Consider the following 66755-nt stretch of genomic DNA (forward strand, 5'->3'; position numbering starts at 1 on the left):
TTGAGTAGACTGCCTTTTTACCCTCTGTAAAGTCCTTTGAGGTGCAGACATGTTTAATTTTAAGGAGGTCTCATTTATCTATATTTTCTTTTGTTGCTTATGCTTTGGGTGTAAGGTTAAAGAGACCCTTGCCTATCACAAAGTACTGTAGATGTTTCCCTACATTATCTTCTAAGAGATTCATGGTCCTGGCTTTTATGTTTAGGTCTTTGATCCATTTTGAGTTGATTCTTGTGTAGGGAGTGAGATAGGGGTCCTCTTTCATTCTTTTGGTTATGGATTTCCAGTTCTTGAAGCACCATTTGTTGAAGAGACTGCTCTGTCCCAGAAAAGTGGACTTGGTGGGCTCATCAATTATCAGTTGACCATAGAGGAGAGGGTCTATTTCTGAACTCTCACTTCAATTCCATTGATTGATGTGTCTGTCTTTATGCCAATACCATGCTGTTTGTTTTTTTCCCCAAGATTTATTTTTATTTATCTCTCCCATTTCCCCGCCCCCACTGTCTGCTCTCTTGTGTCCATTCACTGTGTGTTCTTCTGCATCCGCTTGCATTCTCAGTGGCATGGGGAATCTGTGTCTCTTTTTGTTGCGTCATCTTGCTGCATCAGCTCTCCATGTGTGCGGTGCCGCTCCTCGGTGGACTGTGCTTTTTTTGCACAGGGGGGCTCTCCTTTGTGGGGTGCACTTCTTGTGTGGGGAGCACCCCTACACGCGGGGCACCCCTACGTGGCATGGCACTCCTTGTGTGCGGCAGCACTGCACGTGGGCCAGCTCACCACAGGGGCCAGAGGGCCTTGGGTTCGAACCCTGGACCTCCTATATAGTAGGTAGACACTCTACCAGTTGAGCCACATTCGCTTCCCTACCATACTATTTTGACCACTATAGCTTTATAATACACGTCAAGGTCAGGAAGCATGAGTCCCCCAACTTTGCTCTTCTTTTTTAGTATGTTTTTGACTATTCAGGACCCCTTTCCCTTCCAAATAAATTTGGTAATTCACTTTTCTATTTCTCTAAAGTAGACTGTTGGAATTTTGATTGGTATTGCATTGAACCTATAAATCAATTTGGGTAGAATTGTCATCTGCAAGATGTTTGGTTTTACTTTCTGTGAACACAGAATATACTTCCATTTGTTCAGGTATTCTTTGATTTCTCTTAACAGCATTTTGTAGTTTTTTGAATACAGATCCTTTACATTCCTGGTAAAATTAATTCCTAGGTATTTGACTCTTTTTGTTGCTATTGTAAATGGAATTTTTTTCTTGATTTCTTCCTCTGCTTTCTCATTACTAGTGAACAGAAATACTACTGATTTTTGCATGCTAGTCTTGTATCCTGACACTTTGCTGAACTCATTAGTTCAGGTAGCTTTGTTGTAGATGTCTTGGGATTTTCTAAATATAGGATCATGTCATCTGTGAATAGTGAGTTTTGCTTTCTCTTTTCCAATTTGGATGCTTTTTATTGTATTTTCTTGCTTACTTGCTCTAGCGACACAATGTTGAATAACAGTGATGACAGTGGGCATCCTTGTCTTGTTCCTGATCTTAGATAGAAAGCTTTCAACTTCTCCCCATTGTGGTACAATGTTGTCTGTGGGATTTTCATATATGCCCTTTATTATGTTGAGGAACTTTCCTTCTTTTTTTTTTTTAAGACTTATTTATTTATTTAATTCCCCCCCCTTCCCCGGTTGTCTGTTCTCTGTGTCTATTTGCTGTGTCTTGTCCGCTTCTGTTATCGTCAAGCGGCCCGGAAAGTATGGGCGGCGCCATTCCTGGGCAGGCTGCACTTTCTTTCGGGCTGGGCGGCTCTTCTTACGGGGTGCACTCCTTGCACGTGGGGCTCCCCTACACGGGGGACACCCCTGCATGGCAGGGCACTCCTTGCACGCATCAGCACTGCGCATGGGCCAGCTCCACATGGGTCAAGGAGGCCCGGGCTTTGAACCTTGGACCTCCCATGTGGTAGACGAACACCCTAACCACTGGGCCAAGTCCGTTTCCCAGAGGAACTTTCCTTCTATACCTATCTTTTGAAGTGTTTTTACCAAGAGAAGAGGCTGGATTTGGTCAAATGCCTTTTCTGCATTGATTGAGATGATCATGTGACTTTTTCCCTTCCAATTGTTAATGTGGTGTATTACATTAATTGATTTTCTAATGTTGAACCACGCTTGCATACCAGGAATAAAAGCCACTTGATCTAGGTGTATAAGTCTTTTAATAAGCTGTTGGATTTGATTTGCAAGTATTTTGTTGAGAATTTTTGCATCTATGTTCATTAGAGAGATTGGACTGTAATTATCTTTTTTGTTGTATTTTTATCTGGCTTTGGTATGAAGGTGATGATGTTGGCTTCATAAAATGTGTTGGATAATTTTCCCTCCTTTTCAATTTTTTGGAAGAGTTTAAACAGGATTGGTATTAGTTCTTCTTGAAAATTTGGTAGACATCACCTGTGAAGTCATCTGGTCTTGTACTTTTCTTTGTTGGGAGATTGTTAATGACTGGTTCAATCTCTTTACTTGGGATTAGTTTGTTAAGTTCCTGTATTTCTTGTAAAGTCAATGTAGGTTGTTTGTGATTTTCTAGGAATTTATCCATTTCATCTAAGTTATCTAATTTGTTGGCATACAGTTTCTTATAATATCCTCTTAAGATACCTTTTATATCACATTTATGATTGTTATTTCTTTTTGGTGAATTTCCCTTTTTTTAACATAAAATGTCTTTCCTTGTCTCTAAAAACAGTTTTGCTTTTAAAGTCTATTTCATCCAATATAAGTATAGCTACCCCTTCTCTCTTCAGGTTACTATTTGCATGAAATATCTTTTTCCACTCATTCCTTTTAGTCTATTTGCATCCTTGGGTCTAAGGTGAGTCTCTTGCAGACAGCATATGGCTGGCTCATGTTTTCTTATCCATTCTGTCAGCCTATGTCTTTTGTTTGAGAAATTTATTCCCGTAGCATTCAATATTACAATATTACTGTGAAGGCATTGCTTACTTCAACCATTTTATCCTTTGGCTTTCATATGTCATATTTTATTTTTGTCCATCTATTTACCGTTTTGGTTACCCTTTCTAGTTGTCTTCACTTCTACACTGTCCTTCAAACCTCTCTCTCTTCTCTTTTCTTTTCTGGGTGCAGAACTCCTGCAGAGCTGGATTCTTGTTCATAAACTCTCTCAATTTCCGTTTTTCTGTGACTATTTTAAACTCAGCATTATATTTGAAAGATAACTTTGCCAGATAAAGAATTCTTGGTTGGCAGTTTTTCTCTTTCAGTACCTTAATTATATCACAGTTTATAACACATCATAGCCTTCTCACCTCCATGGTTTCTGAAAAGAAATCTGCACTAAGTCTTATTGGACATTCCTTGTATGTGGTGTTTTGCTTCTTCCTTGCTGCTTTCTGAATTTTCCCTTTATCTTTGGCATTTGGCATTCTGAATATCATATATCTTGGGGACAGTCTATTTGGATTTATTCTAAGTGGAGTATTCTGTGCTTCCTGGATATGTATGTATTTCATGAGAGTTGGGAAATTTTCAGCCATAATTTCCTCAAATACTCTTTCTGCCTCTTTTCCCTTCTTTTCTCCTTCTGTAACTTCCATAACACGTGTGTGTATGATTCATGTTGTCATTCAACTCCCTGAGGCCCTGCTCAATTTTTCCTATTACTTTCTCTCTCTGAACTTCTCTCTTTTCAATTTTAGCTGATTTATCTTCTATGTCACCGATTCTTTCTTCTCTGATTTCAAATCTGCTGTTGTATGCCTCTTTGTATTTTTAATTTATTGTGTCTTTCATTCCCATAAGCTCTATTATTTTTCTATCTAAGATTTCCAAATTTTCTTTGTGCTCACCCAGTGTCTTCCAAATGTCTTTTGTTTTTTAGCCGTGTTGTCCTTCAACTCCATGATTTGATTTAGGAGATTTATATGAACCTAATTGATTAGCTGTTTCAAGTCCTGTGTGTCATTTGGAGCTTTGATTTATTCCTTTGCCTGAGTCATATCTTCCTTTTTCTTAGTATGGCTTGTAATTTCTTGCTGATGTCTAGGCATCTGATTCTGATGTTGCATTTACTCTGATATTCAGTTTCTCTATCTTGCCTGGGAATTTACTGTGAAATAACTGTGTGCTACCACTGTTGGTTGACTCTTGGTTCAACTTGTTCTAGATACTTAGGATTGCCCCTGCTTAACTGCTCAAACCATGGCTAAGACCCAGTAATGGGGTGCAAGGTCAGTTTCCAAGGACCTTGGGGGGAGAAGCACCAAAGGCACCTGATTGCCTCTTCTATTATTTTTCCCCTTTTCATGCACTTTTCTGGTTTACCAGATCTCTCTTTGGCAGACCTCTCAGCTCAGAACCCAGGTATTAGGGGGCATGCATTCAGTGTAACTCTGCAGTGGGTGGTGCAGAAGCAGTGTCCTCAGGGTTGGCCAAGCCTCACAAAGAAACTTTCTCAGAAGCAGTTCTCCTCCCTTAGCTGGCCACACCCTCCCACCCTCTGCCTCCTCAGCAACAAGTCCAGGGTAGTAGGGAGGATATTTCAGAAGGCAAATTATCTTTAGCTTCCAGCTGGCTCCCAATGCAAACAATGCCGTGGCCCCAACCAGCCTGGAAGTGTGCAACTCCTCCAATGCAGCAGACAAACTTTCCTGGCCAAAATCTGAATTGCTGTAGGCTCCCTCTCTCCTTTCTTAGGGAAAAGGACCCCTGCAACCCCCTCAATCCACAGCTACTGCACTCCTCAATTGCTGTAGTCCACAGACTGCTGTTTGCTCCAAGGGTCAGTTGCTGCTGCAGCAGCTTTAATTATGGGATTTTTCCAGCCAGATAAGACTCCTTTCTTCATTGCTCTCTCTTCTGGGTGGTGTCTTGCCTTTCCCTGGTGCCCTGAGCCTCTGAGCAGCCCTCCAGAGAGTCTCCTCCTGTCCTTTAGCTATTTTTTCTACCATGTAGTTTTAGTTCTGGTTCATTCTTTTAAAGATTTAATTTATTTATTTCACTCCCCTTCCCTACCTTCCCCCTGCTGTTGTCTGCTCTCTGTGTCCATTTGCTGTGTGTTCTTCTGTGTCCACTTGCATTCTTGTCTGTGTCTCTTTTTGTTGTGACATCTTGCTGCGTCAGCTCTCCATGGATGCAGCACCACTCCTCGGCAGGCTTCATTTTTTCACGTAGGACAGCTCTCCTTGCAAGGCGCATTCCTTGCACAGGGGGGCACCCCTATGCAGGGGGCACCCCTGTGTGGCACAGCACTCCTTGCATGTGGCAGCACTGTGCATGGGCCAGTTCACCACACAGGCCAGGAGGCCCTGGGGATTGAACCCTGGACCTCCCATATGGTAGGCAGATGCTCTATCAGTTGAGCCACATCTGCTTCCCATGGTTCATTCTTTTAAAATGTTGTATATAATAATGTCAACATATGAATATACCACATCTTAATTCATTTCCATATTTATAGCATTTGGAGTATTTCCAATTTTTTATATTGCAAACAGTGCTGTAATGAATAAGCATATATATTCTTAGTGAATCAAGGTAAGTGTTTTTTCTAGATGAAACACCTAGAAGTCGAATTGATAGGTCATAGATCACACGTATGTTCACTTTAAATGGTTCTGAAAAGTTTCTCTCCAAAAATGTACCAATTTACACTCCTACCCTCCAGAAGCATGTTTAAAGTACACTTTCTACCTGAAAATCCTGGTATTCTATTTGACACTTTCCTCTAAAAGTTAGTTAATTTATGATTTTAAACTTGGATTTATTTTTGTATGTGGTGCAAGGTAATTGTCCCATCTCCTCTCCTGAAAAGTCCATACTTGCACCACTGATTTAAAATGCCTCCTTTATTCTATGTCAGATTCTCCTAGCTGCATAGATTTGTTTTTGGACTCTCTTCTGTTCCTATGATTTATTTGTCCATTCCTGCCCCAATGTTATCTGTTTCAGATATTCAAGCTTTATAACATGTCTTTAGATATGATAGGAAAGTTCTTACCTCACCATTTGTTCTTTTTCAAGGTGCTCTTACTACATATACTATACAAAATCACCATGAGATATTATACTTCTATATGTCTATGTGTTATTTTCAGTTTCCTCCATTAGAATGCAAGCTTGAGGGCAGGAATTTTAGTTTGTTCACCACTGTACCCCAGTGCTCAACAGAGGGCCAGAAGTATAATAGGTTCTTCATAAGTTTTTGTTAAATGAATCAATGAATGAATATATGAATTTTACAAGCATCCTGTTTTATGAAGAGTACTTTTGGTATTTTGATTGGGATTGCATTGAAGTTTTAAATTAATTTGGACAATGACATTCTTGAAAGTTCCCATTCCTGAACATAACACATATCTCCACTTAGTTGGGTGTTTTTTATGTCCTTTAATACAATTTTATTGTGTTCTCCATGAAGTTTTTATATATTATTTCTAATTCATATATAACCAAATATGTCATAGTTTTTGTTTTTGGGGAATTTAAAATTTATCATTACATTTTCAAATTGTTATTGCTGTATACCAAAAAGTTACTGATTTATAAATAATGATCTTGTATCCTAGCCACTTTGCTGAACTCATCAATTGTTGCTTTTGGGTTTTCCCACATTGATAATCACATTCTTACAAATAATGGCAATTTGGCCTCTTCCTTTTCAATCTTTAAACCTTTTTTTTTTTTTTAAAGATTCTTATTACTTTAGTTATAACTTCCAGTGCAGTGTCAAAGCATCTTGGCATCTTGGTTTGCTTCTGACTATACTGGGTATATTGTTCAGGATTGGCCAAGGTATGCTGCAGTACTAAACAACCCCCAAATCTTGTGGCTTAGCACAACGAAAAATGTCTTTCTCACTCCTACCTCATGTCCAACACAAATCATCGGGGAAGAGGGTTTTCTTATTGTTGTAACTCAGAGACCCAGGCAGAGGGAGGCTCCATGATTTCAATGGTGGGAGGAAGGGCTGGGGTGAATTACATATGAGATTTTACAGCTTCCACTCTGAAGTGACACATGTTAAGTCCACTAACATTTCAAAGCGAGTCCCGCAGACAAGCTTAATTTAAGGGAGTAGAGAAGTGTAATCCTACTTTATGCCAGAAGGACAACTGGACTGTGGGAATACTCTTAACGATGTTGACTCTAAGTTTCTCGTAGATAACCATTTATCGAGTTCAAAAGAAAGTTCTTGAGTTTGTTTAGAAATTGTTACGCAAGTTAAGTGTGTGTTTCAAGTGTGTCTTTATCATGAGCAAGTGTTACATTTTATCATTCAACGTAAACGATTCTGTTGAGATGACCAAATGTTTTTTATCCCTGAATTTGTTAATGCAGCTATCCACGTCATTTTTCTACCCAGAACAGTCTCCTCCATTAACCATTACGACCACTTTACCTGGTTAATTTTCCTTCTCATTCTTTTGCGTTCATTTATTCATTCATTCATTCAGCAAATATATATGTGCCAGATGCTATTCTAGGCACTTGGGATATAGCAGTGAACAGAACAGACTAGGGTCCTTGATTGTATGCATCTTACACTGTGGGGAGAGTTGGAAATAAACATATAGAAATAAATAAGGAAATTATATCACACTAGAAGGTGTTAAGACTAATGGGAAAGAAGAAAAGCCAGGTAGGGAGAATGGAGATATTGTTGGAGAGAGGCAGTGAAAGTAGGTCTCACTAGAAAGTGACATCATTAAGGCAATGACTCAAAGCAGAGGCATGGGTTACGAGATGGATATCCAGAGGCAGACTATTTTGGGTACAAAGGCCCTGGAACGGGAGCTGCCTGGCATGTTCCAGGAGCAGCGAAGAAGAACTGGTGGCTCCAGTCAAGTGAGTGATATTGGTTGGAGAAGAGCCAGAGAAAGAATAGAGGGGGAGACCGTAAGGCTCTTGGAGGTCACAACAGCACTTTGACTTTTCCTTGGAGTGAGATGGGAGCTATTGCAGGGTTTTGAGCAGGGGACGCACAGCAGGATCTGACTTGATGCTTTAAAAATATCCCCCTGATGCAGTGTTGAGAATTTCGTTAGGGTGGCAAGGGTAGAAACAGGGAGACAGGAAGACTCTTCTGCAATAAAGCAGGCATGAGATGACGATGTCCCTACAAGAGTCGTAACCGTGGAGGTAATAGTAAATGCTGGATTATAGATATATTTTGAAGGAAAAAAACCATTAAGATATGCTAGTGGATTGGATGTGGGGTATAAGAAAATGAGAGGAGTCAAGGTTAACTCTAAAATTTCTGACCTGAGCTGGAAGGATGGAGTTGGGAGAAGATTCAAGTGCAGGTTTTGGAAGGATGACCAAGAGTTTAGTTTTTCTTTTCTTTCATTATGATAAAAATTTTTTGTTGAGATCTAATTCACATACCATAAAATTCATCTTTTAAAATGTGCAATCCAATAGTTCTTATTACATTTATAGGTTGCACAAGCATCACTACTATCTAATTTCAGAACATTTTCATCATGCCAAATAGAAGCTCCCAAACCATTAGTAGTCCCTCTCCAGTCCCCACTTTCCCCAGCCCCTGACATCTACTTTCAGTCTCTATAGATTCACCTATTCTATATGTTTCATAAAAATGGAATCATGCAGTATGTGACCTTTTGAGACTGGCTTCTTTCACTTAGCCTGATGTTTTCAAGATTCCTCCATTTTGTAGCTTGTATCAGCAGTTCATTCCTTTTAATGACAATAATATACCATTGAGTGGATATACCACAATGTGTTTATTTATCAGTTGATGAAAATTTGGGTTCTTTCCACCTTTTTGTTCTTGTGAAAGACGCTGCTGTGAATAAGTTTCATTTGAACATATGTGTTCAATTCTCTGGGATACATACTGAAGAAAGGAATCACTAGGTCATATGACAACTTCATGTTTAATTTTTTGAGGAGCTGTCTAAATATTTTCCAAAACAGTTGTACCATTTTAAAAATTCCCACCAGTAATGTACAAGGGTTCCAGTTTCTCCAGATCCTCACCATCCCATTTTGTTTTTTTTAAAAATTGACATCCCAGTAGGTATGAAATGATATCTCATTGTTTTTTAACTTGCATTTCCCTAATCGCTAATGATATTGAGCATCTTTTCATGTGCTTATTGGACATTACATATCTTCTTTTTTTCTGTATAATTTTTTTTCTTATTAGAGAAGTTGTACGTTTACAGAACAATCATGCATAAAATACAGGATTTCCATACACCATCCCACTTACAACAACCTGCATTAGTTTGGAACATTTGTTACAATTGAAGGTAACTTGTTTTTATAATTGTACTCTTAACTAAAGTCCATGCTTTAACTTAGGGTTCACTGTTTGTGTAATACAGTTCCATGGCTTTCTGTAAAATTTTTATTCTGTTACCATATATGCATTTTCCTTTTTAATCACATTCATATATATATTTCAGTACTGTTAATTGCATTCTCAATGTTGTACTACCATCACCACCACCCATTACCAAAAGATTTCCCTCATTCCAAATAAGAACCTTATACATCATAAACCTTAATTTCCCATTCCCTATCTTCACCTTGTCCCCTGGTAATATAAACAGTATTCTGGATTCTGATTCTATCCAGTTTGCTTCTTCTAATCATTTCAAATCAGTGAGATCATACAATATTTGTCCTTTGGTGTCTGGTTTATTTCACTCAACATGATACTTTCAATGCTTATCCATGTCACATGTATCAGGACTTCATTTCTTTTTACAGCTGAATTATATCCCATTGTTTTTATATACCACAGTTTCTGTTTCCAGTCATAGGTTGATGGACACTTGGGTTGGTTCTTTCATCCTTTGGCAATTGCGAATAATGCTGCTATGAACATGGGTGTGCAAATATCTATTTTGAATCCCTGTTTTCAACTATTTTGGGCATAGATCTAGAAGTGGAAATACTGGGTTGTAGCAGTTCGATATGGTTATGAATTCCAAAAATAGATATTGGATTTATTCTTGTAATCTGATCTGTACCTGGGCACGATTGAGTTATGATTAGGGCGTTGAGTCCCCACCCCATGGTGGGTAGGGACAGAAGCCTTAAGCTGAAGCCTTAAGCTGGAGCCCCAGAAAGTAAGCTCACAGAGGAAAAAGAAGCAAGCCCCAGGAAGAGAGAAAACCTGAACCCAGGAAAAAGCAGCCTGAGGAAGGTAGGAACCCAGGAAGCCTGAACCCTCACAGACGTCCATAGCCATCTTTCTCTAACTCGTGAAAATAGACTTTGGTGAGGGAAGTAACTTATGCTTTATGGCCTGATATCTGTAAGTTCCTACCCCAAATAAATACCCTTTATAAAAACCAACCAATTTGTGGTATTTTGCATCAGCACCCCCTTGGCTGACTAATACATGGGTCATATGGTATTTCTATACTTTGCTTTCTGTGGAACTGCCAAATTGTCTCCCACAGTGGCTGCACCATTTTACATCCCTACCACATTGCATATCTTCTTTGAAGAAATATCTATTCAAATCTTTTGCTCATTTTAAAATAATAGGTTGTCTTTTTATTGTTGAATTATAAGAGTTCTTTATGTATTCTGGAGCCTAGACCCTTATCAGATAAATGATTTGCAAATATTTTCTCTCATTCTGTGGATTGTCTTTTAAGAGTTCAGTTTTAGACTTGTTGAGTTTGAGGTGTCTTATCTGTCAAGTAGGCAGTTAAATATTTAAGTCTGAGAGAAAGGTGAGGACTAAGAGATAAATACAGGATTCATCTGTGTATGGAAGAATAATATTTAAGTCATGAGAATAGGCATGATCTCTCATCAAGAAAGTGAAGATTGAATGAAAGAAGATGTCAAAGACTGAGCCCTGGCATATTCCAACATTCAGAAGTCAGCGAGAAGGGAAGAACCACCAAAGGAGACAGAGTAGGGGCAGCCGGTGAAGCAGGAGGCAACCAAGAGAGTGTGTGATCCCAGAAGCTACAGAAGAAAATGTATCTAGGAGGAGGCTGTGTTTACCTGTGTCAGATACTCCTGATAGATCCAGTGAGTTGAGGACTGAGAAATGACCATTGGGTTTAGCAACAAGAAGGTCGTTGGTAACTTGATAAAGAGCAGTTTAAGAGGAATGTTGAGAAAGAAAGCCTCATCAAAACAGGATCGAGAGAGTGGGAGAGAATGGATGTAGCTCAGTAGTTGAGCATCTGCATCCCATGTACGAGGTCCTGGGTTCAATCCCCAGTACCTCCTAGGAAAAAAAGAAAAAGAAAGAGGTGGGAGGAAGAGAAACTGGAGACGGCAAGTACAGACATCTGTTTCCAGGTTTTGCTGTAATCCTTGGGTAGAGGAAGAAGTGAGGCCAAGAGTGTTTCTTGGTTTGTTTTAGTTTATTTGATGGAAGAAACAGCATATGAAATGAGAATGATCTAGGCGAGAGCAAAAAATCAGTGGTGTAGGAGAGAGAGAAGAGAATTGCTGGAGCGGTGTCCTTGAATAGCTGCTGGGAGGGGTTTGGTGCCAAGTGGAAGGCTGGCCTTCGTGTATGGAGGCAGAGCGTGGGTGCAGACGCTGGCCATTGCGGGAGATGGCAGACCGGGTTGGCGTCTGCGCTTCCGTGTTTTCAAGCAGAGGAGGAGGCAAGTCTGGCTGAGAGTAAGGATGTGGGAGGAGGTGGTAGGAATAAGAGAAGCGAAAGGTATGAAACAGGGATCGAGGGAAGGGAGAGCTTGTAGACTAGGGAAGACTGTCAAGACCCCTGTCAGCACTAAGCGTTCATTTGAGGTCTGTGGTCTTGAATTTGAAGCTCAGGTCAGATATCACTTCCACAAGAAAGGTTTCAGACGTCCCAGATAGGTCATTTCCCCTGTCTCAGGGGAAATGTGTGCTGCTTCTCCCTCTGACATGCAACTAGTATGTCAATTGAAACAAAATACCAACACTCTTCAGCTCTGTGTGCCTCCCTAGACAGTAAATCCACGAGGACGTGAGCAGGGACTGTCTAGTTCATCCCTGTATCTCAGCATCCAGCTCCTCTTGCATAGTAAACTCATGCCTAGTTATTAAGCAGCTGAATAAATGAAGTGAATGAATGAGAAAAGGCCTGGAAGTGGCATGGGTGCTCTTTGGTTGGCCTAGATTTCTGAAGTAGCCCCTTCCTCACCTCTTCTCCATTAGCCCCTCCTCCGTCCCTGGGAGACTGTGTGGACCCCTCTGCCCCCTCCTCCCGCCCTTCTCCCCCCACCCTCCTCTCCCCGCCCCCTCCGCCCCTGAGCTCTCCGCAGCTCGGAAGCTGTGGCTTTAAGGGCCCGCAGAAGCCGAGCGGGGCGGTGATTGGTGGTTTATTCTAACGGCTGGAGGATGAGCTCATCTGCAGCCAATGGCCCAGGCTGCACCAGGCTAGAACCCTGCACAGGGCTGGAGGGCGGAAAGCAGCTGCGGGAGCTCTGCCGCCCGCGGGGCGGTGGCGCCCGGGATAGGTCTGGTCCGCGCGGACGGAGCACCTGGCTCGGGCAGGTACGGGTGTTTGCCCTGCTCCTGCTCCATCATCTTCCCAGGCAAGGCCGCCCCTCCCCTCACTGCCCCCAGCCCCGCCTTCTTCGGCCGGGCTTCCGCGGGATCTTGCACCTCGTGCCCCTGGGACTCGCTGCCTCCGGTGTCCAGACGCGGCCATGCGGCTCTGCCAAGGCGGCTGGGATGGCCCCTGACCCCAGAAGGCCTTGGTGACCCCCAGAGCGCAGGCCTCGGAGCTGCACGTCCCCCTTGACTGGGCCCCGCCGGGAGGGTGCGGCCTCTTCCCCTCCGCATCCTGGGTGGCGGGCAGCACCCTAGTGCCTTGGAGGTGTGGGATCCCCTCCTCCACCTCCCTCCTGTTTTCCTGCCTTTCTCCACTGGAGGCAGAACTGCCCTGGGGTGGGGAGTTCGGTCTCTGCCCCTTCCCAGTGGGGCCTGAGGAAGCTAAGGTGCAGGGGCTGCAGCCAACCCCGCCTCCGTCTGGGCCCCGTGCCTTCCGCAGCCACTGTTCTTGACCACTGGGTCACACATTACTCAGGGAGGAGCTGCTGGGGGGTCCCGATGGGTCCCTGGCCTCCTCAGACAGGCAGGCGAGGGGACAGCGCCATGGGTCTCTGGTCCCACCCCACCCCGCTGTGAGACTCGCTGGGTGGTACTGCGCTGCCACTCAGTCCCCTCATTTGCCAACAGGCTTTAGGGCCCAGCTCCTGCCCAGACAATGCCGTGCTCTGGGGACAGGGGGTGTCCCGATCACAATGGCCTCATGACATGTCGGGGGGAAGGTGCCATTGAACTGATCCTTGAAGGATAAAGGAGCGGGGGAGCTCGTGGAGGGTGGAGGGAACAAAGCAAGGAATAGCCTTGGAGCTCAGGGACCCTCCCCCAGCCTCAGGGAAGGTGGCCCCTTATGCATTGTATACGGGACACCAGGTTTGCACCCTGGGAGGCCCGTGAAGGCAGCAATGCTTGTTGAACTTAAAGGAAAATAGAACACACAGAAGCATCCAGCCCCGTGAAGGGTCCTCGGAGTGGAGGAAACCCGGGTGCAGATAGCGGCCTCACCCCCGCGGGGGTCTCCCCTCAGGTGCCTTTCCGTTCCAGGGCCCAGCCGCGGGACAGTCATGAGCCTGGTGGCCTGCGAGTGCCCACGTGGCCCCGGCCTGCAGCCTGAGCCCTGCTCACGGGCCCGCTCCCAGGCCCACGTGTACCTGGAGCAGATTCTAAACCGGGTGGCCCCGGGGGCGCCCGAAATGACCGAGCACGCCTACCTGGTGGATGCGGCTACGCAGATTCGGCTGGCCCTGGAGCGCGACGTGAGCGAGGACTACGAGGCGGCCTTCAACCACTACCAGAACGGCGTGGACGTGCTGCTCCGTGGAGTTCACGGTGTGGCCCGGCCGACCAGGGGCAGGGCGCTGGGTGGGGGGCGCCGGGTGGGGGAAGCCGGGGCAGGCCTCATCCTGCCATTTGTCCATCCTCACCGCATGTGCCAGACACTCGGCAGGGCAGGAATAATAACTGGCTTTTATTACCAAGTTCCTCTATGCCAGGCACTGTTCTAAGGGTTTTCTCTGTTTGAGCTCCTTTGAGGCTTGGCGTAATAGAAACTACTAGACCTGCTGTTGCATATAATTCCAAGTATATAAGAACTCTTGTTAGTCCCATTTTCCAGATGAGGAAACTGAGGCACTGGGCAGTTAAATAGCTTGCTCAAGGCTGCACTGGTATTAAGCAGCAAAGCTGGGGTTTGAATGGTTTGGGCTCCAGAGTCAGTGCTCTTGACCGCTGTACTGACTGTTCCTGAACTGGGCTGGACTCCTGCCTTCTAATTGATGCTGGGCAACTGTAGTTCCCCACGGGAGGAGCAGTGAGGGAGAAGTGACAGGAGGACCGAGAGAAACTGCTCGCCTCCTACTGTCCTGCTGAAGGGACCCCTCAAAGCCCGGAAGTTCCTTTGCCCTCTGATCCTGAACCCCCATCCCCGGCCTTTTTCACACTGGGTGTCAGAGAGGGGTGAAGGCATGCTCTCTGGGAGCTTCTGCCTCCTGGTCTGAGAAATGGACATGGAGCTCCCCACCCGGTCCCTTCCCAGGGTGTGATGGTGGCCAGTGAGTTGGTGGGCGCCAGCCACAAAGGCTGTTAGCTGAGTGGTGCCCGTGATTCCCAGCTTCCCCTGGCCATCTCCCTTCTCCCCCCTGCCCCCCAAGGAGAGGCCCCGAACAGATCTCGTCAGACTCTGGGAAACCAGCATTAGACACAGGAGCTGTCTCCTCCCCAGAGGCGGAGGGCTGGCCACAGGATCTAGGACCCTCATCATCCAAGGTCAGGGTGGGGGGCAGGAGTGGGCTTTGATGACCCTCCCTCCACTCCCCCCTCCCCCCCCCAGTCGACCCCAACAAGGAGCGATGTGAGGCTGTAAAGCTGAAAATCACCAAGTACCTGCGGCGGGCAGAGGAGATCTTCAACTGCCACCTGCAGAGGACACTGGGCACTGGAGCCAGCCCTGGCACGGTGAGGAAACCTGCCCCCCGCAAGGCCTGAGCAGCCGAGGGCTCTGAGGGAAGTAGCCCTGCTCCCCCTGGCCGAGGGGCGACCACGCCTCCCATCGCAGGCTGCAGGGAGGGGCGCCGCCCCCAGGTCTGGCCTGGGTTGCTCCCCTGCCCTTTCCTTCCAGCCTCATCTCGCTCTCACAGGCCCTCCGTGGTTCCTTTGTGCACCAAACACTCACCAGTCCACCCCCCAGGCTGCACTCACTACATAGCCGCACTCGCGGCTCCACGCACGTGCACGCGTGTCCGCCCTCAGTAGCCCACGCTTCTGCTCTTTTTTTTTTTTAAAGATTTATTTATTTAGTTAGTTCTGCCCCCTCCCCTGGTTGTCTGTTCTTGGTGTCTATTTGCTGTGTCTTGTTTCTTTGTCCGCTTCTGTTGTCGTCAGCGGCACGGGAAGTGTGGGTGGCGCCATTCCTGGGCAGGCTGCACTTTCTCTCACGATGGGCGGCTCTCCTTTAGAGGTGCACTCCGTGTGCGTGGGGCTCCCCTACACGGGGGACACCCCTGTGTGGCACGGCACTCCTTGCGTGCATCAGCACTGCGCATGGGCCAGCTCCACATGGGTCAAGGAGGCCCGGGGTTTGAACCGCGGACCTCCCATGTGGTAGACGGACGCCCTAACCACTGGGCCAAAGTCCGTTTCCCGCACGCTTCTGCTCTTGTTGCGCAGTGACTATTAGGAGCAGACACGCGTGCGCACATGCCCGAACACATGCGTGCACATGGGCACAGATACTCTTCCCCCATGGTTCTTCCTAACCCCGTCGGCGTTCAGTGAGGGTGGAACACGCATGCGCACCTTCGTGCCCACAGGTATGCGCAGACAGGCCACAGACGCCTCCTGGGGTCGCTGCTTTACCCCCAAGCAGGTGCCCAGGCCGCATACCCAGTCGGTGTTCCCTGCGAACTCCTGGCCATTTCCCCACCCCGGGAGCCTGCTTCCTGCGGTCAGGGCTCTGGAGACGGCCTCTCTGGACCAGGGCTGGAGGGCGAGGCGCGGCCTGAGGGGGGCGCCCTGGGCCGGCTTGGGCTCCCCCGACAGTTGAGGCCGATTCTCAGTCCCACCAGGGCCTGTCCCTGGGGGGTGGGGTCCTGCCCGCCGTGCTGTCCCGGGAGCCTCTGGCCCCCGCTGCTTGGTGAGAAGGCCGTGGCTTGTCTCCTCAGGGTTTCAGCAGCCTGAGGCTCCGGCCCATCCGCACCCTGAGCTCGGCCCTGGAGCAGCTGAGGGGCTGCAGGGTGGTCGGGGTCATCGAGAAGGTGAGTGGGTGCCCGGGCTGTGGGAGGGAGACCGTGGGTGGGGCTGGGGGCGGCGGTGGGGAGAGAGCACGATGCACCCCTACTCCACCAGGGGCGATGGGAAGGGGCCAGAGGGTCACAGGGGAAGAAAGCAGCCGAGGCAGCGGCGCCCCCCCCCACCCCCCCCCCCCCCCCCCGCCTCCACGCACAGCTCAGGCTGGGGTAGCCAATGGCCTCTCCACGGCCCTCCAGACACACAGAAAACCCTCCCTGAGAGATAAGAGATAGAAACCACAGCGGAAGCAGTGCCCAGGGCACCCCGCCAGCGCTCACTCCCAATTCCCGCTCCCCACAGGCCCCCACCCACACTCACTCTGCACCCCGGGGCTGCGGCCAAGGGTTTCTCGCCATGCTGCCCCTCCCCTCCCAGCCCAGCTGACTGCTGTGGATGGAACGTGGTCATCTCCAGACACCCGGCCTGCAGGCGGCCCCGCTGCCCTGAGCCTTGTTCGGGCCTCTGCAGCTTTGCCCCCACCCCCCGTCCCTCATGACCCTGTCTTGGACCCTTGCCCCCACTTTGGAGCAGACAGGAAGACAGGAGATGACACCCCAGCCCTTACCTGGGACACTGTTAGTGTTGGGGGAATCAGAAGGACAAAACAGTTGGTGCAAATGTGATTAGATTACCTTGTGCCCCCAACCCAGGGGTGTTGAGTAGTGGCTAAAGCAACTCCCTCCCTTTCTGGCTGTTTATCAGAATCACCTGGGGAGCTTCCAAAAAATAGAGATGCCTGGGCCCCACCCTAGACCTGTCAGAATTTCCAGGGCTGAGCCCCAGCATCTGTAATTTTTAAAACTGGGTCTGGGAACCCACAGAGAAAAGGAGAACCGTGTGTGCCGTCCCACACCCCGGAAGATGATGTGAACTGGGGGGGTGGGGCACGGTGTGGCCGTGGGCAAGTCCCTGCACCTTTCCGAGCTTCAGTTTCAACTGTAAAGTGAGGTAAGAACCCCACACACACACTCCACAGGAAGTCTGGGAACTAACATGAAATAATTTTGGAGAAAGGCACATGCCAAGATGTTTGAGAAATATTTGGTAGCTTGAAATGCCGGTGACATGAGCCAACTGGGAGGCGAGCAGAGGACCTCTTGGGCCCCAGGGCTTGCTCCAGCTGCTTCTGCCAGGCCCCTGGAACAGGCCCCAGACCTGCAGTGCCAGGCCCTGCCAGCTTCAGTCTGCAGCTCCGGCCTCCCCTCCTGCTGCACTGGCCTGTGTGGCCCTTGCCAAGGTCACCTGATTGTGCCCCATGGACAGACTGGAGAGGTGACCCATATCTGCAGTCCACAGAGTGGGATGCCTGAACCATAGGTTGCTATGGAGAGAGGGGTCCTAGGTCAAATAAGTTTGCGAAACAGTGAGTTAGAGTTGTTACTTTGTTTTTTTTAATGACAGGAGTTCTGGGGGCTTTTAGGATGCAAACATGCACTGAGTTTCCACAAGGGAGGTACATGACACAGAATTCCTCAAATTCGTTTAATCCCGGGACGTGCATTTGGCGAGCGGGAATCCAGTTTCAGAGGCCTGTGTGTAGGGGAAGCACAAATTAAGGCCAAGCCAACCATCTGTTTTGAGATTGCCCTTCCTTCCTTTTTTATCCTATCTCAGGCCTGCGAACCCCCTTCCTTAAGTCCTGCTTTCTTTCTTGGTGTCATTCCTAAGCCAGGAATACCATGTTCCCCCAAAATTAGGAAAGGGGTTTGGGCCACTGGACACAAGTCCCTGAGCTGGACTGGATGCCTGTACCCCTGATCCTTCCAGAGCGCGGCCCAGGCAGACCTGGGCAGGAGGAGCAGTGGCAGCCAGCAGGAGCCCCAAGGCCAGGGAGCCTTGCTCAAAAAGAGCCATGAGCACGGCCAGATGTGTCCAGTTGTGAGGGTTCCCTGGGCTGGGAAGGGATCTCTAGGAGTTGAAGCGATGTTGGCAGGGGTGGGAGGGAAGGGAGGGAGCAGCGTGGCAGATGGGCCAGGGTGTCAGCCAGCAGCGGACCAGCACACCCAAAGGTCTGCTGTCGAGTGTGCGCCTCTGAAGGTGTAACCGGACAGAGTATTTGCTGAGTTCTGTCTGCCCAAAAAAAAAAAAAAAAAAAAAGAACCAAAAAAACCACCAGACAAGTCACATCAGAGAGAGGTTTAAACCAGAGGTTGTAACTAATAGTCCCCCCAGCCCAATTTGGACTACAAACTTATTTTACTTGGCTTATATGCAGAATTGCCGGTTTTGGGGTTTGTTTTTTTTTTTTGCAATTAGTTACCAACATTTAAAAATTGGCAGATTTCATTTGAAAAAGTCCAGAAAAATCCTAAGATCTGGCTGTGCCGGGCTCACATTCCCACGTAGCAGCAGGGAGTAGAGGGCTACCTGCGTTGGAGAGCAGAGCCCTCTCGTCTACTGCCGGCCTGCCCTGCCCTCCGGCCCGCCCTGCCCTCCGGCCCGCCCTGCCCACCGGCCCGCCCTGCCCTCCGGCCCGCCCTGCCCGCCGGCCCGCCCTGCCCTCCGGCCCGCCCTGCCCTCCGGCCTGCCCTGCCCACTGACCCGTGTGTCTAGCCCTCGTGGGTCTTGGAGTTTGAGAATCTGGTTAAACTTGGACTTGTTTGACCTGTGAGAGATCCTTCCTGGGATTTTGTTGTGTGCTTCTTTGAAGAGTTTAATGCGTTTCACCCACATTTTGTCTCTGTGTCCCAAAACTCAGCTGAGTTTCGTTTAAAAAAGATTTCCCTTTTATAAAAGGTGAGCGCCGGCACCCAGAACCGCCTTCCACCTTCCCAATAGTAAAGTTTACCTGACATTCCTAAGGTAAATTCTAATTTACAACGCCGTTACACTAAACAAATCCTCACTGTCACTGGGGGGCGGGGGGGAGGGGCGCTTGTACAGTGGTGCTGTCCACACACGGTGGCTACTAGCCACACAAGGCTCCCCCGTTGCACTAGCCACATTTCAAGCCACCGATGGTCACACGTGGCTCTCGTCTGGGACAGTGCAGATCTAGAACATGCCCACCATTGCAGAAAGCTGTTTACAGGTAATGAACCTGAGGTTCCATAGAGGCCAGGTGACTGGATGAAAGCCAGTGCTCTGTCCCCCATTCTGTTAAGCAAAAGAGGAAGGGGGTTTTGTGTTTGGTTTCATAGGAAAATGCCCCCTTGTATTCTTTTGAGACATAGTGTAAGAAAAGGAGTTTAAAGCAGGAAAAAAAATCCCTCACCACCCTCCCTAACTCTGAGGTCATCACTGTTAACGTTTTGACTTCTTTCTAGGTACATAGGTTCATTTTATTATTTAAAAAAAACCCAACAACACCACAGTTGTTATCAATCTACAGGTCAAGTTTTCTATACAGCTTCCCCAGTTGTCCCTGCTGGGTTTTTTTCTGGCTGTAAATTAGGGGACCTTGCCCAGGGCAGGGAGTGGGAAATCCCACTTGGCAAGGGATGGTGGGGAATTATGAGGGTGTCAGTACTTGTGGGAAACTCTGTTCTCCTAAATATCCCCAGAGTTTTCTTTTCTCTTTCGAGTATTGCACAAGTTTGGTCTGGGAGCCAGGCTGGGCAATGTTTTGGGCCACTGGAGGAGAGACCCCTGGTGGTGGGAAGGCACACCTGGCTCGGCTGCAGGAAGGGTCCCGGGCAGGCATCTCGTCAGCCACCTTCATTTACTATTGGGGAAACTGAGGCCCAGAGGGGCAGGCCCTTGCCAAGGTCCCCCGACTGCACAGTTAAGTCTGCAGGGCTCTGGAATCAGCCTGCCTGGGTTCAAATCCTGACTCTACCACTTTTTATCTTGTTTTGTTTTTAAAATTTTTGCTAATGACAGAAGTTGTAGGTTTACCAAAAACAGGTTAAAATACAGCATCCCCATCTACCCCAATTATTAACACTTTGCATTAGTGTGGTAGCTTTAGTACAACTGATGAAAGCACAGTTTTATAATTGTACCATTGACTAAAGTCCATAGTTTACCTTAGGGTGTACTTTTTCCCCCAATACACCATCCTATTACTGACATCTTGCATTGTGGTGGTACATTTGTTATAATACATGAAAGAACATTTCTATAATTGTATTATTAACTTTAGTCCATCATTTACAATAGGGTTCACTGTGTTGTATACGGTTCTGTTTTATCTTTTTTTTTAAAGATTTCTTTTTTATTTCTTTCTCTCTCCTTCCTCCCTGCCCCCAGTTGTCTGCTCTCTTGTGTCCATTTGCTGTGTGTTCTTCTGTGTCCACTTGCATTCTCGGTGGCACTGGGAATCTGTGCCTCTTTTCGTTGCATCACCTTGCTGGGTCAGCTCTCCGTGTGTGTGGCACCACTCCTGGGCAGGCTGCGCTTTTCTCACGCAGGGCAGCTCTCCTTGTGGGGTGCACTCCTTGCTCATGGGGCTCCCCTACGTGTGGGTCACCCCTGCATGGCAGGGCACTCCTTGAGCACAGCAGCACTGCGTGTGGGCCAGCTCACCACACAGGCCAGGAGGCCCTGGGTTTGAACCCTGGACCTTCTATATGGTAGGCGGACACTCTTATCAGTTGAGCCACATCCACTTCCCCTGTTTTATCTTTTAATTTCTATTCTAATAACATGATATGACCTAAAATTCCCCCTTTAACCACATTCACATATATCATTTGGTGCTTTTAATTACACTCACACTGTTATGCTATCATTACTACCATCCATTGCCAAAACTTTACAATCAACCCAAATAGAAATTCTGTACAAATTAAGCATTAACTCCCCATTCCCTACCCCCAACCCAGCCTCTGATAACCTGTATCCTAGACTCTTAACTCCATGAATTTGCTTACTCTAATTATTTCATATGAGTGAGATCATACAATATTTGTCCTTTTGTATCTGACTTATTTCACTCAACATAATGTCTTCAAGGGTCATCCATGTTGTTGCATGAACCAGACGAGTGGTGTCTTGAAATCCCCAACTATTATTGTAGAGTGTCTGTTTCTTCCTTCAGTTTTGCCAGTGTTTTCCTCAAGTATTTTGGGGCACCACAGTTAGGTGCATAAATATTTATGATTGTTATTTCTTCTTGGTGGATTGCTCCTTTTATTAATATATAGTGTTCTTCTTTGTCTCTTGTAACAGCTTTTGACTTTAAGTCTATTAATATTTTGTCCATTATTAATATAACTACCCCAGCTCTTTTTTCATTACTATTTGCATGGAATAACTTCTTCCGTCCATTCACTTTTATTCTATTTTTATCTTTGGGTTTAAGATGAGTTTCTTATAAACAACATATAGTTGGATCATGCTTTTTTATCCATTCTGTCAATATGTCTTTTGATTGGAGAGTTTAATCCATTAACTTTCCATGTTATTACTGTAAAGGCAGTACTTCATCTACTTTGTCCTTTGGCTTTTATACGATGTATATTTTTTTGTTTGTTTCTCTTTTCCTTTGTGGCAACCTCCTTTTCCATATAGCTGATCTTTTTTGATGTATCTGATCCCTTTTTTATATTTTTATTTCTGTATATTTTTAAAATACTTTCTTTGTGGCTACCCTGGGGTTTGTTTTACACAACCTATATAACTACTAATTTGAAGATACCAACTTAGCTTCAATAGCATACATGTTCTCTGCTCCCATTTTCCTGTATCCCCTCTACATGTTGTTTTTGTCCCACATTACCTCTTTTTATTTTGAGTGTCTATTATCAGGAAATATGCCTTTTTCTTGTTCAGTTGTATTCTGACTCTTATAGGCATTCAAGAGTAGTATTTTATATTGAGGATATAGTACTATTGGGTTTTGCATTTATCTTTTTAGTTACCTTTACTTAAGATCTTCATTTCTTCACACTACTCCAAGCCACTCTTTCCTGTCTTCTCCTTTCAATCTGCAGAACTCCCTTTAGTACTTCTTCTATGGCAGATCTTTTGTTGACAAACTCTGTTTCTGTTTATCTGTGAACATTTTAAAATCTCCCTTTGTTGTTTTCATTGTGGCAATATAATATATACAACATGAACTTTCCCATTTTCAACAGTTTCATGTATACAGTTCAGTGGCATTCACATTCACAATATTGTGCCTGTCACCATCAAACATTACCGTAACTTTTTCATGACCCCAAACATGGACTCTGCGCCCACTATGCAATAACTTCCCATTCCGTCCCCACTCCTGGCCCCTGGTAGCCTGCAATCTACTCTTTGTCTCTATGGGTTTGCTCTCCCTCATTTTTGAAGGAGCTTTGCCAGATAAAGAATTTAGGGCTGGCAATTTTTCTTTTTCAGTACCTTAAGTATATCATAACACTACATTCTTGCAACCATGGTTTTTGATGAGAAACGGGCCCTTATTGAGGATGACTTGTATGTGAAGTATCACTTTTCTTTTGTTGCTTTCAGAATTCTCTCTTTATTTTTGGTATTTGAAACTCTGATTAGTATATGTCTCGGAGTAGGTCTATTTGGGTTTATTCTGTTTGGAGTACATTGCACTTCTTGGACATGTATATTTATCTTTCATAGGAATTGGGGGATTTCTAGCCATTATTTCCTCAAATATTCTGTCCCTTTTCCCTTCTCCTTCTAGGAAACCCATGACACATGTTTGTATGCTTCATGCTGTCACTCAAATCCCTGAGATAATGCTCAATTTTTTTCTATTCTTTTTTCTATCTGTTCTTCTACCTGTATAATTTTGGTTGTCCTCTCTGCTATTAATAGTTCATTGATTCTTTTGCTTGTTCAGATCTTTTGTATGCCTCTAGTATATTTTTACTCTTCATTATTGTGCCTTGTATCCCCATAATTTCTTTTTAAACTTTCAAATTCTCCTTTATGCTCACACATTGTCTTCCTAATATCCTTTAGCTCTATGTCTTCATTTTCCTTCCTCTCCTTGAATTGATTTAGGAGATTTGTTTGAACTTCTTTGATCAGTTGTTCCAAATTCTCTGTCTTCTCTAAAGTTTAATTTCCCTTGCCTGAGTCATAGCTTCCTGTTTCTTAGTATGGTTTGTAATGTTTTGCTGATGCCTGGGCATCTGATTATTTTGGTGTATTAACTCTGAAAGTCAATTCCTTCTTCTTGTCTAGGGTTTTGTTGACTGACTTTATGTTAAGGCTCTTCTTTGGCCCTAGGTCTCACTTATTCTGGACCTTTAGAGTAGTTTGTTCAGATTTTCTCAGCTCTTCTTCATCTCTTGCTTACCCTGGATATGTGGTACAATTTAAGATTGTACTTTTTGTTCAGTTCTTTCACCTCCAAGAGAAAGCTTCCTTTCCTTTGTTCCTTCTCTGAAAATCTTGATCTGTCCTGTTGGTTTTTGTGCAGAATTTTCTCCACAATTTCTATGATTTATTTAAATTCTCTCCCTCCCACAGTACCTCTTTTTTCTTACACTTTTCAGTTCTGAGAACTGTCCTGTCTTACAGCAGCTTAGTCTCCCCTGGCCCCACTCCCCCCACCCCCATTTTTTTTCTGAGGCTTTTTTGCCTCTGGTTTCTTCTGTGTTTAGAGTATTCAGCCCAGGGACTCAGACGGGGTCAATCCAGAAAGGTCTGTTTTGCATTTAGGTCCAATGAACAGAGACTGTTCTACCATAGTCTCTCTCTTTTTCCCCCCTGGGGTCCCTTTTTTTTTTTTTTAATTTTATTTTATTTATTCATTTTTTAAAAAATATTACATTCAAAAAATATGAGGTCCCCATTCACCCCCACAGCCCCCACCCCACCACTCTCCCCACAGCAACACTCTCTCCCATCATCATGACACCATTGCATTTGGTAAGTATATCTCTGGGCATCGCTGCACCTCATGGTCAATGGTTCACATCATAGCCCATACTCTCCCACGTTCCATCCAGTGGGCCCTGGGAGGATCTACAATGTCCGGTAATTGTCCCTGAAGCACCACTCAGGACAACTCCAAGTCCCAAAAATGCCTCCACGTCTCATCTCTTCCTCCCATTCCCCGCACCCAGCAGCCACCATGGCCACCCTTCCCACACCAATGCCACATTTTCTCTGTGGACATTGGATTGGTTGTGTCCATTGCACATCTATGTCAAGAGGGGGCTTAGATTCCACATGGATACTGGATGCAATCCTCCTGCTTTCAGTTGTAGGCACTCTAGGCTCCATGGTGTGGTGGTTGACATTCTTCAACTCCATGTTAGCTGAGTGGAGTAAGTCCAATAAATCAGAGTGTAGGAGTTGAAGTCTGTTGAGGTTCAGGGCGTGGCTATCATATTGTCAGTCTAGAGATTCAAATCCCCTAAATATATCTTAAACCCCAACACCAACTACAATTCCAGTAAAGTAGCAAGAAAGGCCTGTGAAAAGAGATCCCATCTGAGTCCAGTTCCATCACGCAGAAACACCGGCTCCAAAGAAGGGCCAACTGACATGGCAGTGAACCCCATCTGCCATGACCATAGAACCCATGGGTCTCTTTAGCCCTCAAAAGAACCAATACCTGGGGTTGTGTCTACTTTATCTGTCTCTGAGACTCTGCTCAGGTGTGCATAAGGGCAATCCTTCTGACAGCCTCCAGACTCTTTTTTAGACTCATAGCCATATAAACTCATTTCTCCTTTCCATTTCCCCCCTACATTAGGTCAAACAGCATTTTAAAGTCATATTATTATATGTAGACAGGGATATTCTGCTGATCCGTGTTGAACCTTTAATTCAAGGTCATTTTCTAGTTGCATCTTCAGCTGGTATTTGGTAGTGATCCCTCGGTGCCAGGGAGGCTTATCCCCGGGTGTCATGTCCCACACTGAGGGGAATGCACTGCATCTACATGCTGAGTTTGGCTTCGAGACTGGCCACATTTGAGTAACATGAAGGCTGTCAGGAGGAAACTCCAGGCACAATGCTGCTCTAGGCCTTGTTCTTATTGGGCGTATAGGCTCACAAGCATAGTCATTAGTATCAGGAGCCCACTGTTGGACCCTCATTCCTTCCTGGTTCTTACCGTTGCACCTGGGGGACTGCTGCTGCTCCTGGGGTCCCTTTTGTATGCAGCGCTTCTCAGCTACTTGTGTTCCCTCCTGGGTCTCTGCCCACTTGGGTCCCTGTGCCGGGATATGCATGGGGTTCTGATCACTGCTGTGAGTGGCTCTGTGGTCTGCATCCTCAGCACGAGGGACCCCGTGTGACTCCCAAGCTTCATGAAGGGAAGGGGTCTGGACTGCCAGGTCCAGGAGGAAAATCTCCTACCTGATCTTGGAGATTGTCTTTTCTCTGATTCGGCATTTGTGTAGTCCTTCTCCAGTCTCTATCACCCTGAACTCTACCACTTTTTGGTAGTGGCCCCATAGACAACATCTCTGATAATTGATTTATCAATAAATTGGGTTATTTTTTTTTTTTTAAAGATTTATTTATTTATTTTATTTCCCCCCCTCCCCTGGTTGTCTGTTCTTGGTGTCTATTTGCTGCATCTTGTTTCTTTGTCCGCTTCTGTTGTCGTCAGCGGCACAGGAAGTGTGGGCGGCGCCATTCCTGGGCAGGCTGCTCTTTCTTTTCACGCTGGGCGGCTCTCCTCACGGGCGCACTCCTTGCGCGTGGGGCTCCCCCACGCGGGGGACACCCCTGCATGGCACGGCACTCCTTGCGCGCATCAGCGCTGCGCATGTGCCAGCTCCACACGGGTCAAGGAGGCCCGGGGTTTGAACCGCGGACCTTAAATTGGGTTATTAATAACACTCACCTGGTAGGCTTGTGGGAATGAAATGATTCATGTATAGTGCTTAACAGAGAGTAAGCGCTCTATAGCCAGTGTGGCGTTTCGCCTATGGTAATTGTAATAAGAATCACTATTAGAATGAATCGCTTGCTTTGCGAGAATGCTCTGAAGTAGGCACTGCTATGACCTCGTTTTACAGTTAAGAAGAGCAAGGCTCAGAGAGGTGACGTGACCGGGCAGATGTGATCACTGACATTCTCACGGCCTTTACAATTCACAAAGCACTCTCGCATCCATGGCCTCAACAAATCAGTGAGGTAGGGAGGGTGGGCCTTCGTAATTCTCGTTGGGTAGAAGAGAAACTGGAGGTTTGGAGAAGCCAACTCGTTCACTCAAAACCCACACCCAGTGCCCTTTGCCCTTCTCTCCTCCCAGGCCCAGCGACACTGCCGTGAGGCCTGGCTCCTAACCCACGGCGGCCCGGCCCAGTCCTTCATGGAAAGTGTCTGCAGGGCAGGCTGAGGCCAAGGAGTCACAACCCCAGGAAGCTGGGCCCACCTCCACACGCCCCTCATCCTGCCCCGGGGCATCCGGCATGCATCCTCCTGGGGTGCGGCCCACCCCTGCCCACCACAGCGATGAGTCAAGGGCCCAACTCCAAACGAGGCCCTGAGCCAGCGCGGGCAGATGGCAGACCTTCAAACCAAAACCAGAATGGGAAGGCTGCTCTCCAGAGACAACCCCCAGCGATAAAGACTTTATTTAAAAGAAGGGGCAGAGACCTAAGGGGCCTGCTGGCCTGCTCTGGGGCATGGCTCAGGCCAGGGGTGACCTGGAATCGCATTCTCAGGAGGAAATTAGACACAGTGTGATAAGACACCCCTAAGGATGAGGCCAGAGAGCACTGGAGACAGATGAGAGCCCCTAGCCTGAACTGAGGGGCGAGGAAAACTTCCTGGAGGAGGTAGCACCTGAGCACAGACCTGCAAGCCTAGCAAGGGTGGGTTAGCAAGACTGGATGGGTGTCAGCCTGGGGAGGGGGCTACTTTCTGCACCGCTAGAGCCTACCCTTCCTACCCCACCCCTGGAGTGTGTCGGCCTTGGTGGAGGAGTCGGGGCTGGGAGCCCCAGGAACTAGCATGTCCCTTGACCGGTGCCTCCTGGACCTTGGCAGGTGCAGCTGGTCCAGGACCCGGCAACTGGAGGGATCTTCGTGGTGAAGGCAGGTGCCACCCCACCCCCTGCCACCCCGCATTCCACTTGGGACTTTGTCAGAGCGCTTGGAAACTCCTTCCCTCTGGAGAACCCCCAGCCCAGGACCCGCATCTGAAGGCTATGCCTCCCAGACAGACACACACACTGCTCATCCGGGAGGGTGCAGGGACCTGGATTCTGATGGGAAGTGGGGGTGAGGGCCCAAGCCAGGACTGGAGAGCAGAGGGGATACAGGTACCCCTCAGGGTGGCTCCCACCCCTTGTCCAGTTGCCCCTAAAGCCAGGGCCAGGGTGTCCTGTGGCAGCAGCCGCTGCTTCTGGCCTGTCTCTGGCCGACCTGCCTGTCTTGCCCCCTCCCCAGAGCCTGCCCAGGTGCCACGTAGCGAGCCGGGAGCGACTGACCATCATCCCGCATGGCGTTCCCTACATGGTGAAGCTGCTGCGGTACTTCGTGAGCGAGGATTCCATCTTCCTGCACCTGGAGCCTGTGCAAGGTGAGGGGTCAGTCTTGTGGGAGGATGATTTCAGGGACTGGTCGTGGTGGGTTCTCTGTGGTGCCAAAAAAAAAAAATGTATTTGCGTCTGCTTAGGAGTTACGTATCTATTTTGTGCCAGGTTCTGGGGACCATATCCCCCTGCCCCCATGAGGATACTTGTTTTTTTTTAAGATTTATTTTTTTATTTATTTCTCTCACCACCACCCCCCCACCCCAGTTGTCTGCTCTCTGTGTCCATTCGCTTTGTGTTCTTCTGTGACCGCTTCTATCCTTATCAGCGACACTGGAAATCTGTGTTTCTTTTTGTTGCGTCATCTTGTGGTGTCAGCTCTCCGTGTGTGCGGTGCCATTCCTGGGCAGGCTGCACTTTCTTTCGCACTGGGCGGCTCTCTTTATGGGGTGCACTCCTTGCACATGGGACTCCCCTACGCGGGGGACACCCCTGCGTGGCACGGCACTCCTTGCACGCTGATCAGCACTGCACATGGGCCAGCTCCACACGGGTCAGGGAGGCCCAGGGTTTGAACCGCGGACCTCCCATGTGGTAGACGGACGCCCTAACCACGTCTTGGGACACAAATGGGAGGCCCAGGACCCTGAAACCAGAGACAAAAAACCAGGGTCGACTGGCTCCCCGGGTACTGGTGGGGGGTGAGGAGGCAAAGGGCCCAGAGACAAGGAGAGGTGAGGGTCAGGCCTGGGTAGGGAGTGACCAAACGCAGGGTTTCCACGGGCCTGGCAAAAGCCGTGCTCAACCCCCTTCTCCAGCGAGCGCCAGGCCAGGGACTGGGGCGTCCCGGGGGGCCTCCCTGCACACTCTAGCCACCTGAACGGGTAGAACTTCCCAGCCCAGCCTCGCCGGCCTCCAGGACCCTGAGGGCTTTCAGCCGCCTGCCTGCCCGTCCCTCCTGCGCTGGCCGCCTCCGACCTAGCCTGCGGCCCTAGGGGTTACCTCTCTGCCCACAGCCTTGGCTGGGCTTTTCCCTCTGGACAAACCTTTTCTGAGGCTGTGGAGCCAGACCAGCCCTTGGTGGGAAGCTGGTCATTTAGCTGCGGAGACAAGCCTGCCCGTGAGGAAAAGGGGCAGGGCAAGCCAGGGCGGCTGCTTTTGCCATCGTCACCTGGCACAGTGACATGCAGATAGTAAGTGCTCAATAAATTATAGTGGAACAGAGGAAAGAATGAAGGAATGAACAGGCAGGACAAAATGGAAGGGGTAGAGATCATGTCCCCTGGGGGTAGCTAGAGCCCCAGGGCTGGGGTCACTAAGAAATGCTGTGAGAAGGAGGCAGCCCTCTGTTGTTAGAGACCTCCCATGGCTTGTTAGGAGATGTGAGGCAAGGGGCAGGCAGGCATTCTAGGCGGAGGGATGGGAGCAGAGGTGAGGAGGGGGAGCTATGCCAGGATACCTGGAAGGCAGCCGAGGCCAAGGGGAGGGCGGAGCGGGACAGGGGGCCTGCTGTCCACGCTCTTCTCCCCTGTCCCCATGCTCACCACTCCTGCGTGGCCAGGAGGCACGCTCTGGTCGCACCTGCTCTCCCAGGCACGCCCCCAGCAGTCTGGGCTCAGGTCTGGCTCCACCCAGGAGAGGAGGAAGGCTCAGCTCAGTTCCCGTCTCAGCCTCCTGACCTCAGCGCTGCTCCCCCCGGGTCACACCCACTGGCAGGACAGAGTCCCCCTGGAGCCTCTGCGGACCTCTCAGAGCCTTCCTCCAGCCAGGGAGGCGCCACCTGGCAAACCCCAGAGAGGAGCTGAAGAGGAATCCACAGTCAGAACTCACGCTCCCTCCTTGGACCTTCCCAAGGCCCCAAGTAGTCGCCTGTACCCCCAAGCCAGGAGGGGACCTGGCCAGAGCTTGGACACTGGGCCCCCTCGGGGGCTCCTCTGGGTTCGTGAGGGGGCTGGCCGGGTGCTGGGGGCCTGTGGCCGAGGCAGGGGTCAGAGCCGCCCCTCGGGAGACGGAGCCAGCTGGAGCTCTGGTGCCTGGCGCGTGAGGGAGGAGCAGGTGAAGCAGTGGGCGGCCGAGATGCTGGTGGCACTGGAAGCACTGCACGAGCAGGGGGTGCTGTGCCGGGACCTCAATCCCCGAAACCTGCTCCTGGACCAGGCAGGTAGGTACCCGGGGCCCGGTGAAAGGGGGCAGACCCCAGAGTTCCAAGACAGAACAAGAATTCCTCAAAACCAAGGGAATGTGGAAGTTACCTGCCTCACCCGCTACCTCCCTCCAGCCATATCACACAGGACTATGCCACAGTCTTGTTGGCCAAGGCTGAGCTTGGAGAACAAGCCCCTTGCTCCCCCATGAGTCTAGGGCAGCAACCTTTACGCATACCCAGTGGCCTCTGGGCCTCAGGGGGGCCGTGCATGTCCATAGGGGGCTTGGCCTCAGGAGCGGGTTGGGGAGAGCCCTGGAAACCCCCGCCCCCATGCCGGCTGCTCAACAAGGGCTAACCAGTTCTTGTCCCTGTCTATTCCTTCCCCAACCCCCACTGGACGAGAAGGTCATATCCAGCTCACGTATTTTGGCCAGTGGTCAGAAGTGGAGCCCCGGTGCTGCAGGGAGGCTGCGGACAACCTGTACAGTGCTCCAGGCAAGGGGGGAGACCCGAGGGAGCCCTTAGGTCGGGGGCGTCTTCACACAGACTGGGGGGTTGAGGATGGCAGAGGGGATGGGCCTGGGTCTGAGGTACATAATGGAGACCCACCCTCTCAGGTGAGGCTGGGACACGTACAGATGTGTTTTTGTTCCCGCAGAGGTGGGTGGGATTTCTGAGCTGACCGAAGCCTGTGACTGGTGGAGCTTTGGGTCTCTACTGTATGAATTGCTGACAGGAACGGTGAGTAGCTGGGCAGGGTGTGTGGAGGCTGGGCGGGAGCCACCGAGGGCAGGTGGACAGGGCTTAGTCCAGTCAGCCAGGGTCCGGGTTCCCCGCATGTCCACTGCCACCAGCCAGGAGAGAGACACTTAGCACCCCACCCCACTGGTAAGGCTACTAGCTAACGAGACTTGTCAAACATATGCGAATGAGAGTTGAGTTGGGATGGTCACAGAAGGTTTCAGGGCCAGGGCCCAGGCTTGGAGGGTGGAATTCGACGCGGCCCCTTTTCCTTGGAGGACCACTGGCTCATCCCCCAGCCTCCTCTCCCTACTGCTCACCCCGCCACCCATTCCCTTCTGGACTGTGACCCGCAGACCTTGGCTGGAGGATAGGAAAGAGGGGCTTGTGCATCCAGGCCAGCTGCTGCGCTGTCCAGCCTGGGTCAGCCCGGGGCTCAGGGTTCCACATGCAAGCACCCTTACCCAGGAGGGTGGCCTCTGCCTTCTGTCCTCCCGTGTTGAATTCAGCTCAGCACCTGGGTCCAGTTAGGTTAGGAATCAAGGGAGAGGCCAAGCTGCATTTGAGCAGGAAATGGCTGGAATGGAGAATGACCTGCTGTCCAGATGTGACCAGTCTGTCCTGGCACCCTCCTTCAGGCAACTGCTTCTGACAGCCCTGGATGCCAACGTCCCCAAAGAGGTTCTCTCCTCTGGCATTTCCCGCCTCCTCTCTGACCCAGGCTCCTGGCCTTCCTCCTGGCAATGCAGGTCATCTTTACCAGGGCGGTGGAAAAGTTCTGCTTTTCTCCCTTGCCTCAGCCCTGCCTCAGCCCTGGTGGTAGCGAGCCATGGCATGGCCTGCTATCATATGCGACAGTGGAGATTTCTGTAAGGAGACAGGTTCCAATGCTGTTTCCAATAAAGTCTGCCCTGACTTACCCCAAGACTGATGCTTCTAGCAAGCTTGGAGTCAGAAGGATTTGAGTTCAAACCCTGAAGTCAGTACAAGTCCCTTTACCTCTCTGAGCCTGCTCTGGTTCTTTAAAATGGGAAAGCTAATAATTAACTTTGAGAATTGTTGTGGAAATTAAGGCTAAGGTGTGCCTGGCACACAGTAGATCCTAAGCAACAAGCAACTAAACATCATCATCATCCCCATTGGATGTGACATGGGAAAAATTAAATCCTGGCTGACACTGGAGTGTACAGATTTTCCTCGGGTTGTCTCTTCAGAGGCTGCGCCTTGTGTCTTCCCAGGCACTAGCCCAGAAGCACCCTTCAGGAATCCAGGCCCACACCCAGCTGCACCTGCCCAAGTGGCTCAGCAGCCCAGCGGCCTCCCTGCTGACTGAGGTGAGCTGGCCCTGGCTAGAGGCAGCTTCCTGGCCTGCCGGGCGGGTACGGGGGGACAGAACCAGGGGTGTGGACAAGCCGTCCTGATCCTGCATGCATGCTGTGGGAGTGGGAAGGCAATGGACACACATTTCTGTATGTTGGTGGCCAACGCCGACCACAACCCAGGGTAAAACTGGAAATTCTGTGGGCTGGCAGGAAGTGAGCCATACCCAGGACGGGTGACTGCAGGACCCAGAGGTCAGCCCCCTCCTCAGGAACAGTGGCCATGGGGAAGGCCTGCCCAGAGTGCTGACTGGACCTTTCTTTGCAGCTGCTGCAGTTTGATCCCAGCCGGCGCTTGGGCTCTGGAGGAAGCGGTGTCAGCAAACTCAAGTCCCACCCTTTTTTCAGTACTATCCAGTGGAACAAACTGGTAGGGTAAGAGGGGTAGAGAGGGACTGGAAGCAGCTGATCTCTTCTGCGTTTCCTCTCCTCTCTTTGCCTGTCACCCAGAACGGGCCTCCCTAATCAGTGGGTCTCAGGCACGGTGCAGGGCCTGCTTTCCGGCTCAGCTGCTTCCCTCGGGCTCCAGAAGTAATTATCTCCAGGCGTCTTCTTCAGGGCCACCTTCCAAGAAGTCTCAAGAGTCAGCTTCTGGAGAGACCACTTTTAGTCACTGCTGAGGGGGAGGGGCAGTGAGCTCTCATCCCGCTAAACAACTTGGACCCGTCCACCCACACTTCCTTCTGCCTGTCAGCCAGCAGGTTCCAGTTGAACACAGACTGTGCCATGGCCTGTGCTAGGTGCTGCATCTGCCACACTAAAAGTTGCCTTGTGCTGCATCAGCTCTGAACTACTGACCACCTGGCTGAGCGGACCACACGGTTCTGAGACTCATCGCCATGTTGTGTTCCAGCTGGGACACCTCTGCAGACTCATCCCAGGACACGGCTACACTGGCCCAATCTACCCAAACGAGGGTTGTCCTGGCTGGTTATTTTAGCCACGAACTAGTGGCCTCTCCTGCCAGAGGCACTTCCTGCGGGGGGGGGGGGGGGGGGAGCGGGGGGGACGACACACTGGGGAAGCAGGGAAAAAGTGCATAGTGCAGGGTGGGAATGGGGGGGGGCAGGATGGTCCATCTCCACTCCTGTCCATGTTCCCCCATCTTGTGATCTCAGGCTAGAGAGCAAAAGGGAGGATAGGAAAGTAAAAGATGAGAAATGGAGGAGGGAGGAATACCCAGCTCTGACACTTCGAGCAAATGTGAAACCAGAATAAAGGAATCCCTTCCCCAGCTGACCAGTATGGAGAGAAAGGGGAGCTTGCCCCATGGGATGGAAAGGAGACCACAGTTCAGCCTCCAGGCTAAGGCAACAGGGCAAGTTGTGCCCATTATGATTCCCCTCTGGAGCATTCATCCTGTTTACCACTTGGATGCTGGTCAACTGCTCTCACTTCATCCCCTTTTGGAATGAGAAACCAATGGCATAATTACCCAAGCTTATAGCCAGCAGCAAGGTGTTTCTGGTATCTGAAGAGCTGGGAACAGTTACCCCCAAAGACAAAAACTTACCTCACCTCCACCCAGTTTGGGTGCCATCATTCCTCTCTCTTCTCCAGATTTACCCAGTCACTGGGGTAAGGCCAACTTCACCAGACCTCTGCCCCAGCTCCCACCTCCAGTGTGCCTCCAACACCACTAGACCCCAGTAGGCGGCACCTCAGACTGTCCTCCAGTTGGCTATGAAGGGCCAACTGTAACTCTCAAGAGACACTTCTCATGGGAAGGTCTTGGCATGCCTCGGATGGAGTCTAGGGCATAGAGGACACAGGACAGCACACCCTGTCTCTCATTCTATGTGGTCTCAGTCCTGATTTTCCCTCGGGCTTGCCCACCCACCATCTGTCTTCCTCAAAATAAAAGCTGCGTAGCTTATGGTGTTCCTGCCTCAATGCAAAGAAAATAACTCTTGACAGGAGACTGCAAGTCTCCCCTGGAGAACATTCTCTATGTCAGGCAAAAGTAAGCTTGGCTCTAAGCCAAACTCAGCATGCAAATGCATTACCTTCCCCCCTCCCCCCCCCCCCCCAGCATGGGACGTGACTCCCAGGGATGAGCCTCCCTGGCACTGAGGGATTATTACCAATCATTAGCTGGTAATGCAACTAGAAAGAGACCTTGAATAAAAGGGTCAACTCAGACCAGCAGAATTTCTCAGGCTACGCGTAGGATCATGTGTTAAAAACTGCTTTTTCACCCTGAAGAAAAGGGGAAAATAGCTAAGACAAATGAGTTTATATGGCTAAGAGGCTTCAAAAAAAGAGTTGGGAGGTCATCAGAGGGGTAGGGGTCGCACTTATGTACACCTCAGCAGGACCCCAGTAAAAGCCAAAGTAGACACAACCCTAGGTACTGGTTCTCCTGAAGGCTACGGAGACCCACAGGGTATACGGTCATGGTAGATGGATTTGGGAGTTCTGTGCCATGTCAGTGGGCCCTACTTTGGAATTTGTACTCCTGAGTGTGATGGAGCTAGAATCAGATGTGACCTTTCTACACATGCCTCTTCTCTCACTTTTACTGAACCTGTGGTTGGCACTAGGGATGGTGTGTACTCAAGGGACTTGAATCTCTGGACTGCCCATGTGCCAGCTGGGCCCTGACCCTCACACTGGAGTTGCAACTCCTACTCTCTGGTTTGTTGGACTTACCCAGGGAGGTGAAGACGGTCAACTACCACACCAGGAAATCAAGAGTGCCTACAAATGCAAGCAGGAGAATCCCATCTATCATCCATGTGGAATCTAAGCCCCCTCTTGATCTAGAGGTGGAGTGGACATCACCATCCCAGGGTCCACAGAATGGAGGAATAAAATATGGATTAGAGTGGACTTACTGGTATTCTTCTATAAAAATATTGACTAGTAATAGAAAAAATTTAGCATTGAGGTGGAGAGTGGCCACAGTAGTTGCTGAGGGCAGGGGGAGGGAAGAAATGTGATGTGGGGGCATTTTGGGGACTTCGAGTTGTCCTAAATGGTATTGCAGGGTCGGATGCTGGACTATATATATATATCCTGCCATAACCCACTGAATGTACTGGGGGAGAGTGTGAACTACAGGGTAAACTATTATCCATGTGGCACAGCAGTGTTCCACAGAATTACCAAGTGCCATGAGTGTGCCACAATGATGGGGGAGGTTGCTGGTGTGGTAGGAGGGGTGTGGGGAGGTGGGGGATATATGGGAACCTCTTATGTTTTCTAATGTAACAATTTTTGAGATGTAAATGTCTTAAAAAAAATAAAGTTCACAAAAACAATGGGGGTGGGAGTGGGGGTGGGGAGTGGGTTATATGGGAACCTCATGTTTTTTAATGTAACATTCTTTGTGATCTATTAACTTTAATTTAAAAAAGTGTTTAAAAAAAAAAAAGAGTAAGCTTGGGCCTTCCAGCAAGTAGAAAGCAGGGCTGGTGGTAAAAGGTATGCCAGCCAGTGCCCCCCAGCAATGCAGCCTCCAGCCTTGAGAGGAAGTGGTGACATGGGAGGCACTGGGCTCTGAGGGAAAAATATAGGAAAAGAAGTCTAGGAAGAGGGTCATGTCACCCCAGTGGGAATGCTACTTGGACTCTATACAATGACCCTTTGAGATTATGGTAGCTTCTGAGAAAATGGAAGCTCAGAGTCAAATAATAGGACCTGGTGGACCCAGTTCACATTCACAAGTCTAGTCTGTGTTCCTTCTTCCACTCTGCCCTAAGTCAGGTCAGCCCACTCCAACCACTGCTACAAGAAGTCACTTTTGGAACCTCTGGGCCTCGTCCATCCATCACTCACTCACATCTGGTACTTTGCTTGGCCCTGGGCTTAGAATTCTGAGGTCCCAGACCTTATGGGACTTATTGTCAATCTTTCAGTAAATGGAACTATTAATACCTACTTTGTAGGTTTACTGGAGAAATTAAAACTCCTAATACTGTGCCCTGGACCTTAAAGATCATTCTAAAATTCTTCCTTTCATTAAACCTAAACTTTTTCTACCTACGAGCTGTAGTTCCACCCTCCGAGACCCACTTTCTTCCTATGACCAACCTTCGTATAGGGATAGCCTCACGGCAAGCAAAAGGATCAGCACATGGGAATCTGTGTGTGGAAAGGCAAGGCTTGATTTAAAACGGGACACCATCACACCTGTTACCTAAAAATCTACCAACTCTGTCCACTCATCCTCACAGACCACTGTTCCTGTGAGGTGATCTACCCTTATAGGTTCTTACTGATCTTGAGCATCTTGGTCACATAACGGCAATCAAATCTAACATATGAAACTAAAAGGATATGCCTCACCTCTCCTCAATCCATCCCAGAAATAATGCAAACCTCACAAAATTGTAAATGTCTACTGGTATTCTGAAGGGGCTTCACAAAGCTGGGAACCCCAATATCTCCTTAAGAGTAAGATTTGACAATTTCAAGGGGATCACTGGAAGGAAACTGGGGTACCATGAGATTACCATGCTTTTCCTGGCTGGGCAATCGGGGTTCCACCCTGTCAAATTTGAACAGTGTTAACTTATTTTAAAAGTATGGGCCATCACAGGATAACCAATAGGACATTAAGTGGCTTTTAATGCCAACAATTATTGGTGCAGTAGTGCTGGAGACTTGCACAGCCAGTTACCAAAATGCACCCAGAACCTGGAACCCTGTTTGAGAATATCTGCCCTTTAATTTTCATTTAAAATCAGTTTCTTTAAATATTTTAGTTACAATTTCTGAATAGTGAAGACAGAATAGTAGATACTGCAGGCACTCAGTACTGGCTCCCATCCTCTTCCCTCCCCCCACCCTGCCCATCCCCAGGCCCTGCTTCTTAGTTAGGAAATAAAAGTGGGCACTTTGCATGAAATAAATGGCCCCCTGGTGTCAAGTGTCAGCAGCCTCAGGCCTGGATATAGTTGGATACAAAGCAATGAAGCCCACTAGTTTTTCCTGACGAAATCCGTGCAATTAACCATGCTCCAAGGAATTCCAATGATTGTGCCCAGACAGTGCGCAGTACCTTAGAGATGGTATCAACCACTTCAGCATTGTACCAGCATCTTGGGTTTCCACCACAGACCACCCTCCCCCAGATCTGTGTCCTTCAGAAGAACAGTTCTACGGCCCTGCTCCCTAAAGGCCGTAATGCAGGAAGCCACAGAATTGCTTCTGAAGTCCCACATGCTATACCAACTTGAATTTAAAAGCTCAGAGCAATCTGAGCCAGTCCACTGGAAACGTGTCCCCTTACCCCCACCTCCAATCTACCAGGCTCCAGCTCTTGGTTGTGACCACTGCCATGATGTGCTCTAAATAAGAAAAATGTGCTAGAATGGTTTCTAGCAGCCAGAAAAGGGTTTGGAAAAGGGGTCTTCCTGGTGTGAGGATATGAAGGAAAGTGTACATAGACAGCGTGGGTTCTGCTGCCATCTATGTTCACATTTTCAACCTCAGAAGGAATCTGCCTTTTCCTCCCCTATCAACACTCCTCCAGATGCCCTGGCCTGTGCTTCCTGGAAGAGGTAGAAGAGGCATCTCAAAGTCAGTGAAGCTTAGAATGAAGGTGCCATTTAAGAAGCAGCACCTCCACTCTTGTGTTCAATACCTCCACACAGGTGTAATCATGTAAGAATGTGCACAGCCGGGATGGAGGCTGCACTGAGCTTGGGAGGCACAGTATCCTGTTAGGTGTGCCTGGAGAGCGGACAAAAGATAGAAACTTAAGAATCGCATGGTCCCCGGTGGTTCCCCGATTGTATACTGGCACTGGGGAGAAGCAAAATCATCACTGCAGAGGGCTGGTGGAAGAAAGGCAGGAATAGCAATGAGCATCCATTAAGAATCTCTCTCTCTCTCAAGTCTAAGGTATTCGAATATAAGAGAGGGGTGCAGAGAGGGGGCGAGCCTGGCAGGAACACCGAGAAAGGACCTGCAGCTGCTGGTTACATGTGTCCTGGCTTCTTGTCTTGAGGCCAACAGCATGTGCCTGTCTGGCACAGGCTAACTCAGAACCCGTGAGGAGACTGGGAGAAGACTGGTTTTCAGTTCCTGCATGGTCGAGTAGTAGGGCATGTGGCTTCTTCCTAAAGGTCCAGTAGAAGGACTCTGGGATCCTCTACCGCTGCCTTGATTTTGCGGAGGAAAGTCACTGCCTCTCTGCCATCAATCAGCCGGTGATCGTAGGTCAGTGCCACATACATCATGGGCCGCACCTCCACCTACAGAGAGGAGAGGTTAAAAGGTTTTTCTGGGGAGTGGATGTGGCCCGAGTGGGTGAGCTCCTGCTTCCCATGTACGCGGTCCCAGGTTCAATCCCTGGTACCTCCAAAGAAGGAAAAAAACAAGCTTAACCAAGAAAATAAGATTCTCCTCACAAAAGCCTTCTTGAATACCCTGCTTTCTTACTCATCTGTGGTCTACAGGGAAGTTTTTCTCTTCAGTTCTGGCTGCCTTCAGCTGCTTCTTTGAGTTTAAAATTTAAATTTTTTTTTTTAACCCTAAATCAACACACACTCTGAGATTGTATACAAAATTGTGTGGGCATTTTCAGGGGGAATATCTATAATTTTCAGAATCACAAAATAGTGACCCAAAAAGGTTCTAAATATAGGAGTCTAAGAAAATTTTTCCCTATCTACACTTCTTCCAAAGGCCAGCTAGAGCTCCTCTGACTTGATTCTCTGAACTCCCAGAGAACTTCTAAGCCTTATCATACAACTTAGGAAGCTTGTCTATTGTTCTGCATTGTTGTCCTGTTTCTTGGGAGTAAGAATTATGTCTCCAAATGTTTCCCACCAGATGTATCCTACAGCACCTACAGAGTGGTAACCAACTGCATTCAATAAATGCTTGTTGAATGGTCCCAAATAAAGGAACAAGCCTTCTAAGCTCAGTGGTTCTCAAATTTTAATATGCATCAGAATCACCTGCAGTTTCTGATTCGGTAGGTCGGGGACAGGGTCCGATAATTTGCATTTCTAATAAGTTCTCAGGAGATGCTGATGCTGATCCACAGAAAATTGAGAACCAATGTCCTACTCTTAATTAGAAACTAAGAAACAGAACTCAGGCCTGAAATTTTACTGAATCTTTTAAAGTTTAGTTTTATGATTTAGTTAGACCTGATGTCCCTCTCATCATCAATTAGCCACTGGAACCTTGTGGATGATGCTTCCTACCTTGCCTCCCACAGCCACCGGCCTATCAAAGATGGCGTGCATGCCCAGGATGGCAGACTGAGGGGGGTTGATGATTGGCGTTCCAAAGAGTGAGCCGAAAACTCCTCCATTGCTAATGGTGAAAGTGCCACCATCCATATCTTCAATGGCAAGTTCATTCTTTCGGGCCTAAAAAAACAGAGATTTCATAACTGAAATATTAAGCCCGCCCGGCTTTCTTCACCCAAAGAAAGATCTCCAAAAGGCTCACATCTGAGGCCAATAGGTCTTCAACATATAAGTTATTCAGTTGAGATGAAAGTAAAGTGTTCCACAAAACAAAGGATTGATTCCAATTTTTTCCCCTTTGATCTTCTTTCGTGAGATCTTCTGTCATGAGAGCACACTAAACTCTGCCAGATACCTGTACTTCACTTCTTATGGGCTACTGCCCTTCTCAGGGACATGGATTTCTTATGGAATAAAGTGAGACTTCAGCCTCTTGAACACAGCTTACTGTGTTCAGACTCTCTTTTTGACTTGCCCGGCATACTCATGCTTCTACTTTACCTTCTCTCCCAGTTCACTGATGGTTCGCTCAATATCTGCATAATTCATGGTTTCCACATTCCTGATGACAGGAACCACCAGACCCTGAAGGGAGTAAAAAGCTGTTTTCAGTTGCGAATGAACAGTCCCCTTTAAAGTTACAACTCCCCAGTGTACAGCCAATGTTCTCCCCTCTCCGGAATACCTCTATTACTCAACATCATTCGCAGAAAGTCTTAAGTATTTAGGCCTGAGATTAAGATCAAAGACTGTATCTATGGTCAAAAATAGGTTAGTCTTTTACTAGCTCCCAACTAAATAGAAATCATTCCCAGGGGTCTGCTTTTTCTGACATAGATAAGGTCAAAGTCCAGGACTAGATCTCCCCACCTCCTGTTCAAACATACCCGTGGAGTGGCCACTGCGACACTGATGTCAATATAATCCCTATACACCACCTCTTTGGTTGCATCATCAATCACTATGAGAGAGAAAATACATGTTACATACAACTCTCCAGGGCTAACCTAATGAGGTAGTATCTGCACTGCTAGAGTGAAAAAAGAACACGTGGCACCTGGTACAGTGTAGGCTGACCAACCAACATGAAAACGACCGCGTTACAAATGTCAGCCAGCTCCATTCTTACCCCCATCCCAATCAATCATATGCCTGACTGAGCCTGAGCATGGGTGCATCCATTTCTTTGGCAGCTCTCAGGAGGAGTCAATACACTGCCTGACATGGGATGAGTACATATGTTCATAAGCACTAAATTCTTGTTAACTAGCTCTGCTCAAGCCCTCCCTTGGCGGAGAATGGCTAGGTTGAAGTGCTCCAGAGAAGGCAGATTAGCAAAGGAAAGCGGGTAGGGGGATACTGCTTCCTACTTTGTATAAGGGGGAAGAGGGTGGCCTCTTTTTAACAAGGGGTCCATGAGCTTGAACTGACATTCAAAAAAACATTCTTGTGGGGATATGTTGGTGTGGGTGTGATCTATTTATTAAATAATACACAGTATAGCGTTGACTTAGTAAGGGGTCCCTGGTTTTTACCTGACTGGCAAAGGGGTTTGTGGAACAAAGAAGGTTAAGAACCCTTGGTCTAGGAGATTCAGGAGGAAGCAGGATGAATTGGCTCTAGATATGCTAGCTTGAGAGAGCAAACTAGCAGCTGAAACTTAGGTCTAGGGCTCATGAGAAAATAAAAAGGCTAACAGACTTGGGAATCTTTTCCATAGAAAGAAAGTCTAAGATGTATTGTTAGATAAGATACTCAGGAAAAGCATATAAAGTGAGAACAAGGTCAAAAGAACTTTAAGAAATGCCTACATACATGGGCATGCAGAAGAAATGGGGGCTAAAGAGAAGATGGAGAATGAGCTAGTTAGGAAAGTATGAGAAGAATACAAGAAATGAAAAGAGGTATACACTGGGTAAAACAAAGACAGCCCTTCTACCTATCAAGAACACACCACTCAATGAAAGGGACTAGGGCTTCTATTTCTAGATCTTTAGGGACAGTGGCATTGCTGAGAGTTGCAAAAGTGTTACTGACCCTCTCCAACCTTCCAGGGAACAGATAAATGTCCCAATAGGAAAAAGAAAACAGCATGTTAGGCCAGTACTTCAATGACGCAGGTGAATAAAAGAGAAGAAAAATGAGCACCAAGTACATAAAAAAAAAGGGGCCAAGTCCAAGGCTTCAGAATGAGATCCATCGATCTGAGATCAAAGGTCACTCTGGAGCTTGCACGGGGTGTTAAAGTCAGGCCCTAATAAAACAGGGCCCATCGAAGAGGGTTGTTAGACAGCACATGAACTTCCACCCTGACATGAGAATCTGGAGTGCTGGGTCACCCCAGAATTGTTTGCTGTCAGAACAGCTGCCAAGCTGCACAGTGGGAAGAGAAACTGTTCTGTTCAGCTTGTGGGGAGAAAGTAATCATGATGCCATTTCAGGAGACCAAAAATGAAGGTGAATCAAGAACTCGCTGGGAAAGAATCATGTTTTCACAGGAAGGAAATGAAATGCCATGTGGAAGCAAGTCTGTGTTCCTATGCCTACCTCCCAGAAACTCTGTGATTCTGGCCACAGCAAACTCACCTGCATTTACAACAGGCTGCTCCTGCAAGGCAAAGGCTGAGGCCTTCACAAATGCTGACATGAAGCCTAGTTTGAGGTTATGTTTCTTCAGAAAAGCATCTTTGTGCCGAGCCCTCATCTCCTGGATGTTACTGCAAAAACACATTACAAAATAAACACAAACAAAGGCTTTTTTCTTTTAGGAGGTACTGGGGATCGAGGGGACCTTATACATGGGAAGCAGGTGCTCAACCACTGAGCTACACCCCCTCTCTGAGTCTTAATATTTTGACTTTCATAGGGGTTTCTAACTCCACCATGATTGGGCACGTTTTTTTCCATTACCCTGGGGCCATCCACCTAAATTCATGTTTTGAATAGTCTAATAGAGGTCAAAACAATAACCTTGTTCTTTTACCTCCACTCCCCCCTCCAAAATGGATATAAAGGAATCAGGTCCAATCTGTCTTTAAGGTGGCTTGAGCCCTTTACAGGACTCTTCATGTTCCAGAAGTCACAAATTTTCAGTGGCAGATGAACCAAGAGATCACACAGCACACTAACATTCTTGCCCTGGATGAGAAAGCGATTTCTAGCTAAGATAAAATCATGAGTCATCTACCCTGAAAATTTTTTTAAAGCATAAATGAAGTCCACAAAATAAGCAATATTCTTTTTATTCTTGTTAGAAATATTTTTTTAAAAGTCACCAAAAGCTGCCGTGACCAAAATGGAAGGTTAACCCAGTGCTCTTTTAGGCTCATGTGAAAGTCAGCAGATTCATTCATCTCCCCAGAGTTAGCATGCCATCCACCAGTTCATGCAAACAGGTACTGAACACCAGCTGCATGCAAGGATCAGAGCTGAGCACCAAGATACAAAGATGAAGACACAGCTCTTCCTCGTAAGGCTAGTTTAATGGAGGTGCTGTCCTTGGTAGTTAGAAAAGTGCTTTTTTCATGCAAGAATCAGAGCATTCTGAGAACCCTTTTTATGAACAGCCTTTGGTCTTTTGAAACTGGTTGTTCCATATACACATGGAAGGAAGAGTTTGGGAAAATGGCTTTCCCATCATTTTGCAGCAAAAACCTCACTATTTATCGGAATAGAGTTCCATGATGGAAATTGAATTTACCATTATCTCAGGTCCAAAAGCTCAGTTCTCCCTATAATAGCCTAATTAAGCATTAGCAAAAACAATAAGATATGGTACAACTTTAACTCCCCCCTTCAGACCTTCTGTTTTTGAAAAAAGGAAATTTTCCTAGGGGGACTGATTGGGTTTAAAATGTTTGTTTTCCTGAGTCTAACCTTATTTTGTGCTAGGATTACCACCCTAAAGACATTACTGGTTCCCAAGACACAAGAGCGGCTGAGAGGGAAAGAGAAGTGATAAACATCTCTGCTCTCAAACCTGCCCAAATGCTTTTGTCTCGTCATTAGTAGTTTCTATTTCAGAGCTCTGTCCTTGGAGGCAGAGGCTGGGCCAACAGGGAAGAAGAAGAGGTCTGAAACAGGCCCATATGGGTTGGCTGATCAGCACAAGACCCAAAGGGCACTCGATCTAAACAAGATTACTGGCTGCAGCAAGACCCAGGCCTTCCTTAAGTAACACTTCAATTAGCAGCTGAAAGGAGATCCAGCTACTGTTACTTACCTTCCAAACAAAGCTGTTGGGCCAAAGGCATCTTTCAAAGCCACAAATATTTACATGTTTTGTCCTAAGGAATTGGGTAGAATTTCAAAGTCCAATTCAATTTGTGTATAATTTGGCCCTAATGCACTGAAACATTAGCTGTAGCCTTTCTGATCCATTAGTCAAGGTCATTCCCCACATCCTATGGATGAGAAATCTTTGGCTTGAATGACATCAAGTCTCTTTATGAAGCTTCGCAATAGGATGGATGACATCTACTGAAACTGGCCACAGACCCCTACTCTGAGAAATGCCACAGCATGCTCTAATTAAACCACTGCCTTCTATTTTTCAGATCCCATTCCACAGGAAAACAATTCTTTCCTAATGAAAAGTAGACTGGCACACTAAATACTCAGGACAAAAAGAAGCAAAAGGTGATCAGCAGACTTCAATTACTTCCTGGATTAAATATAAAATCCTTATACTGGTTTTCAGAACATTCTGAAATGTGGATCCAACATTAATATTCTTTCCTATGGATTCCTTTCAGCAGAAATGATCTTTGACTATATCTTAAATGTGTCATATACTTTTCTTCCCATGACATGGTCCAAACTGCTAACATTACAGTCTAGAATGACATTTCCCCACAACCTTACCCATCAAAATGCTCATTCTTTAAGGCCAATTTAAAATCTCTGTCCTCCAGGAAGTTTTCCTGATCCTACCCATCCTACTCTAACAGCTGGCTACAGTGCTTATACTTGCTATAACAGTTATTTTCCTCCCTTTCACATAACAACTATAGTTGTTTACACTAGTTATTAAAATGGTAACAACTTCATAGTCCTTCGTTTGAATCCATAAAATCTCTATACACCTTAGACTCAGGGAGACAGATTTTAGGCTGATGGGCATCTGATCTCTTTGCTTTGCTTAGTGCTTAGCAATAAACTCTTGGGAAGCAGATATGGCTCAAGTTTTTGGGTGCCTGCCTACTACATGGGAAGTTCCAGATTCAGTTCAGTGCCTCCTAAAGAAGAGACGAGCATGAGAGCAAGCTGACAGGACTGGATAGCACAGCAAGATGAAGCAACAAGATGCTGCAAAGAAGAAATACAATGAGAGATGCTCAAGCCACTGGGCGCCTCCCTCCTACATGGGAGGTCCCGGGTTTGGTTCCCAGTGCCTCCTAAAATGATGAGCACGCAACAAGCAGACAGCAAGTGCAAAACTATGAGGAGGGAGGAATAAATAAATCTTTAGAAAAATAAACTCTTTCTCCCTTTGAAACCCCAGTGTCTCAGGAATTGTCATTTGAATGCATGGAGCAGAAAACCCCTCCCATCCCTTGGTTTTTATTAGTAATACTACCTCTGCCCAAACCCTAAAAACAAAAGATCTCACCCTCTTTCCCACTTCATACTCATTTTCACATTTCAGGTATTTACTGTTCTAGACTTTATTTAATGTTTGTTCAGACCAGACAACCAGCTCTGAAAGCATAAGGGCTCTTTTCACTCATCTTTGTATCCTCCTTGAATTCTCTGTATCTTATATATGATAAGCACTTAAAAACTGTGTGGTAAATTTAATTACATTCTCTTCCTTGCAGTGCTGATCATTTGCATCAAAATCCTAAAGGAGAAAATAGGTGGGTTAATAATAACCTCACTACAGAAATGGGTATATTGAAGTGGTTCTTTTGACGTTTTTTCTCCCCTTTATATATGTAATAGTTTGATATTATTGATGAATTCCAAAAAGAAATACTGGATTGTGTTTGTAACCTGGTCTTTTCCTCTGGGCATATTAGTGTATTGGCTTCAGAGGTTTTACTTTTATTTGATTAAATTATGATTAGGGCTTTGATTGGGCCACATCAGTAAGTTGTTGAGTCCCTGCCCCTTGGTGGATGGGGACTCACAGATAAAAGACATGACAAAGGACAGAGTTGGGAGTTTTGAGCTGGAGCCTGGGAAGTGAACACACAGAAGAACAAAGAGGAATAAAGACGGCTCCTTAGACATGGCAGAAGCCCTGGGGAAAGATGGAGCCATTTGCCTGATAGTCTACAGCTGCCTTGTGAAACGAGCACAGCAGCTGAGCCTGGAGAGAAACAGACTCTGGGAAGAGAAGAACACAAGAAGCATGAACTCTTGGCAGACATCGGCAGACATCTTGCCCGAAAACACGGCAACAGATTTTGGTGAGGGAAGTAACTTATGCTTGACAGCCTGGTAACTGTAAGCTTCTACCCCAAATAAATTCCCTTTATAAAAGCCAACAGATTTCTGGTATTTTCTAACAGCACCCCTTTGGCTAATACAATATATTTTGAAGTTTTTATTTTTAAAAAATGCATCTTACTTTCCATTTCACTATTAAAACTGGGAAAGGTGAGTTATGACAAACCTATGCCTTTTCACCTACCCAATTCTGAGTCACTTAGGGACAAGCCTAAGGAGCAGGGACTGAGAAAGCTGCAGGGCAAAGTGCCCTCGGTCTGGGCTCACCATCAAATGGCTCTCCATCCCCAAGGGTAGGCCCCAGGGGTAAGCCTTCTCAGCCTGGTTGCCCCTTCTCTGCTTGGCAACCCCTGATACAATCATCAAAAATTAAGGCTACTATCAGTCTCATTAATTAGAAGATTCAAGGTATGAAAGCTAAGCTTTTTAAGTCACAATGGAGGCAGGCATGGTATTTTGCAAAGTCAATTAGGGGGAAAACCAACAATCATTTGGAGTAAGTCAACAAAAGACAGTATGAGCACCTGTCAGTTTTGGAAGCAGCTCTGGGTACGGACTTGGGCAAGTTCAAGAATTCTCCAAGGAGGGAAACGGACTTGGCCCAGTGGTTAGGGCGTCCGTCTACCACATGAGAGGTCCGCAGTTCAAACCCTGGGCCTCCTTGACTCGTGTGGAGCTGGCCCATGCGCGGTGCTGATGTGCGCAAGGAGTGCCCTGCCACGCAGGGGTGTCCCCCGCGTAGGGGAGCCCCACGTGCAAGGAGTGCACCCCGTAAGGAGAGCCGCCCAGCGCGAAATAAAGTGCAGCCTGCCCAGGAATGGTGCCGCCCACACTTCCCGTGCCGCTGACGATAACAGAAACGGACAAAGAAACAAGACGCAGCAAATAGACACAGAGAACAGACAACGGGGGGGGGGGGGATTAAATAAATAAATACATCTTTAAAAAAAATAATTCTCCAAGGAAAAAGAGAACAGGAAATAAGGACTCACCTCATGTCAACCTCATTGAAAGTAGTCAGCATTGCACATGTGTTCTGGGCCTCCTTTAGACGCTGAGCAATGCGCTGCCGCATCCTGTTCATTTTCTCCTGAAAGTGAAGTGGAATAAGGATTGACAAGATGGTTTCTTGAGATGAAGTGTTCTCCATTTAGAGGGTGCACTCAGCTTGCTAGGAGTAGATGGACTATAGAAGCACAGTATCTGAGTACAAGAGCTCTAAGCTTCCCCTGTCCTGTGGTGGCCTTGCTCCTCCGAGCAAGAACAAGAAAACAGGCAGAAACTACTCACGCAGATAGATATGCCTGAAGTTTAACTAAGACTAGAGGCCCAGGAAATGGTTTTATTTCGAAACCAAGTTCAATTCATGAAAAGGAAGAATGTGGCTTAGGTTTAGCCAGCCAAGAATCACTACAGCAAGGACAATTTCTGGGATACAGACTTGCATGAAAATAGCTACTTGTGCAGAGAAAAACACATAATGGAAATTCATGAGCAACAAACTTTGAGGCCATATATTTTTAAGAGATATTCACAGTCAGGGGAACCCACACTCTTGACCATACTTCCTTGAGGTTTTATGTCTGCCCCTGACAGCTACTGCTAATGCATACTTCTTGGCTAAGTATCCTGGAAGTAGAGGAATAGAACTCAGTAAACCCTTTCTCTGTCATGTGTCACTGGGAAGTGGAGGAGGGGTGGCACGACTAAGCTACCATCCATTACAAATATTTTACTCACCCAAGTCATTTGAGTGGCAGCATAACATAGCAGAAAAAACACTGGACAGGGTTCAGAAGACCTCAGGCTCTGTCCTGACTACCATTTGATGGTTATGTGACTATGAACAAGTCACTTCCTGAAACTAAGTTTCCTCATTTTTCAAACAGGAAGTACTTGCTGTATCAAACAAAATATCTAACATGAAAGCATTTACTTTAGGGTCATGATATAAACATACACACCAAAAAATCAACATTCCAGTTGATAATATGTTGAGCAGTAGTATTACTCATTTTACTGCTTCTCTAATCAAAGGCAGAACAGGAGGGACACAAACAGAATTAACTTTAAAGGGTCAACAGGTCAACACTTAGCACACTATTGGAGTAAGAGATGTTCTCCTAATTGTAGTACACAGCTCCTCATGGAGCTGAAAAGATACTACTGTGTAGATCAGCTAAGTTGTCTCCACATTTCTACATAATACTAGAGAGTCAAAGTTTTTGTATTTTTCTAAGTTGAAATCTCTGGTAGGAAAATACATTCATCAATAGAATGAATTCAATTACATGTATCATCTCCTCCTCTGAACATACAAAATTTGAGCCAGTTTCTCATTTACAGAGTAATCCCGAACTCCTAAAACCCCGGCCTATGAATTTTAGAATTCTGCCAAGTCCAAAGTTTATCTTGCCACCAGTGAAGCAATTTTTAAAATTTGGGAATATTAAGTCCAAGCTACACTAGCCATCAAAGCTTTCAAGGTCAAGGGAGGGGAGCAGTTGTGTGGCAGTTGAACTCCTCCCTCCTACATGGGAGGTCCTAGGTTCAGTTCAGATGCCTCCTGAAAAAACAGAAACAAACAACAAGCAAAACAAACAAAAAACCAACTCAGGGAAGCCAATGTGGCTCAATGATTGAGCACTGGCTTCTGACCTGGGTTCAATCCCCAGCCCCCCATACCTCAAAAAAAAATTAAGGTCAAGGGAATGAGCTGCAGGGAACTGGCCATTCAAAGGTAGGCACCACCACACCCACACTAAACTTGTCTCAACATTGCCCCTGTCTCTCTCTTCTGACAATGTTCCTCAGAGGCTTACCCGATGTTCTGAACGCAGACCTTTGCCAGCTCCTGGCTCAGCCACTGGAGGAATGGCAGTAGGTTTTACGGCAGACACTGAAAAAGAAGAGATAGGGTACGGCTGCATCAGAGAAGGAAAGAAACATTTGCTAAGTATGTGCTAGTGCTTTCATACTGTACTACCCTTCCCATTCCAAAGATGAAAAAGCTGTTGAGGGAGGTTATGTAACTAGCCTAAAGTCAGACAGAAGGCCAAGACGCAAACTCAGGTCTTCTGATAGAAAATCTGATATGGCCTGTTCAATGTCATGACTGGTTTCAGACTTTACCCTGTAAGGGAACATGGCATTGGAAGAGAAGTTCTACAAAGATATATGGGAGTTAGAGGCTTACCTGGTTTGCTAATAGGACGTTGGGAGGGTGAGGGCACTGGTGGCATCTCTGTGGGTATGGGTGCTGAAGGGGGAGGAGGAACTGCCGATGCCACAGGCTCTTCTTTTGGGACTGTGGCAGCAGGAGCTTCAGCTGGCTTGTCCTTAGCAGAAGCAGCTGGAAAACAAGAAAAACAGATGCTGTGGGCACTGTCTGGAACGGAAAGCAACCAAATCACAGATGCTAAGCACAATTTAGCAGCAAAAGCTCTATCTCCAATAATTAATAAATGTCTACTTGTTCTATGCAAGGCACTATTAGATTCACACCATTGACAGGAGGCATTATTCTACTCCCAGGGGCCCCTATATGGTTCTGTATAACTGGCTTGCTTAGCCGTCTGATTTCACGAATATCTACTAATTGTCGAATTCAGCAAGTACTTTCAAATTACCAACTAAGCCCAAGGAAATGTAAACTTCCAAGCAAAAAAAGGCAATTTAAAATGCTGAAACACACATATAAAAGTAACATATTTCTAAATATGGTTATGCTAAGAATATCACCTTTTATTTTACATCTCATAGGGAAGAACACTCTACCAAAAACCAAAAGTTTAAATAATTAAGGGCTCATTAAGCTTATGAGCTCAAAGCAGTCCAAATAGAATATGCTCATAAATGAGATGGTCAAGTAATAAACTCACTTTAAATTAGGTGTTTAGATTCTTACCCATCTGGACATCAAATCCAGTTTTGTATTTGAATTAGAAGAATTTCCTTCTGCTTTAGCTGTGAGGGATGAATGATCAGAAGATAGAACTCTTCAACTGGAAGAATCACTCTTATTTCCTACTCTTCTTCTATGCATGTTTTCCCATTCTGAGCTTCTGGGTTTGCCCTGATTAACCTCAAAAAATGATGCAATCTATCATTCCTCTGCTTGACTATTTTAACACTGACGAAGAAACAGACTTTAATCTACTTCAGTATTTAAGAGTCGGAAAAGTAATTTCTCTTCTAACCTCTAATATTGACTGTGGTGTCCAGTATAAATCCTTTCTCTTGATTTCATATTTTCTTCCCATTAGGAAGACTACCCTCCATAGAGATGTTGTGAGAAAAGTTTTGAAAAGATACTATGATGAATTCTACGTAACAGCCACCATGAAATACTGCTTCTCCTCACATTAGAACTGTAGTTCTCAACACCAGCTATGTGTCAGAATCACTTGGGGAACATTAAAAACAAACAAAAAAACATTGCCGATAGCCAGGATCTCATAACCTCAGACTTAAGATTCTCTGGGCCTAGGCATTTGTATTATTTAAAAAGCTCATGCATGATATGATGCAAGGGCTAGGGGAAAAAAATCATTGCCTTTAGAACTGTCTTCATTTCTATTATACCCTTAAGAAATGGCCCAGTCTAAGAAACATATATGGAAAGAACAGAGCATTACGAGTGTCAATTTTTAATACAATTTTCTTCCAGAACTTGATATTTAAAGTTCACACTATTTTAGTATTACCTCACTTATTTCCTCAACTAAGGGCAGCTGAAATGCCAAAAAGTCTTTGAGACATTAGGGAATTAGCAGATATGCTGAGCCCCAATTCCAAGGGGGAACAATGGAGATCTAACAACCAGGAGAACTTCTTTACCGGCAGTTTTCCTGAGTGTGAAAAGAGGAGTATCTTTTTCTACTTTTTCTCCATCAGGTACCAAAAGAGCTTCAATCACGCCACTTGCTGGTGATGGAACCTGCAAAGATGTCTGGAAAAGGAAGGAAGATTGAGAAACAGTTCAAATTTTTACTCAGCGTTGGAAAATTAATTGTATAAAATCTCAAACTTGAGTCGCAACAGTTGCAATGCAGATTTATAAGTCCCTGCACAAAGAAACAGCTAAGGCTACACTTGCAGAGTCAGGGTGATGACAAGTAAACGTATTTTGAAGATGAGCCCTTTCCCAAACCATTAAAGCAAAATTCAGTTAATGATTTGCCAAATGATATGTGAAAACTGGAAACAGCTCATACAAAATAAGTTGCTTTAAAGTTAAATAAAAAAGACAAAAGTACATATGATGCGAACAAACTAAAACGAAACTTTAAAGTTTTTTTTTTTTTCTAATGAGCTATTTCAGCATCTTTGTAGGCTTTAAAGTAACAGGTAAGTTCCTTTTTTTTTTCCTTATTATTTTTTTTAAATGTTACATTAAAAAAACATGAGGTCCCATATACCCCCCACCCCACTTACCCCACTCCTCCCACATCAATAACTGCTTTCATCATCATGGGACCTTCTTTACATTTGGTGAACACATTTTGGAGCACTGCTGCACCACATGGATAGTGGTTTACATTGTAATTTACACTCTCCCGCAGTCTACCTGGTGGGCCATGGAAGGACATACAATGTCCAGCATCTGTCCCTGCAGATGTTGTCCTTATGTTCTTTCATCAGGTTAAGAAACCAAGAGGAGAAAATGAAGCATTGGCACGAATATAGGCCAAGCCTACCTTGTCCGTTTCAATCTCACAAACCACTTCATCTTCTGCAACTGAATCTCCAACAGCTGAAAAGACAATCAAAAGCTACTTGTTGGGAAGCAGATTTGGCCCAATGGATAGAGCATCCGTCTACCACATGGGAGGTCCAAGGTTCAAACCCAGGGCCTCCTGACCTATGTGATGAGCTGGCCCATGCACAGTGCTGATGCGGCCAAGGAATGCCGTGCCATGCAGAGGTGTCCCCTGCGTAGAGAAGCACCACGCGCAAGGAGTGCGCCCTGTAAGGAGAGCCGCCCAGCGCGAAAAAAGCACAGCCTGCCCAGGAGTGGCGCCGCACACACGGAGAGCTGACGCAGCAAGGACACAACAGAAAGAGACACAGATTCCGTGCCGCTGACAAGAATGCAAGTGGGCACAGAAGAACACACAGTAAACGGACACAGAGAGCAGACAACTGGGTGGGGGGGTGGCGAGAAAAGGGAGAGAAATAAAAAATAAATCTTAAAAAAAAAAAAAAGCTACTTGTAAACTGAAGCTGATGTGGCTCAAGCAGATGAGCTCCCGCCTACCATATGGGAGGTTCCAGGTTCGGTCCCCAGTGCCTCCTACTAAAGAAGACAAGCAAGACAGCAAGCTGATGCAACAGGCTGGTGTAGCAAGCTGGCACAATGAAGAGACACAAGGAGGAAAACACAGTAAGAGATACAGTAAAGCAGGGAGTGGAGGTGAATCAAGCAATTAGGCGCCTCCCTCCCACATGGGCGGTTCCTGGTTCAGTTCTAGTGACTCTTAAAAAGAAAATGAGCAAACAACAAACAGACACAGTGAGCACAAACAATGAGGGGGGTGGGGAGGAAAAGAAAAAGCTATCTATTAGGGAGGAGACTCTCATAGCCACAAAACTCCATTAGCCAGTGTGTTACAAGACCCCTTCTACATACATAGAGAATAAGGTGGAGCCTTAAGTTTCTATTTAAAGTTAGGAAGCGAGAGGGCAATAACTCTTACCTTTCTCCCACCTGACATCCCCCTCTGTGACAGATTCTGCAAATGCTGGGGTTTTGACTATAATCACATCATTCTCTAGAAAAGAGCAAAAAAACAAAGTCACAAGTAGTCATTTTGCTTTTGCTTTTTCACGTTTGCCTTAATTAAGCTCAGTCAGTTGTTGCCCTTCCCATTAAATCTCAATCCCAAGAAGGAAGGGGGCTGACGACAGGTACTTACTGCATACAGCTGTAGTTCTGAAGAAGCGGATATTGAAGACACTACTGCTGTTAATGCTATCAAAACAAAACAACAGAAAAGTTAACTCCTTCAAGCAGGCAAAACTGCTCACATTTCATTGTAGTTAAGGCACCACTTTAAATGAGTAATTCTTGACCAGGGGTACCCATCAATGCCAACTTTTTCAAAGGCCCCCACCCTCAGAGATTCTGATTCAAAAGGTCTGGAGTAGAGCCTGCATGGCTTTGGTGCCTAGTGAGCTCCTAGTGTGTATCGGACACAGTGCTGCAATGAAATCCAGCTCTCCCAAAATGGAGAGGAGCATATGGTAAGCTACCTGGGTCCTTTGCAGACCTACCAAAAGGACTCATCTTCCTAATTAGGTTTCTTTTTTAACTAATTACATTCAAGTAAGAGATATTGCATGCCCTCAGGGTATATGGCTTTGTGCCTTGTAAAATGGACTCTCAGTCCTCAGGATTACGGATTTAGATAAGATAATGCAGCAAGATGACTTGGCAGTAGGTAAAACAAGGTATCAGACAAAAAGAAAAAAAATTTTTAAATAAGGTGGGAATCTGTTCTCTTGCTAGTAGGCAGCACATCAGTCTACTCTGGGCTCATTCAATAGGAACCTCAAAAGGCCAAAGTGTTTTCTAACATGGCACTTACTTTAAATAAACTGGAGAATGGTTCTTCTTGTATGCACAAAACCCTTAACAGTGGTTACCTCTAGGAAGTGGGAGCTGTAGATATATATGGGTAGTTACCCATACAAACACATTTTGGAGGGCAGGGATGATTTTAGACTGATGGGGACTTCCATTTTCTACATAATAAAAAAGCAAAACAGATTTAAGTTGTGTTTTGAATTTTTACTTTTATGATGCCAAAATGACTATAAGGTCTATATAGAATCAACAAAAATATACATTATGAAAAAAATAGAGAATACAGAACAGGCTGCATCAAGTTTGTAACCATGTGAGAGTAATGTCTATGGAAAAGAACAAAAGCAAAATAAAGTGCAAAGGCACAAAGGGCTGCAGATGCCCAAGGGCTGGGAGCAATGGCTGTCTCTGGAAAGAGGAATCTGGTAGAGCTCTAGGACAAGGGTAAAAATTCTCATGGATACCTTTTAACTTTTTGTTTTTTGAGCCATGTAATATTCATTACCTATTAAATAAAAACACAAAACTAAAAATGGTTTTACAATAAAAGATTTTTAAAAATTGAAGTGGGTATCTTATTGACAGAAAAAAATAAACCACAAAACAGATATATTAGGGTGATATCACCCCCTAAAAGTTTAGTTATTTTAATAATTTATTTTCAAATATTATTTGTTTATTGCAGAGATTTGTGGTCTCCCAATTTTCATTTAAATTGCAAATGAGCTGTTCATTTAAAAATCTCTGAATTTAAGTTTGTTTTGAATTTTGTAACTAGCATTTTAGAGGATGTTGCATTTGTACTTTGTTGTGTAGAATGAAAGACTTGTACTGAATAAACCTGAGATTAAAAAGCAAAAAAAAACCCTCTGAATTTTTAAAATAACTTTTTACTGTGGAACATATTTATAACTCAAAATCTCTAGATTTTTTAAATTACAAAAGTATGTTTACTGTAAAATATTTAGAAACAAGAAAAAGAAAAAAGCACTTATAATAGGATTATATCATATAGTACGAAATGGGATAATTTTGTAATTTGCTAATTTTTCCACTTTATCATAGCGTGAACATGTTAACACAGCATAATTTAATCAACCTCCTGTTGTTTGGCCATTTTGAGTGAAATCTGTATATACTAGGAGTTCTTCAATATGGATTCCTAGAAATGGAATTGCTAGATCAAAAGGTACACCCAGTTCAAAGACTTCTGATTGCCAAACTGCCCTACCAAAAATAAAACAGCAATTCATTCTTCTAGTTCTGAGAGCATCATTCTTTCAGTTTAAAAGAAACACCCCCCCCCCATACACAGTGAAGGAGCTCATCTACTGACCCTTTACTCTGAAGACTCTTGCTGTAAAGTAGCTTGATAGCTATTTTTTAACAGACTGCTAGAAAGCATCCAGTTACCACCACCCTGAAAAACACCTGGAATGCAAAGTAGCCTTACACAACGTTCATAAACAGAAGTTAATCTGAAATACACAAGTGCCCTTTCTACAGACTGTGTCTTATGCAACAAAAGCATTTCCTCCGAGCCCATCAAAGTCTTACAGCTCAACCAACTAGTGCCTTTAGCGTTTCTAAAATTAATAACTATGTACCAAGAGGATGCTCTCAAGTTACACCATAAATGCAACCTCTGGTCTTTCAGCTGCACTTGCATGCAACTAGAACATCAGTACCCTTCTATATCCATGTCCATAATTGAGGGTTCCGTTTTAACTTTCATTATAATCTGAACACCTGAGGAGGACAGGTACACTCCTGGTCCAGCTCCTGACATAAAGTTGATGTTCAATGTCCATTACACACAAAAAATAAACATCATGGTTAGGTCTGCACACTCAACATAACCATGTCGATTTCTAGGCCTGGAGGCCACTGAAGAAATCAGATGGCCAAATTTAGAACTGGTATCTTAATAAATACCCCGTGGCCACATATCTGAGCCTCCCCAGTGATACTTACACAATCTTCCTGCTGTCAGGGTAACCTGGTCCCTGACATAAGGAGACCCCTGCAAGAAACAAAACAACGCTTAACCAACAACCCTTATCTTACAAAGGGCACCTGCTAGGAATGGAAAAGAGGTATGCTCACCCCTAACCCTGAGAGATTAGGGTCAAGGGCAAGCAACAAGATCATCTTAATCACCAAAGCCCTGCTTCTCAATCTTTTCCCCTAAAGTGTCCTTAATGGCAGGGGGCAATGGGTATGCGAGTTTAGAGTGAGTATGTGTTTAAGGAGGCAGGGGGGAGGAACACAAGGGTATAAGCACAAAACAGTTTTATATCTTGTTTACCTTAAAAATCCATAAACTTTCTATTTTCCCTATTGTTTTCATAATAAGAAGTCTCTAATTCTCCAAGTTTTCAAAGTCAATTGAAGCTTGAGAAAGACATATGATGGTTTATCTTACGCCTACTCATAACCTAATCTGAGAAGGGGATGGTTGGTAGGGTGGATGTTTGGTCTGGGTTTCTGTTTCTCCAGTTATAAAATGGACTGGACTGGCAGTAGCAAAGACTGGGCTACTTTAGCTTAGGAGCCCCAGTCTGTCCTAGGACTGAGCTAATAATTTCCCCACCTTTCAGTTTAGTGCCATCCTATGCCTTTCCTGAGGTCTTCCACCCTGCCTTCCCTGGGGGGATGTGGGGGTATGGGATATAAATATATTTTTTTTCTTCCCCAGATCTTAACAACTCTTTCTGAACCATGGGAGATCTCTCTCTCTCATATTCTCACATCCACCTCCTCAAAAACATTCCTGGATTTCAGAGTCAACCAAGTCACCTATGTCCAGCAGCCAATGAGTCTGCAGTACAAATCCCAAGCATTGCAAATCTTTGAACTAGAACAGCCAGCAGCCATACTGATTTTTGGAACCTTGAGTCAATTTGTTCGGAGCATGTGAGTTTATAAAAACTTTCACATGATGACCTCATTTTGATTTTTGAGTCTCACAACTCTCTGGAGTGGAACAACCATCTGCAATTATTCTCATTTCTTATTTAAATAGGGCTTCTGGAGGTTAAGTGACTAGTCCAAGATGAGCCAGGGTGCAAACCCCAACTACAAGGCTCTTTCCATTGTCATGCAGTCTATTAAAATGGAAGAAACGTTTACTGGCCATTTTTCAGGATTCCCTGTTGAAAAGAACATTCATTATTGAGAGCTCATTGTGCTGATACTGTGCTAGGTAGGTGCCTTATGTTCTCCTGACTCTTGGGATAAAGCCCAAAATCTTTATATGGTCCTATCTTTCCTGCCAGACAGGCTTCCTTTCATTTCCATGACCTGTTAAGCTCCTTCCTGCCTGAAAACCTTTGCACAAGCCAAGTCCCTTTGTCTGGAATATCATGCTCTTGGCTGACTCCTATTTATTTTTCAAGTCTCTCCTTAAATGTCACTTTTTTTAGGAAAGCCTCTACTGAAATTATCATGGCACTCAACACCCTTCCAAACTGGATTACATCATCCACCCCATCATCATAACCTGTGCTTCTCTTCTGTTGTACAAGTTATCACAATGTAATTCTGTCCTCATGTGTGCATAAACTTATATATACTCTTCCCAGCTAGCCCATAAGATCCCTGAGGGCAGAGACCATCAGCATCTCTGTTACCCAGCACAGTATCTGGGACTGAGTAGAAACTCAAATTATCTGTGGACTATATGAGTTTGGAGTCAGGCAGACCTGACTTGGCTAATAGTTGATCGAGTGACCTTGGCCAAGGTACTTAACCTCTCTGAGCCTCAGATTATGTATCCGTAACACAGAGATCATACCTCTCTCTTACTGATTTGTGATTAACTGAAAAATGCCAAGAAAATGATTAGAACAATGCTTGGCACACAGAAAGCCCACAATAAAGATTCACTCATCAATACATATTTATTCCAGGCATATAATTAAAAATAAGCCAAGTCAAATACATCATTAGTGATTTCCCAACAAAGTATTGGGATAAAATCTAAACTTCCAAGTCTCTACACCATCCTCTGATGCCACTTTCTCTATTAACCAAAATGCTCCAGCCAAACCGCCTTTTTTCTAGTTCTTAAACAATGCCAACCTCTTTCCTTCCTCGGGGACTTTGTACATACTGTTTCCTTTTTTTTCTCTCGCTCTTTACTGGGCTGGCTCTGTCACACCCTCCAGGTCACAGCTTCGTCACCCACTCTGAGAGGCTTTCTTTGTCTACCCTCATTCGCTTCCTTCTCAGCACTTACTAAAATTTGTGACTATTTGTTTAGCCACTTACATTTTGTTTTTCTCCTTAGTCTGTAAGCTCCATGAGGGCAAGAACTGTTACCTGGTATATTCCCCAGTTAGTGCCTAGCACAGTGCTTACACATAGGAGACACTCAACAATTATGCAAGAATGAATGACAGCTGTAATTATTAAACACCTGTAAAACGTTAAACTACTTAGGTCACACCGTGTTTCAGTCCTACATGAACACTATGAGGAGAAACACAGGCTCCCCGATTTTTTACTTTCCTCACATACTCCTCTGTCCAAGAGGACATCATTTTAGGTAATGGCAAGGTTAGAACTTACCAGGCAGGGAACGTCTTTCTAGAGTGCCATTCCCCTGTTAAGAAAGAAGACATTATGGACATCACCTTCGATGAAAGGAGGAAAGAAAGAAGTTTTTCTTTTAAAGACAAACTCAAAGCTGTTTCAGTGCAGGTGACAGATGCGTCTCGTGACTCCAAATGGCAAATGCAACACCCAGGGCTCGCGATCCCAGCCTGCCAAACTATCTCAACTTCCCCATGAGGCTGAAACCCCCTGATTTTAACAGACGAGACGAGACAGGTCCCCGGGTCCCGCCGCGGGGGGGCACAGCGGTGCGCCCTCCCCAACTGAGTCTCGTATCAGGGCGGGCGCAGGAGCGCGCGGCTCAGGAGCCCTGCGCGGAGGGTGGGGATGCAGCAGCAGGCGGGCTGCCTCAGGAAAGCGCGGGGCCGCTGGGCGCTGCAGGCCCGGTCAGGCGGCCCCGGGAGAGACAGCGGCCCCGGGCCACCCACCCGCGGCCTCCGCGTCCCGGTGCCCTTGGTGCTCGGCCTGGCCGGCGCGCCGCGCCCTGCCCCTGGCCCTGGCCCTGTCGGCTGCTCGCCAGCGGGCTCCTCACCACCAGGACGCTGGCCGGGCCGGACGTACCTTCTGGAAAGCGGAGAGGGAGCGGCTGAATGCCCGGGACACGCAGCGGGACCGGGACAACATCGCGAAAACAGCAGAGTAGAAGGAGGGCGGACAACGGAAGTGGGGCCCGGTAACAACCGGAAGTGCGGCGGGCCGAGGCACCCGCCGCGCATCTAGGGGTGTTCGGAGCAAACCACTGGCAGGGGGCGAGAATGGGGGCCGCGGAGCAGCCGCCGTCCCTGTCCCGGAGTCCAGCGCCCCCGGACACGGGGCAGCGGGGCGCTGTCCGCCGTCCTGGGCCGTTTCCCCCAAAGGTGCCCACAACTGCCTGGAGCCCGGATCACCCAGCCTTTCCGCAGAACCGGACGCTGAGCGCAGCGCTTGGGACCCGGGGGCCCAGCGCCCTTCTGCTCCAGGGTAAAAAGGCGAAAGGCAGGCGTGCACGGGCTTTGAATTCGCCCCTTTGCAGACATTCCTGCCCGGTCTTACACTCTCGTGACCTGGGTGCCTCAACTGTTAAAGTGGTACTTGTCAATTCCCTGCCTCCCTTACCCCAAATCAGAGAAACAGTCCCCGAGGAACATCTAAAGGATTCCCACTGACCTCTTTCTTCTTCTTATAATCAATTTAACTGAAACATATTCATAAACCATACAGTCCATCTAAAGTGTACAATCAATGGCATTTGGTATAATCACAGAGTAGTGCATTCATCATTTCAATCAATATTCGAGCATTCCCATTGCCCTCTTACCAAGCCAAGGCCTTCACCAACTAGCCTTGGACCTGAACCCTATCTGTCCCACTTCCTACCCAAACTCCCTCTAGCCAAATTAATTTACCCCATATATCCTGTGTATTTTGGAGGTTGTTAGTTTGTCACCCCATCCCTAGAATATAAACTCCATGAGATCAGGGGTTTGTTTTGTCCACTGTCATATCCCCGGTATGTAGAACAGAGCTTGGCATAGGTAGGTTCCCTGTACAGTGAATATTTGCAGGCTGGGTTTGGGCGTCCTAGCTTTTGGCATACCATTCTGCCTGCTGCTTTAAAAGATCCATTACTGGCCATCCCCCCCAATGTGCTATTTATTTCACTCCTCATACGTTTGTGTGGGTTGTTCCCTACTTCTATTTGTCCAGGGATTCCTTACTCTTCCTTGAAGTCTTTCGGAAAACCTCTCTAATCCCCTCTGGTAGAGGAAACAGATACTTTTTCTGTGTCCAAAGCATTGTGTCTGTATCTCTACAATTTATTATATTGTAGTGTCCTGCTGACTTGTCTGTCTCTTCCACTTGAGGTGCAGGAGAGAAAGGGATGACTATTTTCCTGAAACTCTTGGCACAGAACCCTGTGCCTGGTACTTTGTAGGCATGCAATAAATATTTGTGGAATGACTAAATACTTCCATGCTTACAGTGCTGCTGGACATAGCTGAAGAGTCCAAGAAGAGTAATCAGGAGCTTGGGCGATGGCAATCTCTTGCCAGGGTTGCTGTTAAAATTTTCTTAGATCGCTACCTAACTCGTTCAGTTTGTAATAATTAATTTTTAAGGCTTTTATCTAAGGTTTAGAAACTCAAGTCTGAATAATGTAGCAAAGAACTTCTGGAGTTTCAGTGATTGCCCAAGTTAATCTTACATTTTACTGTCTTAAACACCATGGATATAACACACAGACACACACAGAACCATACATGGACACGCCCACGTGCACAGTAGCTTTCAAAGTCCCTCTCAGAGGATAAAGGTTGAAACTCCTTTCCTCAAGATTCACATATGAGCTTCCATGGAGTCCAAGGTACAGCCCAGTAAGCTCTGCATTTAGAGCTTCACAGGATAGAGCATTGTCTCTTGGGACAGGAATTTATGAATACAAGTTGTGGCAGTGTTCAAAAGAGAAGTTTTAAAAAATGTTTTATTGTGAAATGAACATCCAAAAGGGTATATAAATACGTGTACACAGTTTAAAGAAGACTAATAAGAGGAAATTCATACCCACCACTCACACTTAGGAACTAAAAAGCCCTGTGTGGCCTTTCTTCTCATTAGGCAGCTCCAGGAACCGATCCTGGGACCTTCCAGAGTGGGAGAGAGGTGATTATTCTCTTACACCACCTCAGATCCCCTATTCTGCTAAGTCTTCTTATTTTCTCTCCTCTCTTTCTCTCATTGCATCATCTTGCTGCGCCAGCTCTCTGCATTGGCCAGCACTCCTGTGCGGGGCAGCTTTCCCATGCAGGGCAGCATTCCCACACAGGGCGATACTCCTGCACAGGGCTGCTTTCCTGCATGGGCCGAACCCTGAACCTCCTATATGGTAGACGGGCCCAATTGGTTGAGCCACATCTGTTTCCCCTTTGCTTTCATTTTAGTTTCAACACCCACGTGACCTAAACTATACACAGATTTCCCCCCCTATTTTTAAATTGATAAAAGGATGCATTTCAAATTATATATGATTTTTTTTTGTTTTTAGAAAGGAAAAGTGGCTCAGAGTGGGTGGCTCGTGTTTAATAATACAGCTTTCTTCTCCCTTTTCTATCCTCAGATTCCCCAATATTCATAAATGTGGCCTGAACCATGCACTCCCATCTTTGCTTATATATTTATATTATTTATGCTAATGTATTTATGATTATTATCGATGGAGCTTAGCCTGTCCTTCCATTTCTGGTCTCCTTAAAATAGGGACCATGCCCTATAATCACTTTGCATTACTATGATACCTTCATTCCATCTATCCACGAAGTTGCAGTTAAAAATACTGGGTAGGGAAGTGGACTTGGCCCAATGGATAGGGCGTCCGCCTACCACATGGGAGGTCCAAGGTTCAAACCCAGGGCCTCCTGACCCGTGTGGAGCTGGCCCATGCGCAGTGCTGATGCGCGCAAGGAGTGCAGTGCCACGCAGGGGTGTCCCCCACGTAGGGGAGCTCCACGCACAAGGAGTGCACCCCATAAGGAGAGCCACCCAGTGTGAAAGAAAGTGCAGCCTGCCCAAGAATGGCGCTGCACACACGGAGAGCTGACACAACAAGATGATGCAACAAAAAGAAACACAGATTCCCGGTGCTGCTGATAAGAATAGAAGCAGTCACAGAAAAACACACAGCTAATGGACACAGAGAGCAGACAACTGGGCAGGAGGGGGGGAGTGGGGAAGGGGAGAGAAATAAAATATATCTTTAAAAAAAAACTACAAAAACAAAGTCCATAAAAATAAAAATAAAAATAATGGATAGATTAATACAGAATGAAAATCTAGAGAATTTTTTTTGGCTATTTTTGAACTTAATGAAAATGAAATAATGACACCGGTATCATTCTGTGATGTCTTTCACTCAATATTATGTTGTTTTTTAAATGTTTATTGTATTTATTTCTCCCTTTCCCCACCCCCCATTGTTTTGCTCACTGTGCTCTCTATGTCTGCTCATCTTCTTTTTAGGAGGCACCAGGAATTGAACCTGGGACCTCTCATGTGGGTGGGAGGTGCCCAATTGGTTGAGCCACATTCACCCCCTGCTTGTGTGTCTCTCATTGTGTGCCTTCATTGGGTCTCCTCGTTGCATCATCTTGTTGAGACATCTTGTTGCATCAGCTCACTGCACTAGCCAGTCTCATCTGCTTGTTGTCTTGCTTGTCTTCTTTAGGTGGCACTGGGAACTGAACCTGGGACCTCTCATGTGGTAAGCTGGCACTCAACTTCTTGAGCCATATCTACTGCCCTCAATATTGTTTTTTTAAAAAAGATTTATTTATTTTTATTTATTCCCTGCACTTTGTTGTTCATGCTCACTATCTGCTTATCTTTTTTTTTTTGGGAGGTACTGAGAACTGAACCCAGGGCCTCCCATGGAGGAGGGAGGCACCTAATCATTTGAACCATCTCCGCTCCCCATTTTGTTGTGTCCCTCATTGTATTTTCTTGCTGTGTCTCTCGGTTGCATCATCTCATTGCATAATTTTGTTGTATCAGCTCGCCGCACCAGCCTGTCATGTCAGCTTGCTGCCTTACTTGTCTTCTTTAAGAGGCACCAGGAACCGAACCCAGGACCTCCAATGTGGTAGGCGGGAACCCAGCTGCTTGAGTCACACTGCTTCCCAACGTTGTTTAAGGACTTACCTACGTTGATCAGTTGAGCAAGTTGATGAGCTGAGTTGATAAATCAATGAGTTGAGCTCAAGTTCATTGAGTTTCATTGCCCTATTTCACAACATTCACTTTACTCGCCTATTTTTTAAGTGGATGGAGGAGAAAATGACAAAATTCAGGTGACATTCATGGGTAGGGAAATTAAGAGTCCTCCCCAGTTTTACCAGGGACAGGGGCTGCTGGCCCGGCAGCTGGCCTCCCAACAGTGTTTTGGATCTAATTGGAGGGAGATCTCACGCAGCCTTCTTTTTGAGCCAAGATATCATATTTTGGTCCTGAGTGGGCCCCATACCCTCAGGATGCTGGAGGAGCAGGGAGAAGGATGTTTACTTTGAAGCTGTGTTCCTAGGCAATTTGGAAGTAGAGGTCTAGAGCTCCCCGCTGGAGGCCAGAGCTATTGGTAAAGTCGGATAATTCAGTCCACATACTTCTCAAAGGGCTCCTGGTTCCTTTGGCAAGTAGAAAAGAGATGGCATTTCAGGAAAGTCCTCTCTTGACTGACTTTCTGGCACCTGAGTTGGGGTGGAGGTGGGAGGTGGGGGGGGGGCGCAGCCAACCAGCTCTGACCCTATCTGCATATTCATAAGTCCCCCACGCTGGTTGGCTGTGCTGGGGAGCCCCCGCTGCCCCCAGGGCCAGCAGTAGCAGCAGAGCAGCCCTGGGCTGGGTAGGTCAGATGGTGCTGTACACTGAGCAGCGGTCTGGAGGTTTGGAGATCTGCCTGGAAAGGGAGCAGGGAAACCAGAAACACTTCCTGACCGACCCAGGCTCTGTCTCCCCAAGGCTGGTGAAGAGAACTGTTCGGCCTCTCCAGCGGACCCACCTGGACGCACAGCCTGGACCTGCAGACCTCTTCTCTGTGAGTAATACCACGCCTTCCGTTTACATTACCAGAGTACTTTTTAAAATTATGGAATGTTTGTGATGAAAATTTTCAAGCATACAGAAAAGCAGAGAAACTAGGAATATCCACACATAACGCACCCATCACCTAGAGTGAACAACTGTTGATATGTTACCATATTTGCTTCATCTATTTTTGTCAGCTGAAATACTTGCAAGTAAATTGCAAACATCAAGATAGTTCACTCCAAAACCTTTCATTCTGTTCTCCCACCAGTCCTACAGGCAGGCAATTATTATATTTGAAAAAGGCACAAAGAAGCTAAGTGTGGCTTGAGGGCAAATGGCTTGGAGCAGAGGCCAGACCTCTTACCTCCCAGCCTGCCTGTTCCGAGCCACCTGAAGGTGTTTCTCCTTGTGTGATTTGGGGCATGTCCCTTCACCTCTCTGGGCTTCTGTTTCCTCGTCCATAAAGCGAGGATGCGACATGAAGAACAGTGCTTTCCTAACACCGGTCTATCAAGTTTTCAGAAAAGGAGACAGGACTGTGTGTAAAGTCTTTTATGGAGCTGAATGTATTCCTCACATTATGCTCACACCCCCTGTTTCATACAGGCGTGGTTAAGATTATTTTATGACATAAAAATGATAGGAGATAAGAGATACAGTGTTTGTGTGTGTGTGTATGTGTGTGTATGCCCTTTTTTCCCAAAATAAAATGTTGACAACTCAAGCTGGTCCAAAAAAATTTTTTTTCATTGTATTAATGGTTGAAGTCTAAAATTCTGGAAAGCACCCACTCTACCAGATGATCCCTAAGCCCCTGCCAACCCTAAAGTTCTATGGCTGTGGGGCCTCCCAACCCCACCTTAGGAGGAAAGGAAACGACAGTTTCAGGAGAGCTTGTGACCCCTGTGGCCAGGGCACTTGGATGTGTTATCCCCTGGGGCCCTCACCGTGCTCTAGGAGATGGGTACTGTTAGCAACCCGTGAAGAAACAGGGGGACAGAGGTGAAGTGACTTGCTTTAGGGGGAGAGAGGTGAAGTGACTTGCTTTAGGGGGAGAGAGGTGAAGTGACTTGCTTTAGGCCACGTGAGAGCCAGCGATTCTGGCCCAGGGACCTGCCCGCTACCATCAGGGCTTTGGACCTGGCTGTCTGCGTCTGTGATGAGCATGACCTGACTCACGTTCTCTGTTGCTGCCGTCAGCCTGCGCAGTGGGAAGAGCTGTTCAGGGCTGGACTGGAGACGGAAGGGGTGACCCAGCCAAGCAGGGTTGTTGCCACATCTTAGAGAAGGAAACAGAGATGAGGTGGTTTACAAGAACACCTTAGTACGGGGTAAAAATACTATATGACTTTGAGACGTGCCACCCTGAAGAAGCCAGCAGGGATGGGAGACTGTTCAGGAATCCCGTGGGTCAGACAAAAACGTACTGGTCTGTAAACGTGTGATTAAGTGATCATTATTGTGAATGGCCAGCGGCGCACTCAGATCTCAGGGCATCTGCGTAGGAGAGGCTGGTTCAGGATAAGGCATTGTCCTCCGCATTTCTCCAACCCTGTTGCGGTGGTTCCCTAGTAGGCTCAAGGTTGGTCCATTTAGAATCCAATTGAGTCTAGGAAGTGAAAGAACAAAATACTGCAAAGAAAAAGCCTAAGTGTTCCTAACTAGGCAAGAACTTTTTCAAGGAAATAACAATCAACCTTCCTGGTGTAAACCTGGATTAAGCTTCAGATGACAGTGATGAGAACGAGATAGCACCGCTTGGGCTTTACGTGGTGCCTTGTACCCAAGGAGTCCCCAGAGCCCATCTTGCTTTCTTGACCATTGCCCTGTACCACTGCCGCCCCTGCTGAGCGTTTTAGCAGTGCTTGCTGCTCCCTCCATGTGGACACACCACAGAACACAGAGGCACAGCCTGTGCATTGCAAGGCGCACCTCAGTGGGCCTCGTGGGCAGTCCTACCCCTTTTCCCCACGTGGGTAGAGCTTTGGGAGACTTCCAGGGACCACCCATGCAGAAGGCACAGATTTACCGGAAAAGTCCCCTCATTAGGGGGTGATTTGCATAGCCAATAATGCCACAGTGTATTAGTCAGGTTCTCTAGGGAAACAGAGTCAACAGGAGATATCTGTCAATAGTAAGAGATTCTATCAGAGTCTCTTATGTGACCATGGGGATACACAAGTCCAGGTTTCGCAGGCAGGCTGCAAACCAGGGGCTCCAATGATCGTCCAGCGAAGGTCCTTGATGAGTTTCTGGAAGACGTTGGCTGTCCAGAGACGAGCTGGGAAATTCTCTCTGAATGCTGGAATCACTTCCCCTTTTTAGGCATTCAACTGACTGGGTTAAGCGGCACTCATTGCTCACAGCAATCTCCCTGGTGAATGTAGAGGTAATCAACCATCTATGCAATAAAGTCACTGGTGACTAAAATCCATAAATTACAGTTAACCCTGTGCTTGCTTGACCAAACAACTGGGCACAGTTACCTGGCGGCGTTGACACGTCAGCCTCACCACTGCGCACAGGCACACCCTGCTAAGTTCCAGATCTTGCCCATGGGCTTTGACACCTCTTGAGCTGCAAGGAGACAATGCACATCTCTTCACTTTACACTTTATAGTTATAAAATCCTACAAAGTTGATCTTTCCCTTATCTCAGGAGCCCTGTGTTCTGTGCTGCCTATGTTTGTGGCTAAATTTGCTTCTTGAATGAGGCATTTGGTTTTTTTTGAGGTACCCGGGGGCCGGGGATTAAACCCGGGACCTCGTAGTGGGAAACCAGCACTCAAGCACTAGCCACATCGGCTTCCCTGAGTTGGTTTTGTCATTTATTTTGCTTGTTGTATGTTTCTGTTCTTTCAGGAGGCACCTGGAACCAAACCAGGACCTCCCATGTGGGAGGCTCAATCACTTGAGCCACATCTGCTACCATCGAATGCGGTTTTTAATGTCTGGTACCCAGGAGTGTATATCTGGGAAAGAGTCAATGAGAGACAATGTAAGCTTTTAATTATCCAAGGCAAAATTTTAATTCTTTTTTATTATAAAAGTAAAATCATACCCATTGAAAATATGAAATATACAGAAAAGTAGAAATAAGAAATAGAAGAAAAAAATTACCCATTGTCCCATCACCCCAAAACAACTATTGCTAGCATCAAGGTATTCTATTTCTTTTTTTTCTTTGCATTTTTAATACCTAATTTTGTTTCCTACTCCTTACTTATTATAAAGTAATGTTATAAAAACTCTTCTTAAACATGAATTTTTAAAAATCGCTGTAAAATATAACACCACATTAATGATACTGTATTTTATAATTTATTTAACCAGTCTTTACTCTTATAAATAATCCTGGG

At 46.4% G+C, this 66755-nt stretch overlaps 2 protein-coding genes across 6 annotated transcripts; one reads left to right on the forward strand and one right to left on the reverse strand.

The window, feature by feature from the left end:
- The first annotated feature begins 12423 nt into the window (after positions 1-12423).
- Positions 12424-34806, forward strand: RPS6KL1 (ribosomal protein S6 kinase like 1). Of its 5 annotated transcripts, none has more exons than XM_058293066.2 (11): positions 12424-12530; positions 13629-13913; positions 14914-15038; positions 16244-16336; positions 27221-27268; positions 27623-27755; positions 29270-29869; positions 30260-30349; positions 30513-30595; positions 31834-31929; positions 32243-34806. In XM_058293066.2, the coding sequence occupies exons 2-11, from the start codon at positions 13649-13651 to the stop codon at positions 32351-32353; spliced, it is 1644 nt and encodes a 547-aa protein (XP_058149049.1). In that variant the 5' UTR covers positions 12424-12530; positions 13629-13648; the 3' UTR covers positions 32354-34806. The 5 variants fall into 5 exon arrangements, with proteins under 5 accessions (XP_058149049.1, XP_058149051.1, XP_023443625.2 ...); XM_071213790.1 differs by having other exon boundaries at positions 12447-12571; XM_058293067.2 differs by having other exon boundaries at positions 12458-12530; positions 13612-13913.
- A 1722-nt stretch (positions 34807-36528) lies between these two features.
- On the reverse strand, positions 36529-58898 carry DLST (dihydrolipoamide S-succinyltransferase). Its single transcript, XM_004455165.5, has 15 exons — positions 58405-58898; positions 57799-57832; positions 55201-55249; positions 52556-52611; positions 52337-52411; positions 51338-51393; positions 50478-50589; positions 48835-48990; positions 48461-48537; positions 46631-46728; positions 41772-41902; positions 40073-40146; positions 39687-39770; positions 39138-39305; positions 36529-38177 (listed from the first exon to the last, which is right to left on the reverse strand). The coding sequence occupies exons 1-15, from the start codon at positions 58465-58467 to the stop codon at positions 38043-38045; spliced, it is 1368 nt and encodes a 455-aa protein (XP_004455222.2). The 5' UTR covers positions 58468-58898; the 3' UTR covers positions 36529-38042.
- Positions 58899-66755: the final 7857 nt, after the last annotated feature.

This window comes from Dasypus novemcinctus, chromosome 3 (genome assembly GCF_030445035.2).
Source record: "Dasypus novemcinctus isolate mDasNov1 chromosome 3, mDasNov1.1.hap2, whole genome shotgun sequence".
NCBI lineage: Eukaryota > Metazoa > Chordata > Mammalia > Cingulata > Dasypodidae > Dasypus > Dasypus novemcinctus.

Excerpts from the sequence above, each read along its gene's own strand:
- RPS6KL1 (XM_058293066.2), top strand. The coding sequence starts at position 13,649 with ATGAGCCTGGTGGCCTGCGAGTGCCCACGTGGCCCCGGCCTGCAGCCT. Across the intron at positions 13,914-14,913 it reads GCTGCTCCGTGGAGTTCACG|TCGACCCCAACAAGGAGCGA; the intron begins GTGTGGCCCGGC and ends TCCCCCCCCCAG. Across the intron at positions 16,337-27,220 it reads TGGTCGGGGTCATCGAGAAG|GTGCAGCTGGTCCAGGACCC; the intron begins GTGAGTGGGTGC and ends GGACCTTGGCAG.
- DLST (XM_004455165.5), bottom strand. The coding sequence starts at position 58,467 with ATGTTGTCCCGGTCCCGCTGCGTGTCCCGGGCATTCAGCCGCTCCCTC. Across the intron at positions 48,538-48,834 it reads ACGTCCTATTAGCAAACCAG|TGTCTGCCGTAAAACCTACT; the intron begins GTAAGCCTCTAA and ends CTTCTTTTTCAG. Across the intron at positions 39,771-40,072 it reads TCGCAGTGGCCACTCCACGG|GGTCTGGTGGTTCCTGTCAT; the intron begins GTATGTTTGAAC and ends TACTCCCTTCAG.